Genomic DNA, 57,050 nt, shown 5'->3' with positions numbered 1-57,050 from the left:
AGCTTCAGCCACGGCTATGATATGAAGTGCGTTAAAAAAAAGCTGCAGTCTCATTGAAATAGGCAACGTATCCATTTATATTCGGTACTTTTAAGACCGTGCAGACAACAAGGCTAGTTAATAAAGCTCAATTTTGTCAACATGTTATTCTCGTGGACGTGAATGCGTGTGTCGCAGTTACAAATACCTTATAATCCTCCTCGTGTCCTGACTCCTGCCGCCTATCTGCTGCTGCCACTAGAATCCGCAAGGCGATGATATTAAACTCCCCTCAGTGATCAGATCCAATGCAATACAACGCTATCTCTCTGCTATCAGCTTGACGCAGATGTGATGATGTCCACACCGCAAGAAGCAGATCTGAGCATTCCTACGTTTTCTGTAAGCATGGTGAGATAGATTGTCGTTGTAGTAGTAGTAGTAAGGCTGCAATTAAAAGCTGCGCACTTATAGCATTGGTTCTTTGAGGCAGAGCGAGTGAAGGGTGACGTCTTTATTATGATGATCATAGCCTGGCTACCAGAGTAAGTAACGTCTTATGGGAGGAAAGTAGCGTGTGCTACAGCATGGACATTTACACATCATGCACACAGATCTGATCTCGTGGTCCTCTTTACTGGAAACTAAAATCATAGCTTCGCCATGGATCAAGACTATAGATGTATTTGATCGAGTCTGACTTTTACTTTCGTATCTATGATAGTCTTGGCTCGCACCCCCAATGCGTCCTGCACTTTCACTAGTAAAGCCCGTAATTCTCCGTACATGTACAAACAAATATGTATAGGGTGCTTACCCGATTGCACCAAATGTTAACTCGCGGTCCGGAGTTTTTGTGCAATGTATTAGTCCGTATTTGTCAATAGATATGTGTTTTAATCCCGTCTGTGTCGGATTCTGTCGGAAGTTCCCTGTGTTCCTCAATGGGTGATAGTGACGGGGCGCATCCGGTGAAAGCCGGAATTATACTCAATGTATACAGGAAGTAAACGAGAGGGGGGAAATAAATGGCGTTCGGCCACAGACGGTATTAAAACACATATTTATTGAAAGATACGGACTAATACATTGCACAAAGACTCCGGACTGCTAGTTAACATTTGGGGTAACCGGGTAAGCACCTTATATATTTTTTTGTACATGTACGGATAAGTACGGGCTTTACTGGTGAAAGTGCAGGACGTACTGGGGGGTGCTAGCCAAGACTATATCGTATATACAAAAATGTCAAAATCGATAAAATACATATTTATGATAGTCTTGATCCAAGGCTAGGTTCGCACTAGCTGACTGAAGCCTATATTATTTTGCCTATATTACCACCTACCGATGGATTTTGTTTATTTTTTGTATTTTATCTTTTAGCTCATAAATATAAACCAGGCAAACGTTCCATGATCGCCATGATATTTACCAAAAACATAGATACATGTTAATCAAATTATTGGTAACGTAACGTACATAACAATTTCTAACAGATGTAGCCCCAGACTATTATTTCCACAGGTCCTGGTATTGCTGGACGGACTGTCACGGACAGACACATTGCTGGTGTGCCAATGCCATCCTGATCCTCCTCCAGGCAGCAGAACGTTATTCCGTGCGTGTTTACTGGACGTACAGAACGCAGGGCCAAGTCAAGCCCGATTCATACTTCGTCGCACGACGGTGTCGCTCGCGGCGTCGAAAACAGCCGAGGTTGTGAGCTTGTTTTTCGGTCGCGCGGCATACATTTTTAGGCTTCACAATGTCCTCCAAATGCGCATGCGTCGACGACGTGTTAAAGCCAAAGCCCTCTGTTATTTTGCAAAACAGAGGGGCAGGCAGCCATTCCCTTTAACTCAACATCCAAAAAGTGTGCAAACGCAAACGACCTCTTATCATTTCTTGATAAGCTAATAAGCCTGAACCTCGTGTTATTATGAATTATGAATTGCAATAAACTCATAAAACCAATTAATTAATTAATTACAATTAAATGTCTTCATGCAGTGGAGTTGAATTTTTTGTTGTTGTTGCCCTACAGTAGCTGAACAAAATCATCTTTATCACACAAGATCTCCCATCACAAGGTTATTTAATGGAGCCAATTACTAATCCAAACAACAAGCCTTGCCAAGACTGGTATCTGCTTTCAAGAACAATTAGACCTACTCTGTTTCCTCTTGACAAATTTCCACAAAACATCTTCCACTTCCAGGCAGGCACAAATTCTATTCTTTTTACACACAAGATGGCAGTGTAAAGCTACTGTTGTATCCAGTGACACAGATTCTTGATTGGGAGATGTCTGTTCAGTCTATGTTACAGGGGTCTTCAACTAGGGGTCCGGGACCCCTAGGCGGTCCTCAGAGTTACCACAGGGGGGCCACCAAATCTTTGTGCAATAGGATATGTTTTACATTAACCAGTTGAACCCTAGCATCCCTATTCCGAGGAGAACTTTAGCCAAAAATAGCCAATATACAAGCCTGCATTTCCGGCTATTTTCAGCAAAGAGGTTTTGTGTAGAGGGAAAAAGAAGCAGACTAAGTACATAATGAAGTATTGACGGTTTAAGTGGTTAAATACTCTTGAATCCATCATACACTGATGACAGTGCTGTCAAACAAGTCTATGAAGCTATCTATGAAATCTATGAAATCTGCAACACAATTTCATACAATACTGTATGTAGTGGGGGTACCTACTTCATCTCTCTCTCGGCTAGGGGGTCCTTGGCCTGAGAAAAGACCCCTGGTCTATGAAACCTGGCTTGGAATGATTAGTGTGACATACGCTGATGCTGCTGCCCTAACGTGGTTCTGTCCAGGCCAGGGTACGCAAGCCATCGCTTGATACTTGACTTGGTGAGTGACACAGAACAGCACTGGTGGTGCAGTCAAGAGGGAGACTGATTCAAATAACTGTGTTGTTTTTCCACCAGGCTGCTCTGTTGGAGCACTGTAAAGCAGTAGTTCTCAAACTTTTTTTTGTCAAGGAGGACCCCCACGTTAAAATGTATTTGTCCGCAGTCTGCAGACCCCCATCAGAAAATGTTTTGTGCCAGGGACTCCCATACAAAATATGTGTTGTTAAAATATTTTTAAAATATTCCACACTTTTCAGATTTTTTCAAGACTTTAAAAAAATAAATAGCCGATCTAGATAGAACGGCTATTTTCAAATGGCCAATGTATCTAGGTTTAAAGTGATTAAACAGATTTTTATGCTATACTAGCAAATTTTGGCTGGGGACCCCTCAAACTTTTTCAAGGACCCCTGGGGGGCCCAAGACCCCTCTTTGAGAACCACTGCTGTAAAGGCCTGCTCATTCATTACCACTTGTCATCATTCTGTAGACATACGTCCAGTGAGGACAGTATCTCCTATTGATACAGCACGCCTGGCATGTACACATGGCTGTTTGAAGTTCGCCATGTTGATACATACTGGGACCTTAAAACAAAAGCAAACACGCAGGAAAGATAAGCCCAGGAGGGAGGCCTTATCAGAGGAAGCATTTTAATTATGTATAATGTAAACTGTGAGCGTTTGTCTTGGCATCTGACATTGGGATTGATATCTTCAGATATGTTGCGGCCCCTGTGATCTGTGTCAAAAGCTTGGGCATGCAACAGTTCAAAAGATTCACTGTGCAGCTGAAGAAACAACCCAGCCCCCAGATCATTTAGAGAAAAAGCACTGACTGACATGTGTGGAGCATTCCTGTGTTTTGTCTTACCATTAAACATTTATCTGAGCCTTACATTTCAATCATTTGGTACACGTTACTGACCTAAAATGTGGTAAACTGTGCAGGCTTGAGTTTTAGAACAGATGATTCATGTTACGCTATCTCTCGCAGGCAAATCCACATGGCACGTTTCAACTTAACTAAACTTTGATGCATTTAAGCTCTTATTTTTGTTGGTGTTATCCAATCTGTTTGATGGAAAGGAAAGCGTCCTTTATGTGGATTGAAACATGGAAGTCATTTTGGCCCAGATTGACCTGGCCCAGTCCCAGACTCCGGCAGCTGAGGGAGAGTGGATCAGTGACGTGGATGAGTGCATCATTCTCTCGACTCACTGGAGGTCCCCGCTGCCTCTCCGTACCACAGCAGCTTAGTGTTGACGTCACTGGGAGGGAGAGGCCGTCCGCTGTATCACAGCCAGATGGGGGGTAGGGGGTAGAAATGGGGGCTTGGGGATGATGTAACAGAGCACATGCAAAAACATATTCCAAATTCAGCAACACTCAAAACAACAGCAAGTTAACGACACGATATGCAGCCATGCACAGGCAGTGTACTGTACAGCATACAGTCCTACAGTGAGCTTAAATTTACCGCAAACATGCAACCATGCAACACAAAAGCCTGGTGATTGCTCCCAACGAATGACACTGCTTGGCTACAAGTCATTTGCATGTTATTTACTGTTGCTGTCAGAATAAGGATCCCTTTTATTTTGAAACTATAGCTGTTTTGATTCATCTTAAATAAATCGACAACATAGCCGAATTAAGAAAAACCACAAAGCTGACAACCGTTCTTAAAAAAAAACAAAAAACATAACCACGGTCTAAACAAACTTTTAATCTATAGAAATCATACAAATAGAAGATGGACAAATGGAATTTGAGTTGCCAGTCAGATATCTACACAATTTGTTAATTTGCGCTAACTTCAATTAAGCCTCAATTAAGTTGTATGACAACTGTACTGTGTTAGCTGCTACATCAGAATTATTATGTATATGGAAAAAGCAGAGGGGGGTAAGAGAAAGAATGTGTGTGAGAGAAGGGGGGTCAGAGAAACAGAGAGAGAGAGAGAGAGAGAGAGAGAGAGAGAGAGAGAGAGAGAGAGAGGAGGGGGGGGGATTAAGGTGGTGGACCAGTGCACCACAGTAGTTCTCTTCTCCCCTTATCAGGGGCTCTCTGTGCTGTCCCATTGTGGGAGTCCACCCAATCCGCCCATCCTAGGAAATGAGAGCTTCCTGTTGTTTTATAGAGCCTTCCTGCTAAAAAGTTTGAGATATGTATTCTGTGTCCACACCAGGGAAGAGGTACAGAGCAAAATGAGGTGTTTTCTGGTGCTGTGCCTGTTGGGTAAGTAGTAGATTTTTTCCCCTCTGTCCAGCATTGCAGCACTCCTGTAGTGAGGAGTTAGAGGGCTCTGGAACACACATGCCCTTTTTCTCACCTCAGAAGTGGAATGCTCAGTAACTTGAAGAGCAAATGGGTGTTTAGTACGGAGCTTAGCTGGTCCCGTGATTGAGTTTTAGACCAACAGAAGGTTTGCTCAAGGGGCACTAAGTAAACCTGAGCTGTGTTGATCTTTTTTTTTCCTTTTTCTTTTTTTTTTTTTTTTACAGTTGTGACAGCAAAGTATTTTTTTAAAATATATATATTCAAAGAATTTGTGATTCACATTTGTGATTCACATTTGTGATTCACATTGATCTTAATGGCGTGAAATGTACATTATTATCAAGTTCAGAAGGACAGTTGACTTGTTCATTGTAAAACATTTCAGATTAGTTTGTTATCCTACTAAGAAACCGCATGAGTCAGGTCGAATGGTCTATTTTCCTTCCCTGGAATTTCCTCAGACGCATGCAGGACAATGAGAGGATGCACTACACTCAACACTGACCAATGTTTTCTGTTTGATTCGATGATTTGATGTAATTTTCATCCTTTATCACATATTACTTCTGTATGATATCTTTTTATGTATAGTCCTATGTGTTGTGTTGCTAATTATAGCATTGACAAGTGTGAATGTATTTCTCCCATAGCTGGATGCACTGTAGTAGCTGGCCTGGTCAATGAAGAGTTAGCGGTGCCACATGTCACAACATCAGGTAAGTTGTTTGTTTATTGTTAAAATGATGAAAAAAATACATTTCATTTAGCAATTGACAGTGACACTGCAAGATCATGAGTGTTTGTTTAAGTGTAAGAGTAAAAATCACACCTGTGTGAAGGTAGCGGCGCCTTTGATACATTTTGTCATCAATAAGTGTTTATAATGTGTTTATAGCCACGTGTCACGTGAAGCTTGACCAATCACTTTGTTGACGTGTCTGACCAATCAGAACGTTGACGCAAAAGCCGGGTATAGAGGGCTAATATCCGCTCTATACCTAAAGGTATAGAGCGGCTAGCGCCGCTAAAAATACACTCTCAGAAAACACTAGGATTTTGTTGTGATGTATCCTTCACACTTTTCTAGAGAACCAGTCACTAACTTGGCATCTCGTTTCTACAGGGTATCAAATAACAGAGCCCATGAACATCACTGGTAGTAAGTGGAAAGCTTTCATTTTCTTAATTGATGTCATTGATTTCTATGCATAATATCTTTGCAGGGCGTGCACTTTTGTGAGCCCCCTAACCTTGGGAGCTAACCCTAACCCTAACCCTACCCCCCCCCACACACACACACACACACACACACACACACACACACACACACACACACACACACACACACACACAATACAAAAATAAATTAAAAAAGCAATAATAATTAATTTACAGCCTGAATAAAAACTGAATTTAGAAGTACAACAAAATAGCCTATTACTTACCGGAGGACAGTAGAATTATTTGAAACCAGAGAAGCTAAACAGTCTAGATCCAGACAAGCAACAGTATAGTATATGTACATACTTTATATATTACAGAAAAATGTGGATGAAAAGGATTGCTAGAAAAGTCTTTAGAATTTAGACCGATTACCAGTAAACCCTATCAGCGGAACCTTACAAGTTCACACATTTGGCCGTGACGTGCATAATCAGGAGGGGAAAACAAAACAACCTACTCTAGCCTTTGTATTGAATGAGACAGTGTGCAGATCAACTGTGGTTCATCAAGAGAGACATAAATGAGAGAAATTATGTAGCCATAAAAAGGGCACTTTCTCCTGTGAAGGCAATTGGGCAGGTGCTCAGGCGCTGGTTGGCTCTTATGTGTGCATGTGTCTGATTTTATCTGATTAGTTCAATTGGACATCCCAGCCTATAGGCATCTTCTGCACCTACAGTATGTTGGTTTAAGATTTTAGTCGTCTTGTACTACGTCTTGTACTACGTAAATAATAAGCTTTGACTTTGAAATAAGACACAGATCCACAGGGAACTCTTGGACCATTTTCATAAACACAGTTGGCTGGTTTGGAACTGACGAACCCCTTGTTCAGGACAAACTCTACACTCTGCCAAGATCTCTCAGTGTGTGCACTATCACAAGAACCCAAGACAAACTCCAGGGGAGGTCTCCACAGCGAAGCCTAACTCATGCACCATCGTACGACGGTGCCGCTCGCAGAAAATTGCAGACCTACAATCTCCCAACGTGTCGCATTCTGAGCTTGTAGGTCTGCTATTTCCGGCGCATGACACGTCGTACGACGAAGCATAAATCAGGCTTAAGGGGTCGGCAACACCAGGCCCTCAATGGTGTGGGGGTCAAAGGTTAACTCAAACCTCATTACAAGTCGCCCCCGCCGTGTTTCACTTCCTGTATTTGTTCGTCATTTACCCCATACAACGTCTGTGATCAACGCATGAACCCTGAATTGTGAAACAACTGGAGCTGTGGAACAGGCCCCCTTCTCTGTTCCTCATCCTGTGCCTCCCTACCCCTCCCCCCCTGCCAACTCCCCCCAAACCCTGAGCTCCTCCTCTGCCGAAAAGACACTTTTTCCTGATGTCATTACTAAATCAAAATGTTGCTCAGCAAACAGATGTTGAGAGTGGCTCAACATGTGGACACAGTGACACACATTAACATGTTTGTCCTGAGAAGACATGGAGCATTTCTTTATCCTTTGATTCATTCAACGAAAGCAGCTCTCTCTGTCTCTCTCTCTCTCCCACAAGATGCTTTTAGACTTTGATCACTGCTCCATGCAACGATCGTGGGTTGGGATGCAAAGCTTTAATGAGTCATCTTTGAAAAGCAGTGTTACGATGCAAAACAAACCTTCCGGTATAAAAGACTTATTAGCTCCACATTGCTAGGGATGGCCTGTTACACATAGAGTCCACCCATATTCCCAGGATCGTCATGTTTGAGCCTTGTGAAGTCAGGAGGTCTCACACAGTAAGTTTTCATTACTAGCCTGTGTGTGTGTGTGTGTGTGTGTGTGTGTGGGTGTGTGTGTGTGTGTGTGTGTGTGTGTGTGTGTGTGTGTGTGTGTGTGTGTGTGTGTGTGTGTGTGTGTGTGTGTGTGTGTGTGTGTGTGTGTGTGTGTGTGTGTGTGTGTGTGTGTGTGTGTGTGTGTGTGTGTGTGTGTGTGTGTGTGAATGTGTATGAATGTGTGGGGGGGGGGATATGGGCTTTTTCTAAACAGCTGGCTAGCCCTCATAACAACTTCTTCCAGGTTTGATTAAATTAACCCAAATATGAAATCATGGCTGTCTGCACAGCACACCCATGCAGAGTCATGATTACATCCACCCCTAAACCCCAAGCCCTAAATGTTTACTTATGTTTCCTATTTGGCAGAGGCAGCCCAAAAGGCAAATAAATCACATGCTGCGAGCCGGCCAGGCCTTCCACTGTGAGAAACTGAGACTAAAAAGCAGAACAAGAGTTAAAGAGTAAAGGGTTTTCAGATGTGAGTCCAGCCTAGCTTGGGTGTGCTCCCTTTTATTTGGGAGAATGGAGAGGACAATCGTTGTTGCCTCCACCCCTTTAAAAAGGCAAGCAAATCCTAAAGAAATGTGCGTTGGACAGAGGAAGAGCTGCTGCCAAGGCGCAGGGCAGACAGACGGAACCTCGGAGAACATCTGGTAACCGCGGGTAACACCGTTTGGACATCTGGTAACCGAAGGTTACACGGCGTCTCTCCCACCCTGTCGGGTTTCCTGTTATGCCTCGCTGTACGCGGTCTAGGAACTTTAGCCTCATTATACATGGTCATCAGTTGGGTTAAACGCACCTTTATAGATTTTCTCTGACATGAAGGGAGTGCTTGGTTTCTTTGGGGTGTTTCTCTCCTTTCTCTGCGGTGAGTGTGTGCTCTCTCCTTCACAGCTGCAAATGTGTGTCTCACAGTGTTGGACATTTTCAGTGACTATGAGCTATAGACAAGAATGCTGATGTATAAAACTCTCTTCACCACTGAAGTATACTGCATGTTAGAATTTACGTTTTATTTACAGAATAGAAATGTATAGGCATTTTTTTCAACTTGCTGTTATGTTGTGTTCTGAATCTTAACACTGTTTTTATTTTCTTATTACTCTCCAGATACGTCTTATGCTGATTCTGCTGGTACATATGGTATGTACCATATGTACCATATGTATGATTTTAACCATATCATTTCCCTATGCAAAGGGACACTCAGTATCTACAAGAGATCCTTTCTTTACTAGATTATAATGTCCCTCTCTCTTTCTCTCTGAAACACACACACACACACACACACACACACACACACACACACACACACACACACACACACACACACACACACACACACACACACACACACACACACACACACACACACACACACACACACACACACACACACACACACACACACACACACACACACACACACACACTTGAATTTATGTAGGTTGTGGGAACGGTACAGTTTGTAAGGACATCTGTGACTTCTGCCATGGAGTGCCTCCACTGGATTGCCTCCACTTTCTGGTTCAACACCGGTGCTCCAAAGTGTTTGAAGACACTATGAATTCACTGAACAATACCGACTGGTGCATTTGGAGCAACGTAAGAAGGTAAACAAGCATATTTGCATTCATACTATTCTCCAAGATAAAATTATTATTACGTCGTACACAGGTTAACCACATGAACCCTATAGCGTCCATATTCTGGGCATAGTAGACAATCTACATGTGCATTGTAGACCACCTCTTTTTGACGAAGAGAAGAGATTTGGTATAGGGGCACAAAAGGAGGGGACGAATGTAGACCCCCTGGGGGATTTCCAGTCAATGATGTATATAGGCTTTTAAGTGGTTAAATAACACACTAATAGATGTTTTCTATGCTGGTATCACTTCTCAACCCTCATTCCCTCCTCACGGCAGTGCGTACAATAACTTCACCATTTGCACAGAGGAGACAGCTGAGTGTCTTCTGATCCCATGGCCGAACCCGTTGGTGGAGCAGATCTTTGTGGACATCCACGCCATGTTCTTCCAGGACTGTCCCACGGAGGAGCTCACCGAACCGCCACCAGGCATCGTCTTTGCCCTGGTGATGACACCGATCTGCCTGATCCCCGTCATGGTCATCTTAGTGGTGTTGAAGACCAAAAACGGCGACGGCAGCTCCTGATAGACCTGGTAGATCACTGTGTCTCAACTTCTAGTCTGGGGGCCCACCAGCGGTCCAGATGGACCCTTACAGGTCTGTAACTTTCAGAGTTAAATTTACAGTGTAGTTTGGGGTCCCAGGGATAACAAATCATATAAAATGGGGGTCCGTGGCCCTAATACATCTCAAACGGGGGGTCCTTGGAATTAAAAAGGTTGAGGATCACTTAACTAAACTATACTGGAACCCCAATGTACACTGTAAAATCCTCAGTGCTTATTTAACTCTGAGAGTGTACAAATGTTTAAATTAAGACCCGTAATTTGGGCCGCTGGTGGTCCCCAGACTCGACGCTGAGAACCATTACGGTAGTTCATCACCGGTGTCAGTGTTGTCAATGCACTGAATGGGACATTATCACCTTGAATCAGACTATTGATTAGTCTAAGTAGGTGAGATACTGACCTACCGACGGAGCTCAGTAGGTGTTTTGTCGTTATTCTGTGGGTTGATGAAAGCTGGGGCAAACGCTCACCCCAAAACATGATTTACGATTCTGTGCCTATCGGTACTTAACTCGGACGGCGCTGAACGTGCAACTCGCTCGCTTTAGCTCGCTCGGTGGTGCCTCTCGTGGCTCAAGTTCGCTTGAGACGGCGCGCCACCGACGTGGTCCAAAACTATACTTTATACAAAACACCCACTGAGCCCCGTCAGTAGGTCAGTATCTCTTGATTAGACCAATCAATAGTCTGATTAAACGTGATAATGTCCCATTCAGTGCATTGACAGCAACGAAATGGGTTAGTTCATGGCCCCTTGAGTTCCTCGCTGATGTCACATTCCTACTTGAGTTCGCCCGTCTTTTTGGACCCGAGGACGTGCGCTAGCTGTTTACCACCAGCATGCTGGGCTTTCAACTCACCAATGACCCTGTGGAGGACTGTGTCTTCCTGACAGATGTACCTACCCTTCATAGTCCCTGAGAAGTTCTGATACATTACAATAATCATTATAATGGCATCAAAATGATTGGATTCTGCATATTTAAATGATTGATTATTTGTGTGTGTGTGTGTGTGTGTGTGTGTGTGTGTGTGTGTGTGTGTGTGTGTGTGTGTGTGTGTGTGTGTGTGTGTGTGTGTGTGTGTGTGTGTGTGTGTGTGTGTGTGTGTGTGTGTGCGTGTGTGTGTGTCCATTATGACTCCAGTGCCCCACATCGTTTGATGATGGTGAAAACTAAACTAGGTAATACAATTTATATCCGTTAACCTCTATATCTGAGCCAGACCACAGACCAGTGATCATGTTGGTCACTGAAATCTGAAAGTAATGCTTCTTCTCAACTGGATTGACTTGTTCTGCATGTCCGTATGCAGGGTTTCATGACAAAAGCTCTTAAAGCTTGCAAATGTGAAAAAAAGTATATTAATGTACTTTTTGTAATGCATTGTGTTGATGAAAATACATTTTCAAAAGAAATGTGAAGAATTTTGAAACCTTTTGAAAAGTTTTGGCCTAAATAACCTCTATTTACGGTTCAGAAACACCTCTAAACTAATCTGATTGTGATTTTAATGTGTACCACAGAGCAGAACACTGGCTGCTTTGATGTTTTCCAGGGTCTTATCTAAATTAATATTGAAAAATGAATATTTGTATTAAGATAATACACTTAATTTATGACAACGGTCCTCCTCCTTGGACCAACAACATAGCGTATGAGTGAGCGTTGAAATAATGGACAGGAGGAAAAGTCTAATAAGCATATTTGGCCCCGGTATGTGAGTCACTGACTGTGGAAGGTTCGGGTCAAGGGTCACAGACGGGACACAATGTGTGGGTACGCCCTGAATATGGCATGTCTTTCCTGCTATTGTCTATTTTGTGAACTGATAAGAGTTATTTGGCAGCGCCTTCTCTCCAGACAACGACAATCCTCACTGTTGTGTGAAGAGCCAAGCTTGTAGCTTAATGTACCATCAAATGTCTAGATGAAAATCATCTGCTCTTCTCTATAGAGCAATTGAACAATGATAATTAGTGTATGTAAAGTATTACCTGGATCACGATGATATGATTTTTATATTTAGCCTTGAAAGGCAATCACACCAAAGTAAGCACTGTTATTTTTTTAAACAAAGAAATATTATGTGTACTGTATGTATATACTGTACCATGTTTCTGCTTTTTTCAGGACTAACATACAGTCTGTTCTCACACTATGTTCTGTATGTATTGCGATGTGATTATTTGATATCATAATAATAAAATCTATATTTCTATTGTTACTGTATATGGTTGGTTAATGTTAAGACTCATTTACCACCATCTCCTGTGTTCCTAAAGAAATGTTTGGTCGATTACAATTTATTTGATCAATAATCAATTTTAATAAACATAATTGATTATGGGGGGAATTAAATTTAGCTCCTTTTCCATTCAAACTTTTTAAACAGTGAAAATAAGAGATCTACAAACGGGGCGCAGCTTGTAGATCGGCTGTTCAACAGCCTGAAGTGGTTAATCAGCAAAAATTGTATTTCTTCGCATCAGTAATCGATCACTAAGAAAATAATCAATAATTGCCCTAATAGAATTGTCCAGTGGCTCATGTCATGTGTCACTGTGGCTTCTGTGTGCGGTGTACACTTGTGTACAGTTGCTATGCTCTACAAGTGCTGATGTAGTGTAGTGAAGGAAGCAGTGACAGCAGTGTATCACACCCTCATCTGGCCCACACAACACTGTTGGGTGGGCCTGTGTGTGTGTGTGTGTGTGTGTGTGTGTGTGTGTGTGTGTGTGTGTGTGTGTGTGTGTGTGTGTGTGTGTGTGTGTGTGTGTGTGTGTGTGTGTGTGTGTGTGTGTGTGTGTGTGTGTGTGTGTGTGTGTGTGCGCGTGTGCGTGTGCGTGTGTGTGTGCGTGTGCGTGTGTCTGTCTGTATGTCAGGGCTGGGTGGAAAAGTGTGTTTGGTGACCCTCTTCCTTTCTACAAGTCAGGTCATCCCTGTCCCGCCCTCTACTGATCTCATCCCAAAACTGTATTAGTCCTTACTCTATTATAGAGGGCCAAAACATTTTTTTCCCACAGATACATAACACATAAAAGCTAATTCAAAGCCAAGTACACAACAATTTATCTCTTATAACAACATTTTTGTTATAAGATAATTTAAGTATGGAATATAAATGCCATACTGTTCTTTACTGTAAGACAATGGGCTACATTACAATGTAAATCCCCAAGGATAGTTAGCTCTTGATGATTTTCCAAATGTTATGAAAATGTTCAGCTATCCGGTTTTGCCCCTTATTATGGTGTCTGACTCTGTCTGAGGACAAATCACTTAAGGGTGCAATGCCACTACAAACCAGCAGGTGTCACTGGTGTACTATTCCTCTGCAACAATGTGTAGCTAAAGAAACATAGGCTAATCTTCACTTTCATGGTGTCTCCTTTCTTTTGAATCTCTCTGACAGAACAGAATGAAGGACTAGTAGCCTACTAGAAGTCATTAAAAGTGAAAATGTAAACTAACTTGTTCTTCTATTGCACATGATGTAGCAGTTCCCTTGTGTTCCCCATTTTGTTAATGTGTAGGCAGCTATTGATATTCCTGAATTCGGTATGTTCAGAATCCTAGTGTCAGTATCCTGGTGTCAGTGCCCTGGTGTCAGTATCCTAGTGTCAGTATTATGGTGTCAGTATCCTGGTAAGTATCCTGGTGTCAGTATCCTGGTCAATATCCTGGTGTCAGTATCCTGGTCAGTACCCTGGTGTCAGTATCCATTGCTGATTGATCCAGAATTCCACGACGGTACCCTGGTGTCAGTATCCTGTTATCGGTATCCTGGTGTCAGTATCCTGTTATCGGTATCCTGGTGTCAGTATCCTGTTATCGGTATCCTGGTGTCAGTATCCTGTTAGCGGTATCCTGGTGTCAGTAGAACACGATTTTTGTACAGGATCCCCTCACTGGTCCGTAGGAATACATTGAGGACTCTAGCTGGAGCACTCATCCAATGTCACTATGACTATGCATGCACCTCATGGTATAGCACCACAAAGGCCTTAAAAACAAGTCTCCAGACATCCCAAAACAAACTGGTCAGACACCTGCAACTCATCTAACCCCTGCTCGTTTTGCTAGGGTGGGATGGCTCAGGGTAGAGGACAGAGTACAGCAACTTGCAATTGGCCTGGTCTACAAGACACACAAGACTTCAAACACAAAGACACCCATGTACCTGTCAAACTACTTAAAAAACCTGTCGAAAACGTTAAAGATGTCCACAAACACAACACCAGAGGGAGCTCCACTCATCACGTTCAACCCAGATTTGGCTCTAACAAGGGGTTACTATGCCACCAAAATGTGGAATGCCCTACCAACAGTCGTAAAAAAAAGTGTGAATCCTTACTCTCCTTCAAAACCTGTTTACAGTACATATTTTTCTTTTTTGAATACTACTCGTTTACTATGATGATAGTATTGTGTATTTGTCTGTCACTAAATGTTTCTATGAATTGAATACACAGGGTCCCAATGGAAACAAGCCATATAGTGCTTTCTTGGGTTCAATCCATTTAGCATTGTATTTGTATTAAACTGTACTTTCTGTGCTTTTTTTTTTGCAAACTGTTAATAAAGTATTCAATCAATCAATCAACCAACCAATCAACCAATCAATCAATCAATCAATCAATCAACCAACCAACCAATCAGTATCCTGGTGTCATTATCCTGGGCAGTAGGCCTATCCTGGTCAATATCCTGGTGTCAGTATCCTGGTCAATATCCTGGTAGTAACCTGGTGTCACTATCCTGGTGTCTGTGAAGAACAGACGTAGAGGACACAGCTCTGTGTAGGATTGTGCATTCAATCTCATGCCATAATTCTTGTCTCATTTTCAACGATAACAAGGCCTCACACACTGGTAAACGTTTTGGGCCTGCCTGCTCCAAACACCATGAAAAACACTCCGCTTGTATGATCAATTTATTCTGAGAGATTCTGACATATAGGCAATTAATTTAATATTTGGCAATCAATCTATGAATTGACTAATCATTATAAAATGTATTTTCAAAATGCAAAATATGTATTTGTATCTGAAATACATTTCTCAGACCAGTATTTTGTATTTGTATTGTGATAAATGTTTTGACCCGGTATTTGTAATTCGTATAAAAATACTATTTGATGTATTTTTGCCCCTCTCTGGCTACAGTATACATCGTCATGCACCGTTTTGTGTCTTTGTTCCTGTAACACTGAATTTGCCCTCAGGGTTCAGTAGCTTAAGTGAATTTTAATCTAATCTCCTTGGACGCTCACTTCATTTGCCTACAAATCACACATAAATAGACAGTCAGAGCTCTGCAGTTGTCTGGTCTTGCCTTACGTTCTCATCGATTCATGAGATTTTGCTGACTCAACCACAAACAAACAACCAAAAACAAACAACCAAAGCAATAAATTATTTATCAAACTCATCAGTAACATCAGTAACATGCGAAGTGTTTTCAGAGTTTCACGTAGGATGGGTTTACACTTGCAGTCGCTGCAGGTGGAGGTACAGGTGCTCATCCACGTGACTCTTGTGTTACACTTATATAACAAAACAAGTAGGCTAATTCACCCAGTAAAACACACACACACACACACACACACACACACACACACACACACACACAAACGCGCGCGCACATGCAAATGCAAATGCACGCACACACACACGTACACGCACACACATTAGATACTCATACACTACCTTAAACAGGCATAGGAAACGTTTTATATATCTTTTTTATTTAACTTTATGTGATCTATGTGTTTGACCTATTAAATGCAGGCTGAATACAAAAAAAATTCACCTCATCTTAAAAACAATCTATTTTGTGAAATAAATCTTTAATCCTAGAACGCCTGTAGCTCAACACTTGAAAGCCCCTCAGCGAAGGTGCAGTACATTACATAACATTGTGAGATGCTTGAACTTGCACAAACTACTGTGAAATCACCTGATATGAAAGTGTCCCCTAGGCATCATCGTTTCAACAATCTTCGCTGACATATAATGGGCTGACAGGTCGCCATGGGGCTGTTATCTCGCTCTGCCACAAATGGAGCAGGGAACATGTTGGAGGAACAAATAATCCCACATTTGTAGATATACATTCTGTTATGTAACACCATACAGAATTGATGAATGTGTATTTAGTACAATTCATAGCTTATTAATACCAGGGAATGACTTAATGGAGATTATGGACATGTTGTGTTGGTGTGGAAGAGTTTTGACTGCATATTAATGGACTTAAATAAGACCACACAAATGCTGTACATTATGCACAATATCTAATAGTGTTAACAGTTTCAGTATGGAACAAGGCTCCCCCTGTAGCATAAATGTGTGTGTGTGTGCGCGCGTTCGTGTGTGCGTGTGCGTGTGCGTGTGTGTGTGTGTGTGTGTGTGTGTGTGTGTGTGTGTGTGCTCGAGCATGCATGCATACATGCGTGCACATGTATGACTGGGAGAGCACAGTGAGAAACAGAGTGAACAAAATGTGAAATCAGTAATTGCCTTAGGTAATCCAAGTCAGCACATTCCGCATGTCCATCAATTACTTACTGGCTTCAAAAAGTACCTGTCACACCCACCAAACCTTGCGTATATATATCAATGAAGGGGAGGACGCCCTTTACTCAGCCATCTGAGCACCTCGCACATAGGACACCAGACACCTTCATCTCTTTGCAGTGATGACGGGCTCCACCTTTCGCAGCAGCAGCAGCAGCAGCTTCTCCAGCCGTGGGGCTGTGGGAATGGGCGCTGGATCCGCCATGTCCTCTCGCCTCGGGATGGGAGGGAAAGCTGGCAGCGTGTATGGAGGAGCAGGGGGTATGGGTGTCCGCATATCCACTGGTCTTGGAGGTGGAGGTGGAGGATTCGGCCTTGGAGGTGGAGGTGGAGGTGGTGGAGGATTCGGCCTTGGAGGTGGAGGTGGAGGATTCGGCCTTGGAGGTGGGGGTGGAGGATTCGGCCTTGGAGGTGGAGGTGGAGGATTCGGCCTTGGGGGTGGAGGTGGAGGATTCGGCCTGGGAGGTGGAGGTGGAGGTGGTGACGTGGTGGCCGTCAGCGAGAAGATGGAGATGCAGGGCCTGAATACCCGTCTGGCAGTGTACTTGGAAAAGGTTGCCACCCTGGAAAAAGCCAACTTCACGCTAGAGGAGCAGATCAAGAGCTGGGGTCTCAGCCGCGTCGTGGAAGCTCGAGATTTCAGTGCCCATCTGATCATTATTGATGAGATCCGGGCCAAGGTAACGTTCAACCACATTGTTCTGATGACTGCAGATTCATGCACAGATGACATGTAGTTTCAGCCCTTCTGTAGTCACGTACTGTTTTTTCAATGGTTCGCAAACTTTTTAATTTCAAGGACCCCCAGTTTGGTATGCATTAGAGGCCATGGACCCCTGTAACTCAAGAGTGTAATGGAACCAAAAGTACACATTCTGAGTTACAGACCGGTCAGGGTCCATCCTATAACGATCAATAATTTAGCGGGGACCCCTGGAAGCTGCTGAGGGACTCCTAGGGGTCCCTGGACCCCACTTTGAGAACCACTGCTGTAGTGAAGGTTACAGTACTCTTGATTAGGTGTTGCCTTTGATTTTAACAAAAACCTTTAAACTAGTGGTGGAGATTATGGACAAAACCAAATATCACAATGTTTTTGGCCATATATCGATGTTGTGATATATATAGTATTAGACGATAAAACATTTCTTGTAGATTGGCTATTTTTGCTATTTAATTTGTTTAGATTTTTTTTATAAAGTATAAAATATGGCTTAATTAAAACCAGGAAAATACAACACTTATGCCATATCATAATATAACGATATTCAAAAACTCCAGACAATATAGGCTCATATCACAATATGGATATTATATCAATATCCATCCATATATTGCCCAGCCCAACTTTCTGACTGATTTACTAGATTATGAGCACAACGCTCTTTTGACAGTCTTGATGAAAATGACATGATTATGCCCATTGATGCGGAGGATGTAAAGTGACACAAGCACTTATTTGCATGTGATAGATCGTGGCTGCTGGCATTGTGATTGCAGAGCTGATCCTTGAGGTGGATAATACCAAGCTGGCAGCAGATGACTTCAGAATCAAGTACGTTTGACATCCAAACTTGCTGCTTGCTTGAGCAATCTGAATAATCCCAGAGAAAACTTTGGCACAAACCCATGTAGTTGGGGAAATAAAAAATGAATTATCCTATTGTAGGTTACATGTTTTTTTTTGTTTTTTTTTTTTAACATAATAGTAAGTCTAAAACCTGACTTATTTTCACACTTAGCATAACTTTGGCATAACTTTGGCATAACTGTCTCATTTGAGGTATGAAAGTGAGCTTGGCCTTCGCTTGTCTGTGGACGCTGACATTGCTGGCCTGAAGAGGATGGTGGGAGAATTGGCCCTCATGAAAACTGACCTTGTTATGCAGCTGGAGGGCCTAAAGGAAGAGAAAGAGTACATGACAAGAAATCACGAGGAGGTAGGAGCACCATCATGTAATAGCTACTGTTGTTTTGGAGTAATTTATTGCACCAAGATGATTGTAGACGCAGTTAACGTTGTTGGTATGCCAGTGCTGTGAATGGTAATGTGCATTCCAGTGCAGTGCATCTGTGCTGATGTTACTGCTTTTGTTTCCATAGGACAAATTAACAATAGGGACACAGCTGGGCGGTCAGATCAACGTGGAGGTGGATGCAGCTCCCGCAGCCGACTTAACTCTTATCATGAGTGACATCAGAGAGCAGTATGAGGCCAGCATAGCGAAGAGCCACAAAGACGCAGAGGCCTGGTTCAAGGGCAAGGTAAGGGGGTCATGACACTGCACTAGCATGGGAACAACACATGTAAAACACCAGAAATGAAATCGGTTCCTATACGATTGATTGTTGATTCTCCATTGTTGTTGTTGTTTTCTTCTACTTCAAATCCCACAGTGTATGAATTGTTATCTTGACATCATTATCAGAAATATGTGAAAGGGGGAGAATGCAGATGTGTGCACTGTGCATCTGAATGCTGATTTGTGTGTGCGCGGTGCCTCTTAATGCTGATTTGTGTGTGCACTGTGCTCTCTCAGGCAGAAGTAGTTCAGCAGGAGGTGATCGAAAGCGTAGAAGTTATCCAGACCACCAGCATGGAAGTGAAAGAAACCAAGTCCACACTCATGGAGTTGGAGTTGTCGCTACAGTCCCTCCTCAGCATGGTAAGAACATCCGACATCACAGAGTAGTAGGGATGCCTATATCATGGCATTGGTTATGAATGCACTATAAAACCAGTGTGAATTTAACTTTGAAAAAATGTTCCCGTAATCGTCACTTTTAGCCCTTAAAGAAGTACTTCAACCAAAACAATTACTTATTTTCTATCAATTACACAACCCATGAACCCATTCATGGTGATATATTTGTTTTTGACGCATTCCTGAGCCAATAATTTGATGACTGGTGGAGTCTCCGGTAGGAGACTCAATGAGTCTCATTCTGAGTCTGCTACTGACCGATGACCTGGCCATCAAATTATTGGCTTTGGAATGTGACAAAAACAATGAATTCAAGGCTTCATGGGGTGTGTAATTGATAGAAAATAAGTCTTTTTTTTGGGTGAACTACTCCTTTAAGCAGTGCTTATTGCTAAAATGATTGTATACTTTAAATAGATATAAATGAAATATGAATGTACCCATGAATGTATTACTTACTGAACAACTGTAATTAGGACATGAATCAATCAGAGTCATCATCATACCCCTAAATCAGTGATTCTCAACCTGTGGGTCGGGGCCCACTGGTGGGCTGTGAGGATACTGCAAGTGGGCCCCAAAATAATTGGCAAAACACTAATGATAATATAAATATAATATTAATATTAATAACTTGCCATTTTTCCTTAAATAATACTGCGGAACTCATCGATTGATCGATCATTAAAATAAACATGAGATATGTGATCTCTGATAATGCCCTAAAAGATTCACAAACGTCACAAGGGTCCATCTGCATGTCGAGAAGCACCGAAGTAACAAGCTAACGCAAGCAGACAATTCCTAAGGGGCCCCTTAAGTGACCTTTGACCTTTGCATCTCTCTACAGTAGGAACAATGTCTGTGGGGAATGGGAAAAAAAGACGACCGAAACAGCTTCAGCTCAGCTCAAACTGTGTCTGTTTGAATGTGTGCCCTTGTAGAAAGCCTCCCTGGAGCTCAGCCTGGCTGAGTTGGAGGGCCGGTACGGAGCTATGATGATGTCGCTGCAGGCGTCTGTCGTGAGCCTGGAGGGCCAGCTGACCCGGATCCATGCGGACACAGAGAGAACTGGGGGGGAGTACAGAGCCCTGCTGGACATCAAGACCCGCTTGGAGATGGAGATCACTGAATACCGCAGGCTACTTGAAGGAGAAGCTACAGGGTAGGCGGGTTTGTTTTGAGCACAACAAAAAAAAATGCAGCCATTGGCAAGTTCTAGTCAATGACTGAGTTAGACATATATGTTTTTTTTTTATGTAGAGTCATTAAATAAAATTAAGTGAAATATGAATGTAGATATTTACTGTATGAGAATTTACATTGAAGCAGCCTCCAGATGGCAGCCTTGGAGAACATACACAGTTCAAGTTGCTGCTGTGTTATATTGTGTTTCACTTCACGGCTGAATAACTTGTGCTCTCTTCCTCATAGTGCCGTTGCAGTTGGAGGTGGAAGTAAATCCATGACCAAGGTTGAGGTGATAACAGTCACGAAGGCTGCGGCACCTGTGGTTGCATTTGAATCTTCAGGTCAGAGAAAATACATTTTCCTTTTATTCTTTTGTTTGTGCAGTACCAGAACGCAACCAATATAATGCTATTATTATAGGCTTCATTTGAAACGTTGGACCTGCCACACAGGTCTCTGAACATGAGCACCTTAGTGAGTGTTGAGTTTATATGCTGTACCTAAGGCCCATGTAGTTCAAACAATGATGTATTGAATGTTTCCTTATCTTTACAGCATCAATTGCAGCGGTGGTGGCAGAAAGCAGCGTCCACAGCCACACAAGTACCACCACCAGCACCACAGTGACAGAGGTGGTGACAGAGGTGACAGGGGTGGCAGATGTGGCAGAGGTCACAGAGCTGGTGGAGGAAGTAGTTGGCGATGTGATCACCACCGTAACTACCACAGAGGAGGTGGTGGTAACAGAGGAGTAGTCTGACTCTTCGCTCCACTCTTTCACCACCACCTCCACCGTAACTACCACCGAGGAGGTGGTGGTAACAGAGGAGTAGTCTGACTCCTTGCTCCACTCTTTCTTCACCACTGAAAACCAATCATTCACATACACCACAAATACCCAAAATAACAGCAAATAAAAGAGATAAATGGACCATGACTGTTGTGTGACTGTCCATGATTAATGATGATGAAGTTCTCTCTACAATCAGTGAGCGACCTCACAAAAATCGATAAAGGTGTGATAAAATATCTCTCAAACTGTATCCAAATACAAAAAATGCTCCTTTCAAAAAATATAGTAATGCAAATGTATTTTAATTGCAAACAAGACCAGTTGGTGCGAGCCGATAGCCGGTAGATAGTGCCTGTCAGCGAGTCCCTGTTTTGATTCCCGGGCACTTCAATGTTATGTTTCCATCTCTCTACAATGTACTGTATGAAATAAAGGCTCAGAAAAGCCCAAAACAAAACTTAAATAACAAACGATCAGACACAAAACAAAACTAATGACCCTGTCAAAACTGAGGGACTGTATGTGAACTTTTTTTTTTAAACAAGTAAACTATTTAACAACTTGCCTTGTAAAAATGTCTTTCTGTTCACAAAGTATGTATTTATTTGTTTTAGAATTTAGTGTTTCTTGGTTCAAAACCCAATCTGTCCAAAAACACTATAATTCAGGGCAGTTTGGAGATTTGTAACCGGAACTCATATGTAGTCTTTCCTGTTGGAATATTTGTTCGATATATTGTTATTTATTCATCAGTAAACAGATACATACTGCTACTTTTGTAGTAGTACAGTATGTCTCCCTCACACTTTCCTCACACATTAATGGTTTGACCATAACTGGTCAAAACCAGTTTCATATCAGAGCAACAGAGCAAGTAAATAGGCCTACATTTCTTCAGATATTTGGCAGAGGTAATGCCCATCACTGGCAGAAATATCTACTGTACACAAACACAATACACCACAATACATGAAAGCACACATTAAGGGTGTGCAGGTGTAGAGAATACACACGCATGAAGGAGAGGAAAACTGAGAGGTATGTGTGGGGATTTATCCCCATTTCAAAGCGAGGAGGAACAAAAGTTTCTGCTTAGTGTGTGAATGCTGTCCCCATCTGTTTATTGGGACCGTATGTCACTCTTCCAATAGGCCTTCAACACTCGAGTCTCGACAGTACTTCAGGGATTGAGGCTAAACAGACCTAGTTTATCCCTCTATATTATGTATGGCTTGTATGCAAATGTAATGGTGGCGGCAAGCAAAAACCTTTGATCAGGGCTTCTTTGTGCCAGTAACCAGTTAATGCTGCAAAAGCATAATGAACCTAGCAGGGAAACAGCAGTATTCAGATTGTAAATAGAATTGTGGTTGGGAACTCAATAATGTCTTCCTGGAATGTAAATTACGAGATATACCTCAGTGAGAGCTTTGTTTTCCTGAGGTTAATGAAAGCATCCGTGCAGATGCTGCTGTCGGCCTGTCATTTGGGTAAGACAGAACAGAGATTTTGACGATGTGATAAAGATTGGCATTTCTGCCAGAGAGATGGCTAAAAACTAGTTAAGAGTCTAATTGAGTTATTGATCTGTAGGAAATGATGAGGCGTGTTCACCTGTGACTATATCCCTTACATACTGTAGCTGTACCATCAACTCAACAGGTTACATCTATATAAGTGGGTGAAATTCATTTCATGCGGTATAGAAGCCTGAAGGTATATTTATATGAATTTCTACCTCCATTTAAAACATAAACATGACAAGATATGCGTTTCGAAGACATATGAAACTTTTCAAATCAAAATATTCAAAGTAATGATTTAATTTGTGTGTTCAGCTGTCGGCAGTAGGCTCTCACTTTAGCACTCTCCCTCCCTTCCCCTCTCCCTCTCTCTCTCTCCCTACACCCCTCCTCTCTCTCTTTGGTGATCGAGCTCTGGTCTGACATCACATCACAGATCACACACAACCTCTCTCCCTATCTCCCCCTCTCTTTCTTTCTCTCTCCCTCTCTCTTGAGTCGCTCACCCAGTGCATACTCCTAAATCACCCCTTCTTCCGAGTTGGGAAATGTGATGGGCGGGGCCTCTTTGGGGCTTCTGTGACAGGTTTTGCGTCACCTCCATGCGCAGCCCCATGCGCAAACTTTAAGCTGCATTACCTATGAATGGCCAGCATGTCCAATGCGATTCAATGCAACCTCTGGGTTCCGGGGGCTTGGGAAAGACGCGTGGTAAGTACTGAGAGCTGATGCTACAGTAGGTGTTGCGCTCTACCTCAGCAATCCATCTCCCAGGGCTCTCTAATGCATTGAAATGGGGATAGACTCCCTCGTTCTCTTCTGATACCGACAATAACAAGCATTGATCAGCGTGTTCAGGTTTCGGTACCCAGCATTTGCTAGGGTATTGCGTGGGTGAAATTCAGAAGGGCTCTCTCAGACTCTCCATTCTCTCTCCCCTCCCTCCCTCTCTCACTGTCCTTGCCAGAAAATGTGGTGCTTATTAGCTTAACAGCGTGACCAGCATTGCGGGGGTTATTGCTCTAACGTGTCGCTTTGCGGCGCGTCGATCAGTTTGTTCATGTTCTGGTACTCAGCATTGGCAAAGCTCTCTTCCTCCCTCTCTCCCTCTCTCTCTCCCTCCCTCACCCTTTCTCTGTCTCTCTCTCACAGAGCGCACTCTGGTCTGACGTCACATACAGCTTCCCTCCCTCTTCCCCTTTAAGGTTCAAAGTTATTTATTGTTACGTCCTGTGTACAGGCACATAAGAGTATACACATCTTTGTTCGGCTCCTCGGACATTGCAGCAGCTTATAACGAACATAACTGGTTTATAATATAGCCATAGCTACTTCTATTCCCAAATACAACAATAAAATAACATTTTAACAGTGCTTAGTGCTTTAATCAACATTCATGTAACTATGAATTTCTTACTTACTGAGCAGTATAATTAGAACATGAATCAATAGTTTAACGTCCTCATCAGTAGGACTGTACTTCCCTGGCCTCTCTCTGCTGGACCCTGATTCTGCAAAGTTGGGTTGACATTCTGTCAAAATCTGCTGTGTGGCTTAAGAAGAACTTGAACACCATCCAAGATTCCACATACTGTATGTACTGCTGTGGAAAACTGCCCCAGCGAATGAAAAGGTAGCCCCACTGGGATTTCCTGGCAGTGTAGGGAGTTGTTGCACAAGACACAGCATGTGCTGCTGGCTGCCAGCCTCACCATTACACACCCATTTTGTGAACTGTCAAAGGTTGCTATTTTCCTCCTTCCTTTGCGCCCCGATAAACTCAAAGTCTCCTCAGCCAAGAATCCTACCACACTATCCAAATCAGCTGCTGTTTGGCAGGCAGCTCTCCTCCATGTTTGACTTGGTGAGTTCCTTAATCTCAAGATCTGCTGCCGAAACTCTAGAGCTAACTGTGAAAGGCAGCCACCACCTACGAGGTTGCAAATAATGCATCCACGTTCTCAGATTATGTAGGGGCCAGGCCAGGGTAAACACTTCACTTCAAAAGGCCCGCTGTGCTCCAATTCTGATATAGAACGGTAGTGCTTGCTATGCATCCCATGTTTATAATGAATTATAAACATACTTACAGTATAATGCACTATAATTTGTGTGCAACTTTGTATACTTGTAAGGTCTTACAACTTGTAAGGTCAAGAATTATACTACTTTACATAGTGCCGTTACATAGTGCTGCTTTAATGTTGGTCTAGCAGAAAGATTTGGACCTGAACCTTCCATGGGAAAATTGTATCCATTCCTCCCTATTCAAAAGTGATCTGTTTGAAGCAGTGGGAAATGCAAACTGAGCGACCTCTGTACCATTAAGTATATGGCATACATAGAAATATCTCCTGCATTCTTATTCAAACCATTCAATATTATTTATCTTTAAAGACTTTGTTTGCCATTCCAGACTCAATCAATAGACACACACAAATAGCTTCAACGAAAAGGCTTATTTTATTTCTCAGTCTGCAATGTCAAGGCAAATACAGATGAGCCCTTGTGTGTTTCATTAAGCTATGCACCCTCGTCCACTGGTAAGCCATCCTTTGATTTCAATTTCTAAAGGTGCCAGTTTAAAGCTGGATGCTATTGAAGCAGACAGGGGCTTCAAAAAAAAGGTTGGATATTGCTGCCTGGATTTGTAAACGAACTAATCGGTGATCTTAAGCAGATTTAGTGAGGGGGAATACCTGAGCACGTCAGCTGGACTATGGGCTTATCCAACACCTCAACTTTCATGCTGGCTCTGCCCAAGGGAGACATGGTGGCCTTGATGTCTAAGTAGTTCCCTACGCAATTGATTCCCGAACCATTAGCTTCCTCGCTAATAAAACAATTCTGTCTCTTCTCGTAGTACATCTCGTACAGAGACTCGTCACAGTCGAGGCCCTTGGCATAGATGCCAACGGCGAACCAGTTCTTGACACTTCTTGTACAGGTGATATAATAGTCCCAGGGAAACGGAGAACATCATGGCCACAGTCTCCATGTAGCCATTCTGCATACTTTCGTATAGGTCATACTGTAGGTCAGCAAACCGACACTGCCTAGTGCCTTTAGCTTTAAAGACACACCATGAATTTCACTTTTTTGGGGGGGGGGTATTTTTTGGGCTCCCCAGTGTCTCTTGTACCCCAAAAAATATATTTTTTTAACATTCAGTCATTCATTCTAATTTCAGAGATTTTCAGAATGGGCGTGTCTGAACAGGCCATCTCAGAAATGGCAAGTTTGCTTACATCACGAAACTTTCTGCCCATGTATTTTGACAGACAGAATTGCTCAGTAGCCCCCCCTCTGCCCAACAGGACGTTTTGGTATTGCAGCTGAAAGTGCTTTATAAGCCTGAGAGAATTGACTTGGGATGAGTATATCTGAGTGTTGATTTAGGCTCAAACCTTTTGAAAATGGTTTGAGGGACACACACCATATGATATTAAATATCAAATATTTTTTTTAAATTCATGGTGTGTCTCCTTTAACACTTTCCTTGCTGAAGGTGCTCAATTTTGTCTTCAGGGGACGAACTGTGGGCTGAGGTGGGTTATGTGTCCCCACTCTCGAGGTACACCCTTGCCATCATGCACAAACAAACGATAGGCGTTACTGGAATTCACACAGAAAAATCGTGAGTATTAACACCCTACTGTATACTGTGCTACGTTGTACCTAAAATAGAGAATATAGAGCTCCACAACCTCACAACCCATCGCAACCTTCTATTTTTGTCAGATGTTTTCCTATTTGGTTTCCTATTTCTTATTTGCCATAATGGTTTCCTATTATGACATGCCCAGAAGAGGGACGCTGGGGTTCATGTGGTTAATTTAACTTTGGGAGCGTTATGCTCTTGGTGTTACACATGGATAAATTAACACTAAGGATTTTACTGTGCATGAGTATGTTGTTGGAGCATGAACCTACAAACGTAAAGGTAGACGTAAGGGCCTTACCTGGGGCTAATCAGAATATAGTTATTAGTGAGGTTAGTGATCTCAATGGTAAAATGTATTTTGCTGAGTATATCCGCTGCAACTTCTTCGGCAAACTCTGTCATCTTGGAAAGGCTTTGGTGTCCGTGTATGATTCTGCACAACATAAATGTGTTCATTGTGTTCATTGAGCTTAGCTTGAAAGCCTCACAACTGTGCAACACTTACAGTTGCATCTGTAGAAAAGGGAATACATAGACACAGATACGGTATGCACTCTTCTTCATGGCCATGGGTTTTTCATGACTTGCAAATCATCTTTCAAGATGTCTCGGTTAATTGTCTCCCTCCTGAAATAAGTCATGAAGACATCTCAATATGTTGTGATAGTTACGTTATGTATGAGGCAAGTCAGATGCTAATGAGAGATTATTTCAAAGCAGTGGTGAACAATTAGAGAATAGTGGCTGACTCTCAATGCCTCATTAGTGAGGGTGAGTCTTCAATTACAACACTAAATACCATGCAATAATGAGTTTAGAGTAGAAAAAACTAGAGAAAATAATGGTCCTTTTTATTGACAGTGAACAAGATACAAATCAAACGGATGCCCCATGAGCAAACCTCATCAGACATTCATGCCCTAATAAACGGCTATAGTTTCTATATGCTGGGGGTTCCAAAGCGTTGTAGCATACGCTGTATCTATCAAATCGTATTTTAATAAACACTGCTGCTTAACCCATTCAATCCGGGAACACATCTCTGTAATTTTAGATTTATTTTGCTATGCAAAAATAGCATATATACAAGCTCATTAGCGCGGCACAGAGTATCGCGCTATGAGCTTGTAGATCTGCTATTTTGCATAGCAAAATAAATCATGAACATTTTTGCAAATATTAGATTTTTTTTTTAAGCGGACGTAACTCAAATCTTTGCTTTTGGGGGTCCCTGGAACTAAATATTTTACAAATGCTCGCTTTGAAAAATACATATTCAAAGATTTGCACAAATTTTCAAAATTTTTCAAAAATAGCAGATCTACAAGCTCACAGTGCTATGAGCTTGTACTTAGAAACTTCCTACCAGATCCAAGATGGGAAACGTCAGGCAGAGGGAGGTGCACATTTTTCTTCACACAAGGATTTATATATATATATATATATATATATATATATATATATATATATACAAATAATTGTAGTGGAGTAAAAGTACAATATGTGTCTGAAATTGTCCCTGAGATGTAGTGGAGTAGAAGTAAAAGTATTGCAAATCGCAAATACTCCAGTAAAGTAAAAGTACCTCAAAGTACAAGTACAGTTCTTGAGTAAATATAATTAGTTACTTTCCACCACTGGATATAGGCTACCTGTACAATGGCTTATTGGATTCAGAACATTCAGCTAAACATGGCACATTCACTTTTTTTGTCCTGGAAGTGTGTGATAATGTGTGTGACAGGAACATTATGCAAACAGAATGTGCAAAAATGATGTAACATTATATACTGTATATTGAACACAGCACCTAGAGTATGAAGCTACTTTTAACTAACTGTCTATTTTCTGAAACCATGATGCAAAGGAGGATAATCATATTTTTAGGACAAGGGCATGTTCAGGACATTAAAAATCCAGTATCATGACACTGTAAAACATGTATGGTGACATTCCATTTGTTAACTATCCATTCAAATTGAATGGCTTGTTATTATATTGAATATTATGCATAAGGTGTAAAAAAGACAACCACCAGCTCTCACACACAGTAACATGAGGATTGTCAGTATGTTTTATTATTAACATTAAAAAAGAATGCAGTGTGTAAAATGCAGAGGTCCAAGCAATAGACCAAACTATAATGGACGGGTTGTGATGTTTCAGCTGACATAGCACAGAAATTACACAATAATGTTTTAAACAAACAGATGACATCATGCTACAGTAGATGCCGCTACATTAGCGCCCCATTTTATCATAGAGCTCCAACTTAACGATGGCCTTTCCTATAGTGGACATAGTGGCCCTCAAGTCAAAATGTGTCGCCCTGTACTCCAGCCCACTACCATTGGCCTCCGCTCGGGTAAACTTGCTGAGGTCCTTAGCATCGTACATCTGGTCATAAAGCTGCTTGTCACAGTCACGGGACATCTCAAACACGCCAATGGCCAGGCGGTTCTTATAGATGTTGCGGTCAAAGGGCACGGAGAACATGATGGCCATGCGCTCAGCACACACTCTGCTCTGCATATGGAAGAGGTCGTAGGTCAGCAACCCCACGGCGCCAGAAGCCGTGTTGTCGTCCTTGGTGAAGGAGCACACCTCGGTCTTGGTGGTGCGCACGGTGGGCTGGGGAGCGTGGTAATTGAAGCCACTGTTCATGTACACCCTATAAGGGACAGAGAGAGACTATGCTTTACTACAGGGTTTGCAAAACGTTTCCAAGCCAAGGATCCCCAAATAGCCGTAGCCGTTAAAAAGAAATACAATATAGCAGAAATTGCAGATCTACAAGCTCACAACGCATCACATCATGGAAATGTTTTGACATTTTTGGATATCATTTATTTATTTGTTTGATATTTATTAATTATTTCTTTCTTTCGTTTTCCAATTGGCCCCCCTGGTGGCCCCTCTTTGAAACCCACTGTTTGACCACTCTGCACCTGAAACACTTTCTTGTCAATCAATATCAGAGTCTCAACCTGCTGTTTCCCTGTGGAATCTCCCTGTGGTATCTTGAAAAGAAGAAAAATATTTTTTCTAACGTTCTGTTACAAAAAAACTAACATTTGTAACAGAAGGATGCCACGCTTTGTAACTTTTGTAGAGAGTTCCACTGCACTTTTTGAGTGTTTGAGGGTTTTCCAGGGTGAAACAGCTTACGCTGATGGATGGAGTGTGACTGGGCGAGTACCGCTATGGACTTGTAAGCAACAGCAAGTGAACCTGCATGCAATGTGCAATGAGGCGGCGTGTGTCACACTATGATGGATAGGTGGATGTTCTCAGCGAAGTGATGTCACACATGAAAACCACCCGTCCACGAGATGGGCTACCCTGCCAGACATGGATAAATGTACAAGCATGATGCCACTGACTAAAGTAAATAAATAAATAAACAGTCTATAGTGAATATTTGCTTGCTTGTTTTTTTGTTTACAGTAACACCCAGTACTCCCAGAATATACTGCATGTTTGGACATTTGAAGCAAACAAGATGAGCCTGATTTTAAACAGGCATAAATACAATTCCATAATTTGCCAGTAAGAATGATAAATAAATACAACTTTAAGTGCACTTTTTATGCATTCATCAATCACTTGACAACTCAATATTTTTCAATTCAGTATTTTTCATCAGTTGCACTGGTTTAACTTATAATTGTATTTGTTTTGTTTCATTTTAAATTCAGATTTTGTTCAAGTTTGCAATGTGTAATTCAAAACAATGACTTGGGGTAATGCATTAAATGTGATGTATTATACTGTTCTTCAAAATCATTTTAGCCTTCTGCAATCCAAAGCCCATGTATGGACAATTTTACCAGTATGGAGTATTCACCCATGTAGTATATTATTCCATGAATGTGCTCATCATGGAACATGGTGTGTGGATGTACTGTATTTTGGGAGATTTTTCTGATGGACAGTCTCATAGGTTAAATGGTCTTGTTAGTACCAATAATTAACCATGGTTCTTTTTGTCTCCTTAAGTTAAATGAGAAGGCCATCTGCACACTAAATTTGCAATCTTTCAGAGACCTTCTTCAAGGCTTTGAAGAAGGTCTCTGACCAAAAGCTCACAAATTATAAAGATTCTTGCACAGATCTGAGCGTGCGGATGAACTTTTGATTCAGTTTGATCTTTTCTAGTTACAGCATCTCTGCTGAGTCTGATACTGGGTGAGCAGTGTATTTTTCTCTATGTTTTACTATCTCGTTAAGTTAATTCCATACCACCCTCTTTGGATTTATAAAGTAATCAGTGTTTGTATTATATGACCCTCCAGTTTTCAGCTCCTCAGATTTTACATTTTTACTTTTGTTTACAATTTGTAATTTTGGTACAGTATGTAAGTTAAGTGTTTCCAACTTACTTGGGGTTGATGAGGCAGTAGCTACTGCTGACATTAGTGATTTCAATGGTGCAATGTCTGTTAGTAGTGAGAGTGGCTGACACAGCCTCAGCAGTTTCTGGCATCTTGGCTGGAGAGAGAATGGGACATAAAGTTTATAATATAGTCTTTCTAAGCAGGTCACCCTTCGCACAAGAAACACTAAAAATAAATCATTTTAACAAAGGAAGTTAGAACAATTTCTCATGAAAGCGCATATGTTGCAAATTATACTAGAGTATGTCAAGTCCTGTATAAACACTTAAAAATGTTTTGACATTATTTTGTCCTTGATATGGTGACTCACACTATAATATAATAAAATCACCAGAAGGGTTATATCACAAACATTCATGCAAACAGACAGTATGTATATATAAGAATTACTGCCATCTCCTGCTGTCTCAATAAACATTGCCTAACAGGATGATTAAAACATATCATCACATCTAAAAGGGCTCTAAAAGGAAGTTAAATATATTCACCTTTTTGAGTTAAACACTTTCTGTTTCTGTATGTTCTGCCACACCACGTAGAGTCCCGTACTTTTAGATCCCACAGAGAGGTAGAAAGATCCCCCCTTTCAGATTTCACCTCTATAGTACTTGTTGAAACACAAACACAGGCGTGTCCACACCCAAGAAGCAAACAGTGGCACTGCCGCTCACCGAACAAGACATTTCTGTGAGATAATTATTTACATTTACATCTGTTGCCAATGTGTAGTCGCTGGGGTAACGGTAACTACACCTACAGTAAAGTAAACATACTGTAAAATAAAATAAGCTGTGGTTGTACAAATGGATAAAATAATTAGTTCTAATTCTGGTGAGAATTATGTGATTGAATTCAACGTAATGGCTGTTGGAGAACTAACAGACTTTGTATAATGACAAACATTCTCAAATGGAGAGACCAAATGAAACTCCCACAGTGTACCACTGAGCAAGGCACATAATTATTAATTTGTCCATAGTGTTATTTGTACTGTAGCACTGCACCAGTTTCCTTCTTGACATTAATTCTTCAATATATTCACTTTGGAAACGTATGTTTGGCAAAGAAAATACATAAATAATAACATTTATATTCACACACACGCACGCACGCACGCACGCACGCACGCACGCACGCACGCACGCACGCACGCACGCACGCACACACACACACACACACACACACACACACACACACACACACACACACACACACACACACACAAATAAAATAAAGTTCAACATTCTATTAAGTCTTCTCCTTGGCTCTTATGGCATACGTTGTACTATAGGGTCTGTATCTAGTCATGTACTATATACACAGTACAGTACAAAAGAAGCTCATGGAACATTTCATGCCCCAACTTGACTAGGATGAAGAACGAGACTGAGAGACTTTCTCCAGGTCTGTTCTGTTGGTGTTTGTTCAGTACATGCTGCAGGTGCTGGCAAGTGACACATTCCTTTGGGCTCAACCCTTCCAAAGCACAGCCACACATTGCAACACCGTCGTAAACGTCATATTTACACTTCCTCCATACTGCCACAGGGATGGAGCGGACGACTCCCTTACTACATGTCGATGTAGTCGCTGTCAGGCAGAAACCACATTTCATGTTTTTTTCATAAATTAAATTAAATGTCATATTAAATTAACTTTTTGTATACTTCATTTGCATGCAACAGTAGCAAAATTAGCTGATCTACAAGCTCACAATGTGTTACATTGTGACAAATTGTAAGCTAGTAGATCCTTTTTGGAAAGTTTAGAACATTTCGGAAAAGCTCTGAATTTGTATTTTTGACTAAATAATAACTTAATTGGATCCACTGGAACACAGGTTCCTTTTTCCAGGCATTTCCTGACAAATAACGGTTTTGGACATACACTACAAGGATTCTGTAGTTTATAATGACAATGCTCTATACTGTATAAGAGAGCACAGTACATTACAGTTTTAATTACATTACTGTAACTGAATTGCAGCCAAACATTACTTGGACTGATCAATATTATAATGAACATGTCTCAAAACAATTTGTAAAGCTGACTTCACTGTGGAACTCCAAAGAGACTATAATCTGACAGCCATAATTTCAGATAAATACTGTATGATTAACGGCTTTCAAGTTACATAGTAATTAACTCAGCTATAGAAATGATTCTGCCTCCGCCAGCGACAGCCGCAGCCGGAGGTGTTATGTTTTTCGGGTTGTTATACGTACATATTGTACAGACGTCTGTCCGTCCCATTCTCGTGAATGTGATACCTCAGGACTGCCTTGAGGGAATTTCTGCAAATCTGGCACAAATGTCTACTTGCGCTCAAGGGTGAACTCATTAGATTTTGGATGTCAAAAGTCAAGGTCACTGTGTCCTCACGTCTGTCCCATTTTAATGAACGCCATATCTCAGGTAGGAACAACAGGAGGGAATTTCATTGCATTTTACTTTACATCTGGCACAGACATCCATTTGGACTCAAGGATGGGCTGATTAGAATTTGGTTATCTAAGGTCAAAGGTCAAGGTCACTGTGACACAAACATGTTTTTTTGGGATAACTCAATAATGAATACACTAAATTATGACAGAATGTCTGGTTGAATATGGTACAGATTAGTATTAATACAATATAACTTATAATTGGGGTGGTCGTATTTTGTCTCCCTCTTCTATTGAGAGGTTTGGATCGTGTCAAAGGTCATGTCTCACCTAGACACAGGATCTGACACGAATTTTGACCTGATGGTCAAGATTCAATTCGAATCTTGCCATTCAAGTAAATGGCGTGAACCCTAGTCAACAAATTACAGGGTAAATATAGTCACATATAGTGAAAGGACAACAATGTAGTGCTTTAAAGAAACTACCACACCAGGTAAAAATCAAACCTAGCTTTTGACTAAACAATATGCTATCTAAATAATATTCAAGCAAAAACAAATCTTAGTCTTCAAAAACGTGAACAAGTAACCGACATACATCTGCACAGTAACTAGCATCTATCAAAACAGGTGAGGAGAAGGAGAGAGGAGAGAGGAGTGCTAGGAGGAGGTGGAGTCTGAAATTCTGTCATGGCTCCAACTTTGTGTTCCATCAGAATAAGCTTTATTGGCCAAGCATGTGAACACCTTAACTTACACATTAATAGACATACGGCAGAACAAGAACAACAAACCATAACAATGTCAATGTCAAATAAATTGTATTTATAGAACCCTATATCACAAATCAGAAATGTGCCTGCCTCGCATCATTCACACAGGTAGTCAAAAAGAAGGGGAAAAGAGACAAAAACAACATGAGACAAGAAGAGAGGCTGAATCTCCTGTATCAATTCCTTCACTAGTCTTCACTACATATATACGTGTAAATCATATGAATCTCGACTGACATGGATGTAAATTGCAACTAGTTGGCAGAGGCATACTACTGTGATGCAGTATTTTTTGTTTCGTGATGTGTTCATAATGCCATTGACCAGCCCAAGTAACGCTCTGGCTGCTATTCCGGTTTAAGAACCATGCAAGTGGAAGTTGATTTGAATCCTTCCTTGATCATTTAAAGTCACCAGATGGCACCAAACATGCACTGTCAAACATTTGCACTACACAGGCTATCTTGAAAGTCTGTTTGATGGTTGCCCAATCCACTTATTTCTGGAAGAAGGGATAGCTGGATATATATCTCTGTCTCTATCTCTCTTTATCTGTCTGTCTGTCTGTCTGTCTGTCTGTCTGTGCGTGTGTGCGTGTGTCTCTCTCTCTCTCTATTTATCTATCCATCTGTAACATAATACCTGGACATCATGGTCAATATCATGTCAGTATGACCACATCTGTATAAAAGTATTGCTTAAATATGTTAATATATGTAAATATGTTATAAGATTGCTTAAATATGTTGTTTTTGATTAATAATTACAATCAATGAAAAGGTAGTTTTTGCTCTCCTGTAAACTTCTGAAAATGTCACTTACATGAAGCATCCATCCATCAGTCCCTCTGTTCAACAATTTGATCCCAAACAAGATATCTTCAAAACTAATTTCTGGATTGCAATGGCATTTGCAGTGATGACCCGTTGGCCTTTCCTTCAGCACGACCTGCCTTTTTGCATAAATTACCGTAAGTTTCAAACTTAAATTTGCCCCTTAGGCCAAAAGTTGATGGGTTCATTATTTATAGTTTCTCTCCCTGCCTAAGTGTTTAGAAGAATAAAGGCTGTTTTATGCATACATTGTGCTGTTAATAGCCTACAATAGCCTACAATATCTACAAACTCACTGTGAGCTTGTAGATCTGCTATTTTTGGCTGTTTCTTACGGTGCTTATGTTGTAGAAGAGATCAATGCATCAATGCAACACAGACATTTTAAGCCTTTTTTATTTAGGTGCAAGCATACAGTGTCTGACGTTTCGGTCTTTCGACCTTCCTCAGAGTCAGAGTCGTGCTTATGCTGTGTTTAAGACAGACATGTACAGTACATGGATAGTCCAGCGGACTGTCCACTGACTTTTGCCTTTTGTGGTAGTGTATTCGAGGCATATTCAGAGCGTTCCAGACCCATTTCATAGGCAACATTTCTCATGGATAGGTCACTCGGACAGGTCACACAGACACAAAAATGACTTCTGCGTGGACCTCCTAGATGGACATGTGCTATATTTTCACACAGACCCAAAGCGGACCCTGAGCAGACATCCACCTAGGAGGACCACGCAACAATTTTGTGTCACAAGTTTATTTGGCAAATATGTGGGCTTGTGTGCACGTGTCTGCATGTGTATGTATCTGTATGTGTGCGGCGTGTGTGTGTGTGTGTGTGTGTGTGTGTGTGTGTGTGTGTGTGTGTGTGTGTGTGTGTGTGTGTGTGTGTGTGTGTGTGAAGCGCATTGAGTTTGCACCTGCATGAAATGTGCTATACTAAAACTGACTTGACTTAACACTGAGAAACACTTCTCACAGGACCAGTGCCAGACATATTAACTGCATTTGTTATTTCCTCCCAAGCTAATTTTACATCATCTGCTCTTGGCGATCTGTTTGAGGTGGCATATATTTGTTGTTTGATGACTCTGCACCTTCCGCACAAGTACATCAGTTTGCCCTTGGGAGAAATAATTTTTCAGACGATTTTCTCCATGACACTATGAAAATTAACAGTATGCCCTTGTGCTGAGCACAGTCAGCGCACGGCTCTTATAGATATGAAAGTGATCATTTGATTGATCATGATTGAATACACCTGCACTGCAACACAGCTACTCATATACATACATTATATTACATTCAGCCTAAGGCCCCGATCAGACAGGTTTTGCAGGTTGCAAAATGCTGGGTGCGCCGCCGCACTGCATTTTTTGAGCAGGGCAGCTTGCAGCACTTTTCCGCTTTCTGCTTTGAGTTGATTATTTTTTCCAACTTGGGGCATCCAGGGCACTTCTCCAAAAAGTGGAGGCGCACATGGGGCAAAACTGCAAGATGCTGCAGCATTGCAAAACCAGCAAGCAAAGCGCTTCATTCACATTGATAACGATTGCAAAAAAACGCCCCGGCTGCTAAAATGCATGCTGTCTGATTGGCCATGCCTAGCGATTGTAAACAGATCTGTACGGCATCAACGTTACTTCCTTGGGCGGTACTTCCTGTACTTCCGCTTAGACACTTTCAGTAGCAGTTCTTGCTCAGCGTACTAAATATGGCTTCAATTAACACAGGCAAGTTTATTGCATACTGTATATCCTACCTTTCTGTCAACCAATTAGTATTAAAAACAAAGATAGGTAAATAAGAAAGAAAAGGGAAGCCCTACACTCAGGTGTATGGTGTTGGTGTGTGTAGACCAGCAGACATTTAGCAGTTCATCAGATAACTCACGAATAGATTGAAACCGACATTTTATGTATAAAGTGTGTATATCTGTCTGTCTCTTATATGTCATCATGATTTGTGTGCATGGGGATCTCATCTTAAACAAGCTCAGTGCTTAATGAATCTTCCAGTTTAGTAGACCTTGTATTGTGAATTTGTACTTCCATGTACTGTTGTTCTCATGTCTTTCTAAATAAAGTACATCAATCAATCAATCAACCAACATGATATTCGATCTTGGCGTTCTGGCTCTGTTACATTCTCAGCACATTAATACAACCATCAGGGAGATAGATATAATTTACAATAACAACCCCCATGGGAAACAGAACCATTACAGCAGAGCCCATGGTGGTGCTGGGGTGGCGATGGGAGCAAATAGGTGCATATACTGTACCAACAGTCCAGAGACACTGACAGCAGCAGTGGTGGTAAAAGTACAATTTTTTTTATCAATACTGCAATGTAGAAATACTCTGTTAGAAGTACAAGTCCGGAATTCAAAATGTACTTGAGTAAAAGTACAAAGTATTGGTATCAAAAAAGTACCAAAAGTAAAAGTACTCATTGTGCAGAATGTCCTATTTCACAAATAACCGATCTACAAGCTGACAATCTGTTATTTTCAAATGGCCAAAATATATATAGGGCTGAAGTGGTTGGTGTATTTTGTAATAATAATCAAAATCTACAGTAACTAGTAATTAAAATGTTCATATAATTGTAGTGGAGTAGAAGTAAAAGTATTGGAAAATTGAATTACTCAAGTAAAGTACAAATACCTAAAATTTGTACTTAAGTACAGCACTTGAGTACATGTACTTAGTTACTTTCCACCACTGGACAGCAGGAGGAAGAACAGTGAATGAGGTGTGTCTAAATACACACCTCTGTATACACTCACATAGTAATGTGCATGCAAGTGTATCTGCCTGAACTAGCTCACAGGCTACGCATCATTAATAAACAAACTGCTTTGCAAGTAAAACCATTGGCCCACTCCAATAATAAGACTACTTTGGTTGGGTGTGTGTGTACTATTATTAATTGTAACTGTACTCAGTGAGGGATTCATAATGTACTGTACGAGAACGTGATACCTTACAAACTGCCATACACTATCTTGTTCTATCATGTCATGCTCTTCTTAAACATACAATACGTAACCTCTTCACATTGTACATTTTAATGACACACTGGAGGATTTGTCATGCCCTATACATTTTATGGTCAACCAGTTGGATGTTATCGGAGCTGTAATTTTATGTGGCATGAGGCATGTACAGCTATTCAAATAATGAAATCCTAATACATAATCAGTTATGCTAGCAATACAAGTCATTGAAAACAAAAATACCAGTTTTCTTTTCTTTTCTTGTTCATATTACCGTGGTATAACATCTTACGATTTCATCAGCCTTGAGAATGGGCAATTTGATGAATCCTTTCCACCATCAAAATGGTCTTCAAAGGTAAAGGTGCTCAAACGCGGGGTAATGGGTGGGGTGGACGGGTTGGGGGGAAGGGTAAACCGGCGGGGGATTATGCAAACTTCACAGTGATTAATTTTGGCCTGAGACGTATCTCCAGTGATGGCGCTACAGCGAGGAGAGGAGCATATTGATTGATTGCCGCAGGGGGCACGAGGTTCCGCGCGTTCACTTTTTGATGAATAGGCTGTCAGAGCAGTGAACAACCAAATATGCGCCCATAAATGAATGTTTAAGCGATTACGGTATAAGTGTAAATATTACACGTCCATTAAAGGGGATTACACTGGGTGCCAGTTATAAGAGAGGTTGGGTAAAAAAAAAAGAAGGCAGAAGGCAGCAGAATATTACATAGCAGAGTAGAACAAAATGTGTTTAATTTAAATTTATAATGTTTTAGAATTCTCAACAGGAACGTCCTTGACATTAATCTGTGTGTGTGTGTGTGTGTGTGTGTGTGTGTGTGTGTGTGTGTGTGTGTGTGTGTGTGTGTGTGTGTGTGTGTGTGTGTGTGTGTGTGTGTGTGTGTGTGTGTGTGTGTGTGCGTGTGCATGTTTATGTAGCGTATGTTTTCAAGAGGGCAAAGACTAAAGATGGGACTTAAAAACTTGACAGATCATGCCAGTGCATCCCCCTTCTCAAATTACCACACGATAAACCCCCTTGCTGGGTGCTGCACTCCAGGTAAGAGTGGGAATAAATGCCTGCTTCAAAGATGATTTGTGCTCAGTGCGGATTAATTCCCCCTCCAAAGAAAAATCAATAGTGCCGTGTGCAATAGGAATACATTTGTGTCACCTCCTGGGACACGGAGGGGAAACACATCTCTGAAGCAAGTTTAGACAATACACATCAAAATGAGTAAATCCTAGCCAACACTCAAACTGGTTATAGGACTTGTTCTGGAGAGCTGCCAGTAATTAAGCACACAACAGTCTCTCTCTCTCTCTCTCTCTCTCACACACACACACACACACACACACACACACACACACACACACACACACACACACACACACACACACACACACACACACACACACACACACACACACACACACACACACACACACACACACACACACACACACACACACCCACACCCACACCCACACACACACAGTTTTATTTAATGTGAATTCAGTAAATGTCTTTCCAACATAGCAGTTGTGCCTTTAACTTTTGAAGCTTCAGCATTTGATCAGTGAAAATATGCAAATGTATTCTACATTCTGTCAACGTTTTAAGCAGGACCCAAGCGCAGGAAAGAGTAGGCAGGAATTGTGGGGTAAAACAAGTTTCAGACTGGCTGAATACAGGAACAGGACACACAGGCATGGCCACGGGCAGTATATGGGATCATCATACAACACATAGGATAACAGACAATAGAATTCAAGAGGCTTACATACGGTATAATCAACTGATCAGACACAGACTAACTAAGTAAGAGGGCAGGGACACACAACGGACACAGGTCGACATAATGGAATTTATTCCATTATTTCGGAATTTATTACACAAATGTTATTTACAGTATATGAGGGGCTGATTATGAGGGGAGCGGTGACATCAGGGGCGTGTTCAGACAAAAAAAAAAACTTGGAATTCAACACTGGTGAACTTTGACCAGGAATCAGCCAATAGGAAAGGAGCACTGTGGTTGCTCCCTCTTGACACTCTTCTTTTTTTTCAGTGAACCAACCACTCCAACCTACGCCAAACAAACTACGTACACGCCAGAAAACCGGCACTCATGCTGGTACTGCCCACAACTCACAAGACATGATGTCTCAGCATGCGCTGGCTAAATGCTGGTCAGTATTATGTCAGTATTAATATTATGGTCAGAAACATGTCAGTGTCATGGTCAGTATCATGTCAGTATCATGGTCAGTATCATGTCAGTATCATGTCAGTATCATGGTCAGTATCATGGTCAGTATCGTGTTACTAATTCGAATTTAACATCCTGAGAAATCACCTATATCTCCTTGTATAAGAATAGCAACAGTTTCTAAAGTAGGCTTAAACAGCTTTAAATTAGCACCCTTTCTTCTGTGTTTAAAGAATGGCAAACCTCCCACCCCAAAAAAACAACAACAAAACAACAGGGGAGGGGGCTGGGGTGCAACCCCGCCAGCAGGTGGCACCCTAGGCAACTACCTAGGTTGCCTTATGCCTAGAAAAGCCCCTCACCATACCCTTAGATTTAAGACTGTTCTGAGCTCATTAGAGTAGAGTGGACCAGAAAGGTTGATGAAAGTGTCACTCCACAATGGTACGTACAATAGCTAAAAAGATAAAAAGATATATAAAATATATATCTTCTAATCATCTTATGTATTCAATTTCTACTTTAGTTGGATACATTGTACATGCAGTGCCTTTTTAATACGTCTGGTTTATATGAAGTAAATGTCGCTGCTCATTGTGTAACACCTCTAACACACAACCGAGAGAAAATCTTGGTCCGTTACACACCATTGCCATCAAAAAGGTGGGAGGAACCAAAACTCATTAACTTTGATTGATTGCAAACATCTGTGTCACGCGGGTGTAGGGGACCAGAAGTAGTCTCTTAATTACAATAGAGAAGTGACCATGAGCACAGATTATGACACTGAAGTAAATATTGGACCCATATTCTTCATAAACCACATAATTGTTCAGAACATTCTGACACAATTTCTTTTTTTATCAGTTAAATCAGGAGGAAACTATCATTGTTTTAGGCCTGTCTCTGTATGTAACACATGAGATCTAGCAACCAGTTTTGCCAGATTTTGTAAGAGAAATAAGCCCCAAAGAAGCAATTAGGTTACATGAGGACACATGCACACGCACACACCCTCACCCACACACGCACACACACACACGCACACACACACACACACACACAGCTCTTTGAAAATAGCCAATCTACAAGCTCACAATGCGTCACATTGTGCCGGATTGTGAGATCTGCTATTCTCAAACACATGGAGTGACCACGGTCACCACGCCAAGGCATTGAATGGGCTATCTTGTAAATATATCAAGGATTATTGACACCGTTTTACACTGCTTTGAAGAAATGTTGTTCAACCTGGAAACATTTTCAGATTGAAAGTTTAAGTGCCACTGCTGCTGGACAGGTACAGTATGAGTGACCATGATACATTCATTGATCAAGGACTTTGAATACTTTTTTGGCATGGAGCTCCTATTGTTTGATCCTCATTTCAGCAACATTTGAATTTGGGACAGACTGTTTTGGTTGATTACCAATTATTGCAAAGCATAGATTATGAGCACATACAAACAAACAAACACACACGCGCACATGACCACACGCACGCACGCACGCACGCACACACACACACACACACACACACACACACACACACACACACACACACACACACACACACACACACACACACACACACACACACACACACACACACACACACACACACACATACACAATACACAAACACATACACATTTCAACACATACACATATTCGAGTGGGAGAAAAACATTGTTAAACCAGACTGTATGTCATCAGCCTGAAAAGAAAAAACGAATCTGTTATTCTCACTGAGGCCTGTTTTTCTGCAACACTGTCATATTTAGTGCAATTAGCAAATCTGAATATTTCACCCTTTTCCTATTCTTTGCTTTTTGGAATCACACTGTAACTTTTTTTGCCCTTTCATGGTTCTGTTTGTTTTTACAGGCATTCGGGGAACAATTATCTTGCACGTGTGCGCACAAAGACGCCGTCCCAGAAATTTTGCCGTGCATTTCCATATCCCCCCTGATGCTGCGTCCTCATCCTCCCATCGACTAAATGATAAACACTGGGCCTGTGTTTGCTACTGATCGTCTGAAGGGAAGACAGACAGGAGATCGATATGCTCCCCACCCTACATCCCATCTCCAGGCATCGCTTTTCCTTCTGTTCAGCCACCCCACCCTTCGCTTCTCCATCATCGCCCTCCGTCAGCCAGCACACGCGCCCGTCCTGATGGCTCGGCCCTCAGCCCTTTTCACTCACTCACTCACACGCGTACAAAATGTAAACCACCCTTACACACACGCGCACACACACACCACACACTCCCAATCACCTCCACCTCTCGTCTCTGTCCTGCTTCATAAGAAATATAATCCCATTGATCCGAAAACCTGATGGGAAGCGTTGCTCTGTAAACAGCCGAGTGCTCAATAAGACGCGTCCAGACCCCAGGGGAGGGGAGGGTCTGCAGCTGCTGCTGGGGAGGTGTGCTGCCACTGACGGGCTGCTGGAGGTGGAGGAGGCGGGTGTGGTGGTGGGCGTGGGGGTGGGGGTGATCTTGCACCTGAGTGGCTTGGCATCATTTATCAGATTTATTGCTTTCGTGTCTTGTTGCTGGCAGGAGCGCCTACTGCTCCTGCCCCTTACAACCCCACCCCCCACCAACAGCCGCCCACCCACCCGCCCACCCCGGTCCATGCTGCAGGTTCATTTTGAACACACTGCGACTGCATCTACACCCACGCAATTAAACATCCTCAGCTCGGGGCGAACAGATGAAAGGTGTGACATTTTGCTTTTGACTGCAGATGAATCTGGAGCGACGGACCAGACAGATGTGTCCTGGCATGAATATGGATTTTTTTCTCTTCTTCTTCCTCGAGTTCCCACACTAACCCGCCTAGCACACTCATCCTCCTCTTCCTCCCCCACCATTGTGTTACTCTGTCTCCTCCAGAGGTGACGGGGACAGGCTTTAAAGGAGGGTGTCCCGCACCTTGCTCTCATCCTAAATCATGGCTTGACAGTTTAAAAGGGCACAATGCAACGGATGGCTCTTTAGTCTGCGTTTCCATGGTTATGTTCTTTTCTGTTAAACCGTGTCTTTTGTACACGCTCCTTTGATAAAGAGTGCGTGTCGGTATTTACTCAGAGTCAAGGTCGGCTGTCACACAGGTGATTGAGGGTTTTCACAGGCCCCCGGGCCGTGACACAGGGCAGCAACGCAAGCTGTAGTTAGCTTCCAGCTTCTGTACACAGTAAAATCCACCGCGTAAATTTAACTTGCAGAATCAACAAATGTATAACCAAATGGATCCTAAGTCATTTGTTACTCTTGTGTACAAATGGAACCGAACAAATGGAATTGAACAGGTCCATTCAGCATTTTGCTGTTGGCATACTGTGCTGATGGTATCAAATGATGGTTACTTTACACACAGAGCTTTGGCTCCATCAGGCTCATTGAAGGAGAGTTTGATCTCAGTTCAATCATCATTCATGTACCTGTATCGCACGTTCTTCATCAACACCCATTACAAAGATTCAATGCTTGGAGCTACAGTAGTATACAGTAGTGTTTGGAACTATTGGTTGCGTGGCTTATTGCTTTTCTAAAACGGTTACAAATATGGCAACATGAAAATCATAGACAAGTCACTATTAAAACAGTTCTTAATAATTCACTACAAGAACAACTTCTACAAGAAAGTAGTTCCCGGCTACCAGGAAGAGCCACTTCCTGACAGAGACTAGTGTCTGTTTACTCAGCCAGTCTGTGTTAGACGTCAACTTTTCCCAAACAAACACATAGAGAAACAAAACTTGTAGCTCGATCTCATTGTAACAAAAATATTCGAAAGAAATTCATACTTTTTCAAGCAAGATTTAGATACTACGGTGACTGCTCATAAGTCTGACATCCCACTACTCTGACTACGTGGCTTCCGCCGGATACTACATCTGTTAACTTCCCGTGTAAACGGCTAGCCTAGCTACTTAGCCTCGCAGCCAAGAATCCAGAACAGATGGTTTGCGAGGGATGGAGAGCACTTGTTTTCCTTACAAGCCCTGCCCAAAGCCCCTCAGTCACCCGCAGTCCTACATGGGCGGTGCTTAAAAGCCCTGCACGGACTTGAAAGGAAAACAAGCGCTCTTCTTCTCTCATCCAGCTACAGATACGGTGGATCACCGTAGAAACAAATCACGCAGCTGTGATTGATATAAACTGATCTAAGGGTTAGATTATAGTCTCTTTTAGTACTAAACAGAAACCAGCCAATCAGAATCAAGGATTGACCGTTTTAGAAGTTGGTTTTGGCAATAAATTATTGAATATTGAATATCATCTGAACGTTTACAATGTAAGTCTATAGTGTCATAACTCCCTCTCTCAATAGCTCTGGGCTCCATCATTCTGCCTTTGGTTTGGCGTGAACTCTGGCGAAGATATTCTCTAAAAGTTGATGGAATTGCACACAATAAAGTCTTCAGACAAGAAGAGAGATATTGTCCTACAGTGCACGTCTCAACTTGTATGGAACTGTATACGTTTCTCTGACAGCTTGACATTTAGTCAAGGCATCATAAATTGCAAGATAGATAGCAAATAAATAGTCGCAATATCGATAGTTTGACTGAAATTAAACTTGGACATTCAGGAAAATACAGACAGAAAAACAAAGCGGCTGTTGACCATGCCAGAAGCAGTGACTCAGTGTGTGCCCATACAGTACATGGCCACTTACAGTATTGATTTCCACAGAAGCGAACAGTATTTAAAGGTCAAAGGAACATTCTCGCTAATGACCTGTGGAACTGAAGAGAGGTGACATCGATACTGAAACTCTGAACTCTACTTCCCCCAGCTCTAACAGAGTGTTTTGTATGAATTAACTCTGCATGGGCGTGCCTCTGGCTCAGCCAGGCACTCCAACCAATACAATTGGCAGATATCATGTTCTTTTTGCTGCAATAGCGACCCCTGCTGCCTGGTCAGGGGTTGCTTATTCAGAGGGGGAGGGGATCTGGGGGGATATAAACTGTGAACCTCAGCACGCCGTGCCGCACGTTTTTTTAAATAAAATAATTTGAAAAAAGAATAATTATACATTAATTAAATTAAATGTAAAAATACTCTGACCTTGGGATATGCGTATCTAAGCAGATGAGCTTCAAACTCAAGCCCTTTTGAAGCAGCCTGCACTTAAACACAAGTGTTAAAAGGTTTGCAGTGCTACAGTATGAGCCATTTACACCCATTTGACTGCGAGTACCTACTTGACAAAATTAGCCCCATGCAGCCTACAGAGCAGGGGACAGTCTGAATGAGCTGTTTGCTGGCAAATCTGTAATGCCCCTTTCTCTGCATAGTGTATTAATAGCAGAACCAGAATATCGTCAAACAGCAACACAGAGCCCCCTCCCATGCCCTGGCGTCGCTCCCCTCCATCTTGGCATATACCAGTTCATGAAATGTCAAGAACACTCTAAATATGCCACATGCACCCAGATGAGCGTTGCACATCCTGTGCCGAGATCATGCAGTGTTGTTAAACCATATTTATATTTTGTCATCGTCGCATCATGATGTGTTGTGAGCTTGTTGTAGATCTACTATTTTCAGTGCGACACAGATGGGGCATAAATTGAGCATTAGTCTGAGTTTGGCCCATGAGTCACAAGCCTTATGAGTCTGATATACTCAGTTTGCATATACAGTAACATAAAAACATAGTGTTTATAAAGGAAATGCTGGATTACAGTACAGTACATGACCATTTAGGACAATGGTGTCTATTTTCCATTTTTCTATTGGCTTAATAGAATAATTAGAGTTTTCAGGTCATATCAGAACCAGGTAAGCTTTCTGATTAAACTGAAGCCAAAAGAACAACTGACAATGGCAGACACAGCAAAAAAATTATAATGATGATGATAGTGATAATAACAATTATAATGAATATGAAGAAAAACAAACTATAATTAAAAGGCATGTTTGCAGGGATGATTTTTCAGTCTACAGAATTGTGATAATTAAACTATGCAAACAAGGTGGTGTCACGTGATATCTGGGAGCCTGAGCAATTGCCAGTAATTAGCGGATTCTCTGTAAGCTGGGAAGTGTTGCTTCTGATTTATGATATGCGCTTGTGCCAGCTGTATCCCGCCTTTAATGTCACATAGTTAATGTCACATAGATTTTAATGTCACACCCTCAGTGTTAATTTATTCATTTGTAACTCAGAGAGTATACAAATGGAACCAAATGGACCTGTAAAGGTCTACTTGGTTACACTGTATACACAGTCTCTGAGTTATAAATGAATTCATTAACAATATGGTGCGAGTCCTTAACCACTGTTCTACTGTGTGATGTACTGTGTGGCTTCTGTACTGCATCTGTATTGTACTGTACCTTCTTTTTTTTTTGCTGTAGTTTTCTTGGCATTGTAATTCAGCCTTGCTTTTATTATCCTGTTCATTCTTTTGCTAAAACCTGTTCCTTTCTGTTGGTTGGCTGTATTCCCAGTCCATAATTTAATTTAATTATGTACTGGGAATATATATATATACATACATACATACACACACACACACACACACACACACACACAAATACTTTAAACACACTAATATATTTAACGCAATACAATAAAAAAGGAAATAAATGAATGGGATATTTCACTCTCAAACATCAGGGGTTATTCAAGGTTGCTGTGCTTGATATGATAATAATTTCTTAGTCTACTCATAAAGGACTGCAAATGCTTGGCAGACCTCAACATCAACTTAGCAAGCAGGCAGATGGCTCAATGAGAAACATCATGAATATCAGTCAAAATCCTAAAAACGCTCATAAATATTAATTGATGACTTGTACAAATATTGGGTATGTGCCATACTAGCACAAACACGAACTGGCATGTGTAACGGCTGCTGGCTGTCTTTGTGAAATCTTCTGTGTTTTGCCCCAAGGACATTAATGCTTCATTTATATTCTGCTGTATGAAGGTGTTGTGTGCAGTAAATAGCAGATAAACAAGCTGTTGTGAGCTTGTATATCTGCTATTTAAGGCACACAACACCGGCAGAAAATTTGAGTTTTCTTGTTCACTTGTCAATTTGAGTTCTTCCTCATCCTATCTACTTACATTTATTTTCTTTAATTTCACGTCAGATTCCTCTCATTTTTAATTCCGTTTTCTCTATAAAGGGAAGTATGAATCTGTATTATTCACACAAAAAACGGCTGGTGGACCCAAACACAGACACATCATTTAGAAGTTAAGGGAAAATGTAGCGGGAACGAAAGAGCAGCCGCCAAGACGTACTGTACAATACAATACAAATACAGTAAGCTGTTTAACAGAACATCTTTCCGTGAAATCGCGGCTATGATACAGTACAGTACATCCTGATGCGATTACAGTGAATTGACCTTAACAAATACAATATCTAAATACCTCGGGAGGGGGGGGGGGGGGTTGATGGATTAAGTGAAACATCAGCTACACGCGCAATTGATCTGAAGCTATTCTGATGCTCTTTAACCTTAGATCTTTGCCTTTATTGAGCAAAGCCCTCGGAGGTAACCTCCACTCCAGCGCCCGAGGCTATAGTGAATAAATAAAACTTGACTTTTTTTGTATTTACTTGCCTTCTGATTTTGGCTGAATGTCTGCTGCGGTCTCCAGGACGGCTCCCCACGGACAGGCCTCTGAGGTTTAAGAGACAGACTATCCATGCTGCGGGCAGGGCACAGATAGAAGATCTCTACTTAATTGTTTTGCTCACTTTAGAAAAATCGTTAGGTGCGTGTGTGTTAGTAGTGTGTTGGTGTGTTTGCGTGCGTGCGTGCACACTCACGTCTTGCCACCAGTGGGAATCTGGGGACTAATCAAGGGATTGATCGTTTGACATCTTTGTAGAAGTTCGTGGTTTCTTTTTTTCTCTCTCTCTCTTTTTGGCACTTGTGCAGATGGCAGACCTTAAAATATCAGTTTTCTCATAGAGGTGAGAGCTTGAGGAGGAGCAGGAACCAGCAGGACCCTTATTAGAATTCACAGCAACACATTGTCAAAGGGGAGACAAGACAGAGAGAGAGAGAGAGGTGTGATATGGTTGCTTGACTTTGATTAACAGCGTGTTTTAATATACACATTAATTCCTCAGTGTTAATTTAACTCTGAGAGTATAAACATTCAACAAAATGGACCTGTGCAATTGTACACTGTCAGATTTTCAAACTCTGAGGATTTGCCTGTGCAAAAAAATCTGAATACCTTGAAAAATACATACAGTATGTTAACATGATGAACCCCTAAATATTTCACTTATACTAGTAAAGTATAGACAGCAAGCAGGCAGATGGTGTCAGCAGAAATATCATCATCATTATCATTATCATCATCATCATCATCATCATAGATGTCATTTACATTTTCATGGCCATCACGAGCAGACGTGATGTAAGAATGAATGGGGACGTTTGCAGAGCCTGACAGTGTCCCCAGCCTTTTTGCCGGGCTGTCACGTTGTAGTGGAGGGGACGGGTTGAATCCGGATGCAGATACTATAGGCCAGGCTCTCGGCCGTGTCTGACAAGAAGGATACACTGCCTGGGAATTGTCTTGTGCCGTCAGCCTGAAATGCAGTACCTGGCTGAAACCCCATCTTTTCCATTCACACCTAATAGGCAATCCATCCATCCCCTCTATCTTCACCCCTGTGATGGGCAGCTAATTAATCACAATTGTGTGAGGCTTCTTTTTATCCAACCCCCCCTTCCTTTGCGAAGAACCCCATCCTCCACCCAGCCCCCATTCTTGTGGTCTCTTTTGGCCCTTTGCAGTAAGTGGCTAAAATTACATTGAGTTCTGGAAACACTCTGCAGGCATGATAGAATATCATGATAGTTGTTATACACAAGCTCGGATCATACCCCAAAATGATGGCGTGCACCGTGCATATGCATCAATGAAAGTGAGTATATATTGTATATGTGTGTGTGTGTGTGTGTGTGTGTGTGTGTGTGTGTGTGTGTGTGTGTGTGTGTGTGTGTGTGTGTGTGTGTGTGTTTGAATGTGAATGCCGCTGCGTCTGTTTGTTTACACTTTTTCTCAGAGATATAATGATGATCTGGTAATCAAAGTGATGTCAGTCAGGTGATGTTTTCTGAAACAACACCTGACTGACAGGTTCTATCGAACCAAGAATCTATAGACTTGACGTTTGTGATTTAAGTGGAAGTGACAGATGGCAGAGAGAGAGAGAGAGAGAGAGAGAGAGAGAGAGAGAGAGAGAGAGAGAGAGAGAGAGAGAGAGAGAGAGAGAGAGAGAGAGAGAGGGAGAGAGAGAGAGAGAGAGAGAGCGAGAGAGAGAGAGAGAGAAGAAAGAGGCTGTACAAAGGGATAAAAACAGAGGTAGAAAGTTACCTAGAACAAAGGGAGAGAGAGAGAGAGAGAGAGAGAGAGAGAGAGAGAGACGACTGATAGAAAGACGGGCAGATGAAATTACACTTACAGTCTGGTCTGTTAGCTTTAGGAGCCGAAGTCTAGCAATGTGCTGTCCCATAGCATACCCCGAGGGTCCATAAGGAATAAAGAGTGAGTAAACCTCACATATCACAGTTTTTTCCCCCTTTCGCACTCTTCTTATTGCTCCTGTGCCTCTCCTTGACAGCCTTGTGATTCATTTCCTCTGGCCTGAAAGACGGGAAATGAATAGAAAGCTTGGATATTGTCAGCTGCTAAATGGAAAAACGCTTGCTCTGGAGACACAGGCACAGGCGCAGGTAAGAGTGGTGCATTCAGTAAGAGATGACACTCAGTCCCCCCATACATCCATGCAGCTATGCATTCTTTCTTTCGTCCGTCCGTCCGTCCGTCCGTCCGTCCGTCCGTCCGTCTGCACGCCCGTCTGTCCGTCCGTCCGTCCGCCTGCACGCCCGTCTGTCCTTGCATATGTATCTCTTTTTTAATACCTTGAAACAGCCCGAAAAAGAGATCACTGATCTCAAGTGGCTACCAGGTAAAATAAAGGTAAATAAAATAAATTAATAAGAAATACAGTTCTTTTCTCCTTAATGTCAGCGTTGTTCTTTTTACAAGTGTTGTTGTTTTTGGTTCTGACCGGTGTTTTTATATATTTGAAAAACCTGGAGATTTCTACTCTATATAACCTTACATTTTGTATTCATGTTTCTCCAATAAATCTTATTTGACAAAAAAGAAATGCAGTACATAGTTATTATGTACTGTGTTATGTACCAGATCCTCTCTCGCCCTCCTGGAGCTATGGACGGGTGGCTGCGTAGGCTGTGTGAAATGTTCACAATGCCACGATTTATCTTTCAGAGACCATGTCCGTCAGGTGTCATTCTATCAGTGGGTGCCTTATAGCGTTGTGCACACTACACAATCAAGTTGTTCAGGGTTATACATCGGCATGCCATTTTGTCACTCGTGCTCAGTTGTTAAGAAACGTGAACAATAAGAACCACCGCTGGCAACCATTCATGCATGCATGTGTATTGTCCGTGAGACTACTGTATAGATGCAACATTCAGGAGCTAAATGTAACCCGCCATTACACCTAAAGGTTCTCCATCTCGGCCCTGATGCAGACCTGCTCAGGCGTACCAAATGCTGAACTATGAATCTGACACGTGATGAATGCAAAGAGAAATGGAAACACCAGCAAGCACCATGCAAATACACACATGTAGAATCAACTTCACAGATGGTGCATAAAATCAAACTGGAGATTAATTTCAGCCATTTAGACAACCTGTACTTTACTTTTATTATAGCTTATCAGTAATATAATGTTTTACTTCATTAAATCCAGTATTATTATTTATTTTGTTTATCTTTAATATGTAATATTGTTTTGTTGTGTTAGCACAGAACTTGTCTTGACATTTTGCTGCTTGCACCTGTCAGTATGACAAATAAATCCTTCTTGATTGATTTGTTTAAGAGAGTGAATGTCTCAAAGCCATACAACATTAGGCAGTGAAAAATAAAGACATTTTATGGGGTATCGTTAAATGGCCGACCCTCAGCAACCCGCCCCCATATAACCCTACACTACAGATAGTGTTAAATTCATAGCTCACAAAAAAAGTACAATAAAAGTCAACATTGAGAGAGAGAGAGAGAGAGAGAGAGAGAGAGAGAGAGAGAGAGAGAGAGAGAGAGAGAGAGAGAGAGAGAGAGAGAGAAAGGAGATAGTCTCCCTCCAAGTGGACTGAAATTTAGAAGTGACTTTCTTCTCCTTGGGAACTGTTTCACAAGTATTACTTTTTTCAATTTCCTGAAACGTAAAAGTTTTGTAAATACAAAGTTTCCGCCCGACAGTGACAATACACGCTACAGAACTGTGCACAGTTAGCCTATGCCTACTACTCTCTCCACGTCATGTCCTATGCCTACTACTCTCTCCACGTCATACCATGTCCTATGCCTACTACTCTCTCCACGTCATACCATGTCCTCTCTGGTCCCAGACCTGGTCAGGGTAGTGCTAGTCAATCAGGGAAGCATCCCTGACACCACACTCTATTCTGGGGACGGCAGCCCTCCATTCCCTGCATATGAACCCCCCGCCATTGTCCCTGGAGCCAGGAATGAGCCCACTCAGCGCAGCCTAAAGCCAGGCAGCAGTCAACCCACCATGCCCCTATCCCCAAACTGTCCACTCAGCTTAGCGTGAGTGTGTGCATGTGAGTGCATGTGCTCCTGTGTCTGTGTGTGTGTGCACGCGCACACACACATGCGTGTGGCGCTTAGGGTTAGAAAGGGGAAAGTCTCTCTCCAAATGGATAGACATTTTGAAGTGTCTTCCTTCTTCTTCGTAGGAACGGTTCCATCAATTTTCACAGCAAACTGAGCAGAGCTGGTTTGAGCTAGCGCAGTGACGAGTGACGGATGTCAGGTCGAGCTGTTTGTGGTGCCTAACCTAACCCCCCCCCCCCTCCTTGAACTGTTTATTGTTCATATTTCTTGTTTTTCTCATTTTAAATAAGCCATTGTGCTTTTATGAGCGATCCATTTTAGAGGACCTTGTATTGTGAATTGTACTTCCATGTACTGTTTCCATGTCTTTTCTAAATAAAGTATTCAATCAATCAATCAATCAATCAATCAGAAATTACCAATCAGGAGCACAGCAGGAGAAAAGGTTAAAACTAGGGAGACTCAGGCGAAAATTGGGAGTGTTGGCAGGTATGCTCAAAGCTTCGGAAATATAAGAAAGATGTCTTGTTCAGTGAAAAACAAATGTATTTATTGTGATGTATTGTATATATTATTGTAATGTATTGTACTGTATGTATAAATGTGATGTATACATGTGATCTAAGGAAAAAGGAGAGTAAAAGTGGTTAAAACTAACACAAATTTTAAACACCACTATAATAACCAATGGGTCAGATGAGAAGAGTACGAAAGTCAATAATGCCTCTGACCCAATAGGCCTCATGACTATTGTAGATTATATGTGACTTTAACATCTGCATACATTTTCATCAGGGATAGCCTTAAACCACCCAAGTCCTAAATGACACTAACACACCCTGACAGCGATCAACTTAACCACTAGGTCACTCACAATCAGAGCTACAGAAGCAGCTTCTAGCAGATATGGTCCTCCCAGCCCTAGCAGATGACTCATGTTCAATCAGTACACACTTTACTGTGTGTTGCTCATGGCAAGTGACCCTAGAAGTTCCGCATGGTTGTCTCTCTACAGGATTTTCTGTGGGGGGTTCATTACTTGTGTCTGATGGTATTGGTCTTGGCCTCAGCGTGACTCTGAATGCTCAGCCTGTGGTGGTCACCTGCAGAGATTTGAACTCCTTCAGATGGCGGGGGAGTGAGGTGAACGGTTGTTGAGTTTCTCCTCTTCATGCGCATCCTACGCTCTTTGCACAGAGGAGAACAAAAAGATGATGATCAGTGATAACAGAACACATGCCGCACAACTTGAAGTTCTCTTGTAGTGGGTTTCGCCAGTTTGAAGGCATGCATGAGTTCTGTGCACTAAGCTGCTACGTGTGCTCGCTAGCTGTGTTCTGATGATGAAATGAAGCACTGCTAAGCTGAGAATTGTTCAGGAATTGCACAGCTACAGTGCAGATTACATGGCACACTAAACATGTTTTAAACAACATGTCACAAGCATGTAAAAGACTTAAACAGTATAGTTAGTTGACCAGAGGCCCACAACTTTTCCCTCTACACCAATTATCTTCATTGAAACACAGCCTAGCTTACAGCGTGTTCTGCTGCGATGTGATCTGTTATTTTCGCCAAACGGGATCAGTCCTTGTAGTTTTGGGACAAATCAAAAGGTTTATCTCTCCATCTAATTCTGTCTAATCATGAATGTTCACAAGGAATTGGAAAAAATAGAAAAGCACTCAGAGAGATGCAACACTTGCTCTGTTTTGGGGTCATTGAAAATATGACCCATGTGAAAGCATAAGGCTAAAGTTTGACCTTGTATTGAGATCATGAATTCTGACTAATAACTGTTAATTAAAAACTGTTATCGATGTGGCAAAAACGAAACAGACATGCTCACTATGTTGGGCGTGGGTGTAATGCATGTCTATATATAGGAGCATAAACAACATTGTTGTGCAAGAAGACAATATACATTTTATACAATAAGCACTAAGTAGTCACTAAAAACAATGCAACAGAATTCCCACTTATTCACTTATTCACTTATAATATACTTAATCACTTATTTAGTGAAGCGATGTGCCAGTCAACAAACAAAAGTACACTTCTTTTTAGTAAATTGTCTTAAATGTATATGCCAGTTTGCTCTGGTTCAACCAGCCAGATGGCTAAGCTTACTGCATATTGCCAAAAAGAATCCAACCACATGTCAATGTGGAATCTAACCACTTGGCAAAAAAGATTTGCATTGGCTGGGAAAGTTAGTAATCCCCGGTTATATTAGTTGACGTTGTTATATTATGTTATACTTCCCTGCTGTACAGTACGCCAGTGAGTTTTTCTAGTTTCGTAGTTCTATTTTGACTGTTGCCAGCCATTCAAACATGACCCTGCGTCATGTTTAAAAGAGTCATCATATTGACTGCTCACGCCTACAGAAAAGCATACAACCCATATAGCGTAGTCAAGTCAACCTCATCCACAATAGCCTGCCCTCTAAACAGAATAGAGCTGTTAAATGCTTGCTTGCTGGCTGTAATGAAGACAGACGAGGCTGGAGAAGAAGGAAACAAGTTGACTGCTATATTGAAATGTTAGATAGCTTAGCTGAGAGAGAGCAACAGTGGTAATTCAGGGAGGAAAGAGGTTTTGTGTCCCAGCTCTGACCAAGACAATAGGCCAGGAGATAGGGCCAGGGAAGGAGAGCACACAGGGAATGGATGCAGCAGCCATGACAAAGGTTTGCGTAATGATGTCGCTCTCAATTACTAACCTCTGTCACCCTTGAGCACCACGGAAGAATTTTCACCCTGAAAAAAGAAAGGGCTCTCCCACAGGTCTCAAATGAGTCCAGAGCACTTCACTTTGAGCGGTTCAGACCTGAATCTGGATGACTTTAGTGCAGCTGTACTATGCTATGTGTAATAAAGTGCAATATCAACATCATGTTTTTTTTTTAAATCATTTTGTGATTTTACTGCACAGCAAAATCCTGTTGAGTGTTCAAATAAGCACCCAACTTATACTGTGTACACCGCATCATGTAGCATAATGTGTACATTATACTATATGTGAAAATGCCACAGCCGGCTGCTTGCAGAGCAGGCCAAACAGTAGATCTAAAAGTACTGGTGCAAGGACGCTGAATTAAACATTGCATGCATGCCACTGTCAATCTGTGCCCGTTCAAACATTCCACGGCTCTGTACAGTAATTAGACACGCAGAGCTGTTCTCTCCCTCTGAGCTGACGTGCTGCACACTGCGCACTTAAGCCTAACATTGAGTTAACACGTGTGGACATAGCATCTCAGATAGAGGGAGGGCAATCTTGACAACTTGAATCTCACCGCGTATCCCAGTGGCCAACAGCATTTCTCATAATGTACCTCTTGTCACACTGGCGCCTTTTCATAAGGGTTTTCTCGCCAAGTTCGTTACCACTGCTCTGAGACAATCATGCCACCTGTCAATCATTGGAATAACACACACACACACACATGCACAGATAGCATTCTCAATGTGCAACGGACATGCAGCGACAGCCTCATTCCGTTCCAAACATTACCGTTGGTGGAGGTAATGTGGGTCTCAATGTCAACTGACTTATGAAGTGAGATCAACGCTTGTGCCTCTTGTGTACCAGAGTCAGAGGAGTCAAGTAGCCCCCTGTAGATCAACCATATGGCCTGGGAAGAGTTCCATGGATGTATATGTGTGGTTGCAAGCCCCGTGCCAGTCCCTCTGCTGATTTCTCATTAGCAAGGAATAAATAGAACAAGACAACAGAGCCGCGCCGCTGTTGTGTCATCCACTTTTTGACTTCGGTGTGAGGCAGATGGCGCGAAACTAAATGGCAAGTGCTGAGCAACGACACAGAGTGCAAAGTACAAACAGCCACTCACCAGCGAAGATGTGTCCTTGTGCTCCTGCTGACTCTTTCGGACAACTTTAACGCGAGAAGCGCCTTGATCGTGATCGCGTCACGTGACGTGACGGCCGGCCGGCAAGGCGGTGCGCCGGCCAAGTGTCAATTTCAACAACCGCCGGGGCTGATAGCTGTTCTCTCTTTTTGTTCTTTTCTTTCTTTATTGCCTGGCCGAGCACACACAGCGTGTGTTTTGGCAGTGGAGTGGGAGGCTGCGAGGGAGTCGCAGGGAACAGCAGATGCCTGGGCTCCTCCAAGGAGCCTGGCAGGCAGGCGAGGCGGACAAGCACAGGAGGCGAGGGCTCAGACATAAAGGCTAACTGTAAATATAGCACAGCAGCATAGAAGCTTCGCCTTCCATTAAATAGCCATGTATTTCCCAACTCCTGGCTTTATTGCACCGTTGCTCCGGGAGTGAGAGCCAGGAGGCTCTTCAACATTATTAGCAGCTCACAGTACATAATCCCACGGCAGATTCTCGTCTATCTTCAAGACTCGATGAAGAGACATAGAGAATGGAGGGGACACGCGCACACACACACACACACGCACACACACACACACACACACACACACACACGCACACACACACACACACACACACACACACACACACACACACACACACACACACACACACACACACACACACACACACACACACACACACACACACACACACACACACACGCGCGCGCGCACACACACGCACACGCACACACACACGCACACAGAGAGAGACAAAAGCTGGAGGACAGTCTCTCTGGCCACTGACATTGCACATCAACCACACATCGGACGACACAGGGAGCTAGAAAGCAGAGCAGTGAGACAGATGTAGATTGTAAAGCCTCCTTCGTACAGTATGTGGTCGTGATGTCAACATAGCTCTTTGACAGACAACAGATGGCGTCCTGTCTCCTATGGTCCCACGTGTCTAAGTCATCAGAACAGACATGGTGCCAGTGCCCCCCTCTCTGAACCCTTTAGAGGGGGGGGGGGGGGGTGGCAGAGCCAACTCTCCCCAGTTTCCCTGATGCCCCGGCCTGGTTCTACTTCTGTTGCTG

General features: G+C 42.1%; 4 protein-coding genes and 1 pseudogene across 6 annotated transcripts in view; 2 read left to right on the top strand and 3 right to left on the bottom strand.

Annotated features, from left to right (window-relative positions):
• The window catches only part of ezh1 (enhancer of zeste 1 polycomb repressive complex 2 subunit), a 19,579-nt gene extending 17,661 nt beyond the window's left edge, over positions 1 to 1,918 (bottom strand). The window contains exons 1-2 of one of the 2 annotated variants that reach the window (XM_084072420.1): positions 1,462 to 1,918; positions 188 to 379 (exon numbers count right to left, since the gene is read on the bottom strand). The gene's annotated coding sequence lies outside the window, so the exon portion shown is untranslated. Of the gene's footprint in view, positions 1 to 187; positions 730 to 1,461 lie in introns of those variants that run through there. The other variant, XM_084072419.1, reaches the window with a different exon arrangement.
• A 3,082-nt stretch (positions 1,919 to 5,000) lies between these two features.
• On the top strand, positions 5,001 to 12,584 carry ramp2 (receptor (G protein-coupled) activity modifying protein 2). Its single transcript, XM_084072009.1, has 6 exons — positions 5,001 to 5,091; positions 5,784 to 5,849; positions 6,257 to 6,292; positions 9,250 to 9,282; positions 9,587 to 9,752; positions 10,068 to 12,584. The coding sequence occupies exons 1-6, from the start codon at positions 5,061 to 5,063 to the stop codon at positions 10,315 to 10,317; spliced, it is 582 nt and encodes a 193-aa protein (XP_083928135.1). The 5' UTR covers positions 5,001 to 5,060; the 3' UTR covers positions 10,318 to 12,584.
• A 4,434-nt stretch (positions 12,585 to 17,018) lies between these two features.
• Positions 17,019 to 21,774, top strand: LOC311055894 (keratin, type I cytoskeletal 19-like). The gene is made up of 8 exons (XM_084072162.1): positions 17,019 to 17,621; positions 18,414 to 18,496; positions 18,725 to 18,881; positions 19,045 to 19,206; positions 19,482 to 19,607; positions 20,591 to 20,811; positions 21,081 to 21,178; positions 21,393 to 21,774. The coding sequence occupies exons 1-8, from the start codon at positions 17,064 to 17,066 to the stop codon at positions 21,590 to 21,592; spliced, it is 1,605 nt and encodes a 534-aa protein (XP_083928288.1). The 5' UTR covers positions 17,019 to 17,063; the 3' UTR covers positions 21,593 to 21,774.
• Positions 21,775 to 25,835: 4,061 nt separating this feature from the next.
• On the bottom strand, positions 25,836 to 27,219 carry LOC311054711 (annotated as a pseudogene). The gene is made up of 4 exons: positions 27,116 to 27,219; positions 26,648 to 26,734; positions 26,186 to 26,222; positions 25,836 to 26,088 (listed from the first exon to the last, which is right to left on the bottom strand). The product of its transcript is annotated as an uncharacterized misc_RNA (transcript).
• A 1,649-nt stretch (positions 27,220 to 28,868) lies between these two features.
• Positions 28,869 to 32,048, bottom strand: LOC311055491 (uncharacterized protein). The gene is made up of 3 exons (XM_084071686.1): positions 31,703 to 32,048; positions 31,200 to 31,308; positions 28,869 to 29,488 (listed from the first exon to the last, which is right to left on the bottom strand). The coding sequence occupies exons 2-3, from the start codon at positions 31,301 to 31,303 to the stop codon at positions 29,059 to 29,061; spliced, it is 534 nt and encodes a 177-aa protein (XP_083927812.1). The 5' UTR covers positions 31,304 to 31,308; positions 31,703 to 32,048; the 3' UTR covers positions 28,869 to 29,058.
• Positions 32,049 to 57,050: the final 25,002 nt, after the last annotated feature.

Source organism: Gymnoscopelus microlampas (assembly GCF_963454915.1).
Source record: "Gymnoscopelus microlampas genome assembly, chromosome: 11".
NCBI lineage: Eukaryota > Metazoa > Chordata > Actinopteri > Myctophiformes > Myctophidae > Gymnoscopelus > Gymnoscopelus microlampas.
This window is presented reverse-complemented; position numbering and strand designations above follow the sequence as displayed.

What these genes read in the sequence shown, in the direction of transcription:
- ramp2 (XM_084072009.1), top strand. Translation starts at nt 5,061, where the DNA reads ATGAGGTGTTTTCTGGTGCTGTGCCTGTTGG. An exon ending in TGATTCTGCTGGTACATATG is followed by an intron (nt 9,283 to 9,586) that starts GTATGTACCATA and finishes GAATTTATGTAG; the next exon opens with GTTGTGGGAACGGTACAGTT. An exon ending in ATTTGGAGCAACGTAAGAAG is followed by an intron (nt 9,753 to 10,067) that starts GTAAACAAGCAT and finishes TCCTCACGGCAG; the next exon opens with TGCGTACAATAACTTCACCA.
- LOC311055894 (XM_084072162.1), top strand. Translation starts at nt 17,064, where the DNA reads ATGACGGGCTCCACCTTTCGCAGCAGCAGCAGCAGCAGCTTCTCCAGC. An exon ending in TACAGTCCCTCCTCAGCATG is followed by an intron (nt 19,608 to 20,590) that starts GTAAGAACATCC and finishes GTGCCCTTGTAG; the next exon opens with AAAGCCTCCCTGGAGCTCAG. An exon ending in GGTTGCATTTGAATCTTCAG is followed by an intron (nt 21,179 to 21,392) that starts GTCAGAGAAAAT and finishes TTATCTTTACAG; the next exon opens with CATCAATTGCAGCGGTGGTG.
- LOC311055491 (XM_084071686.1), bottom strand. Translation starts at nt 31,303, where the DNA reads ATGCCAGAAACTGCTGAGGCTGTGTCAGCCACTCTCACTACTAACAGA. An exon ending in TACTGCCTCATCAACCCCAA is followed by an intron (nt 29,489 to 31,199) that starts GTAAGTTGGAAA and finishes TGTCCCTTATAG; the next exon opens with GGTGTACATGAACAGTGGCT.